The 72,089-nt window shown below is 36.7% G+C and overlaps 3 protein-coding genes across 7 annotated transcripts in view; 2 read left to right on the top strand and 1 right to left on the bottom strand.

Moving 5' to 3' along the window:
- The window catches only part of LOC136824773 (la-related protein 1B-like), a 40,569-nt gene extending 13,880 nt beyond the window's left edge, over positions 1-26,689 (top strand). Inside the window, exons 4-20 of the mRNA XM_067080744.1 lie at positions 4,611-4,836; positions 6,872-7,061; positions 7,346-7,400; positions 8,309-8,398; positions 8,999-9,101; positions 11,110-11,175; positions 11,750-11,875; positions 12,936-13,039; positions 15,156-15,235; positions 15,618-15,837; positions 21,297-21,719; positions 21,865-21,965; positions 22,317-22,516; positions 23,932-24,019; positions 24,259-24,425; positions 24,709-24,839; positions 25,463-26,689. Of these exons, the coding sequence (XP_066936845.1) occupies positions 4,611-4,836; positions 6,872-7,061; positions 7,346-7,400; positions 8,309-8,398; positions 8,999-9,101; positions 11,110-11,175; positions 11,750-11,875; positions 12,936-13,039; positions 15,156-15,235; positions 15,618-15,837; positions 21,297-21,719; positions 21,865-21,965; positions 22,317-22,516; positions 23,932-24,019; positions 24,259-24,425; positions 24,709-24,839; positions 25,463-25,828 (2,736 nt within the window). The 3' untranslated portion in view covers positions 25,829-26,689. The remainder of the gene's footprint in view (positions 1-4,610; positions 4,837-6,871; positions 7,062-7,345; positions 7,401-8,308; positions 8,399-8,998; positions 9,102-11,109; positions 11,176-11,749; positions 11,876-12,935; positions 13,040-15,155; positions 15,236-15,617; positions 15,838-21,296; positions 21,720-21,864; positions 21,966-22,316; positions 22,517-23,931; positions 24,020-24,258; positions 24,426-24,708; positions 24,840-25,462) is intronic.
- Positions 26,690-29,802: 3,113 nt separating this feature from the next.
- On the bottom strand, positions 29,803-66,485 carry LOC136824778 (clathrin heavy chain linker domain-containing protein 1-like). Of its 5 annotated transcripts, none has more exons than XM_067080749.1 (24): positions 66,450-66,485; positions 46,067-46,161; positions 45,378-45,481; positions 44,826-44,891; positions 44,306-44,341; positions 44,120-44,157; positions 43,912-44,030; positions 43,667-43,719; positions 43,345-43,399; positions 43,059-43,133; positions 40,155-40,493; positions 39,947-40,006; positions 39,639-39,695; positions 39,434-39,516; positions 39,227-39,336; positions 38,403-38,443; positions 38,212-38,270; positions 36,596-36,671; positions 33,384-33,465; positions 31,805-31,893; positions 31,575-31,631; positions 30,668-30,726; positions 30,455-30,515; positions 29,803-29,988 (listed from the first exon to the last, which is right to left on the bottom strand). In XM_067080749.1, exons 2-24 carry the CDS (start codon positions 46,154-46,156, stop codon positions 29,911-29,913), a joined length of 1,887 nt encoding a protein of 628 aa, XP_066936850.1. In that variant the 5' UTR covers positions 46,157-46,161; positions 66,450-66,485; the 3' UTR covers positions 29,803-29,910. The 5 variants fall into 5 exon arrangements, 4 of the variants coding, with proteins under 4 accessions (XP_066936850.1, XP_066936853.1, XP_066936852.1 ...); XM_067080752.1 differs by having other exon boundaries at positions 36,596-36,662; XM_067080751.1 differs by lacking the exon at positions 66,450-66,485 and adding an exon at positions 49,457-54,002.
- On the top strand, positions 55,477-62,985 carry LOC136824777 (uncharacterized). The gene is made up of 2 exons (XM_067080748.1): positions 55,477-55,731; positions 55,921-62,985. Exon 2 carries the CDS (start codon positions 57,898-57,900, stop codon positions 62,563-62,565), a length of 4,668 nt encoding a protein of 1,555 aa, XP_066936849.1. The 5' UTR covers positions 55,477-55,731; positions 55,921-57,897; the 3' UTR covers positions 62,566-62,985.
- Positions 66,486-72,089: the final 5,604 nt, after the last annotated feature.

Raw genomic sequence — 72,089 nt, 5'->3', positions numbered from 1 at the left:
ATAAGTTTTGTCCTTTGCATAGTATGAACCCCCCCTTTTTTTAAGGGGGGGGGATCCGAGTTTTCAAGGAAGGCTTTATAGGGGGGATGGGCAATTTTCCAGTTAAAATGGGGGGTTGGAGCTTACAGGGGGGGTCAAATAAAAATGGGGGAGGTAACTTTTTGGTTAAAAAAATTTTCTTTTTATGTTATATGTTGATTTAACTCAATAAAATTTAATATCACATAATTTCGACTTATCTGATTTATTCTCACTGCACTCTGTTTTGAATCAGATTTATTTTCCTTGTTTTTTAACTATTATTAGTTTACTGTTTATTTGCTAGTGTTTTCGAGTTCATTGACTATTGGTACGAATTCACACTGAAAAATATATTTCATTCATCAAAATTCTTCCCCAATACTGGGAGTACAAATTATATGCTGGGGGCACGGACCCCTGTAAATGGTGCGGGATCAAAAAATTTAAAAAATAGGGGGGGTGAAATATTAAAATGGGGGTGGTTCAGACCCCTCTGCACACTATGACTTTGTAATAGAAGATAATTGCATATTGCATATCTACCATAGTCATTATAAAAAACCCCGGTCTGGAAGGCTTTTGTTTCTTTCTATTGTTAACAGTTAGAGCTTGCGTTCGCAAATCGACTTTATTTTGCATACTTTTTTATCATGTGATTGAAATTTAGACCAATCCCAAAAGGAGAATTTGGTAACGTGATCAAAAAGTATGCAAATCGCAACTTGCCTTTTATTTATAACAAAAGAAAATTCGACAATAAAGCTAAAACAATACATAGCCAGACCAGTGTTTTTTATAATGACTATGTATCTACCTACGCTATGTTTTGCTTTATTTGCAAAATTTCATGGAAAATCCATAGAGTCCACAATTTATGCATGGCAAATTAATGGGGTTTCCTACAGAGGAAACCTTTGACCAAAAACTTTGAATAATTTGCTTATTTTTCAATTAAAAAAGTCAAAATGACTGTTTTTTGTTCAATTGCTAGGTTATTATATACATGATTTAGGTTGTTTTAAAAATTTCAGACCTCTTTAAAGGCAAAATTTTTGAAAGTTAATATGAATGGCATGTTATTGTTCTCAATTTCAGTTGAGCTAGAATCAGCCAAATGGAACAATTTTTTGAAGTCTCCAGGCTGCCCAAAAGTTTTAGCCTCGTTTTGGTGAAAAATTCGTACTTGTTCCTTGGGTGAATATCTAGGGGTCCTTTTTGCATTTTTCAAAAATTTTGATTTTAGGGGCCTGTATGTTAATGTATAGCTCTGCAATACAACTGTCAATCATTTTTAAGAAAACTGATTGGATGATTATTAAAATGTCAATTTCTACGATGTAAAACAATAGAATACACTTGTTAATTACTTTTATTACTTTATTTTTGCAGGGCTATAAATGGATTATTGACCTCAGAAGCCTGTCTCTCTTGCAAAATATGGACCTCGTTCGCTCGTATTGGACCTCGCTTCGCTCGTTCCAATACGTCTCGAACTCGGTCAATATTTTGCCACAGAGACTGGCTTTTCGGTTAATAATCCATAAGTATATATTCTTTAAAGTTGAAAAAAGTGTACAAATCTGTACTAGCTTTAAAGCTAATAGAGTTCGACTGCCTATTTTACAAAATGGAATCATTCATCATCATCTGTTGATGCCCAATCGCTGACGATTTCTTCTGTAGAGGACTTTGGTTTGTAATTTAAAGATATTTTTGTTTGGTTTTGTAATTTTTTAACGAGGCGTAGTTTTGTTCTTGGGCTTCCTCTTATGAGCCAGCTGAATCCTTTATTGTTATCGTTTTTTTTTAGTTTCTTTGCTTGTTCGTGCATCTCCTTGATCTTTTTTCGTTCGTTGATTGTGAAATCTTCCGTTATACTTACCTGAAAGAAACAAGTTTCTTTTAGCATGTGTAAATTCTTCATGATAAGATCTTTGTCATGTTGACTTTGCAGGGTGACTTTCAGAGGACGGCCATTCTTAGTTTTTCTGTGTCCTAATCTGTGGTGAGTAACATTGATTTCTGGAACATTGATGTCATCTAGGAGTTCTCGGAACTGAAATATGTCATATCTTTCCCATTTTCTTCTTCTTCCTTATCTGGGCCTGAATATTCGAGAAACCCGTGAACGATCATATTCAGTTTTCTAGATTCTATGTCTCTCTTTTCACTTTCTTCCTTCCGTTTTTGTTCTTCGGCAGATTTTAAGTCTTCTTTTTGCTTCTTGGTAATCTCGGTGTATGTTTTCTTTGATGTTTCCGTCATTATTTCTGCTGTGTGCTTTATTTCCTCCTTTATCATGCTTCTTGTCATTTCCTCCATCTCTTGTAGTTTTCCTGTCAGAAAAGTTTTGAGGTCATTTTTGATGGAATCACGGGTTTTTGTGTTGGTGTTGACCTCATTGTTCAGTTTTTGTATGACGTCGTCTTTCTTTTTAAGTTCATTTTGCATCATATGTTGAGTGTTTTTTCCCACTTTATTTCTTAGGTTTTTCGTTATTCGTACGCAGTTTGAGCATAAGTAAAGATCGTTGTAGGATGTCACAAATATTTGTAGTTGATACAGGGGTAACTGTGTGCACTCATAATGAACTGATCTTTTACATTTTTTGCATGTTAAGCGATCCAGGTCTTCGTCTTCAGTACATCCTGACGGCGTGCAAGCTTGAGGTGGCGAGGCTGCTTCGAAAAGCTGATCTTTATCCATTTTGATGTTTTTTTCATGAATTTTGATGTTTTTATTTGTTTTTAGTAGCAATAAAGGTGGGTTTGTTTCACCAAAGACAGTGCTCTACGTAAAGGAGCAATACAATAATGATGAGTCAAAACTTTTTTTAAAATGTAGAACTTAAAGTTTCATGCTTACAATCATCAGCTACATATGATACAAGTTTGATCTAATTGAAAAAAATTCAAAATTCAAACACCGCTAGAATCGACAAGTCGTAAAAATTAATGAGTAATTAGAAAAAATAAAATTATAATTCCCATGTGAGCAGCTATGTCCAGTCTTTTGTTTTATAATGTTTGAACATAAACTTATTCATGTGACGACATTTAGAAACGATTTCGGATCTTTTGTTAAGCAATTCGTCTTTGTTTTCGAATCTCAGGATTTCTAATTTTTCTTGTAAACAAAGGCGGCACATTTTGGAAGTGTTAGAGTAAGATTTGACCCGTTTTTGGATAGACCATTTTAACGTCGGGGCAATATTCTTTTCTTTTAAGGCCCAAATATACGTAGACAGGGTTGTGCTGTTTTTGTACTTAGCGTTGTTGATAGATTGCTTGTGTTCATTATATCGCTGCTTGAATTCTCTTTCGGTAAGGCCAAGGTATGATTTCTTATCATGATTAGGTGCTGTAACTTCGCATTTATATACAATGGATTTGGTTTTGCATTTGTTTTGTAACGGACATGCATTTTTATTACGACAGTTGCAATGTTGGTCGTTGTCTTCAGGTTTCAATAAAATCTTTTTATTGTGGGAGTTTATAATAGAACGGACGTTTTCGGTACAAGAGTAGCTCACTTTGACATTGTTTTTGTTGAAAACTGAATAAAGTTTGTTTGCTTTTGTAAAATGTTTATCAATGAGTTTTAGGAAGGTTTTTCCTACATTTGTTGAGACGATTTTGTTGTACGGGGGGTTGAACCATATAATTTTTCGCTTTCTTGATCGACGATTTTCTGTATTTTGGTAGGTATTTTCATATGATAAGTTGATGTTTTTGTAACCACTTGCTTTTAAAGCTTCTTCGTAGATAGGTTTGGCTTGATTGAAAATATTTTCATTTGAGGAGTTTTTTGAAAGTCTCTTGTTTATGGAAAGTGGCAGTTGCTTTATAATATTTGTTTTTAGCCATTTTTTCGAAGAGCGTTGCAAAAGCGTCTGATTTAGTTGACGTCAAATAAAAATCGGCCTGGGGACAAGTTTTTTGCCAAAGCGAGGCTAAAGCTTTGGAGCAGCCTACAGGCCTCCAAAATGGTCGGATTTGGTTGAAATTTGGCACACTTGTTCATTGGGTGAATATCTGGGGGTCTACAATTGGGCCTTTGAATAATTTGAAGCCACTGAAGTTGAGCCCAGTGCGTTGCGGATGTTCAACTATTCATAACACTATCTCAAAATGAACACAAGCAGCCCAAAATCATTGCAAAATACAGGGGTCCAGATTTTGGAAAGTGCTGAAATATTTTTGTTGCGAAAGGGCTGTCACAAACTTGACCTATTTTGCTTCTGCCAAATTGTCAGGTTGTATCATTTCAAAATTCCAGGAGTGTGATCAATCACACTTTCTTTTAGTAATTTAAGCGTGTGGTAAGGAGTGCTATGCACAAATTTCAGTTGTGAAACTAACTTTATGGGGTGTGATTGATCGCACTCCTCAGACATTTTAGGTGTGTGCAGAGGTGTGCATGTGCTATCGCACACTTCCAAGTGACGCAACCTGAAATGTATTTGAAGTCGGCACTTTTAAATATGCAAAAAATTCAATTAATCAATTTTTACGGCACATAAATAGTTAGAATTAAAATCTTAATTAGATTAATCTTAATTAAACCACCTTAAATTTTGCTAATTTCAGGTACGAAAGGATGGCACAGCAACACCCTCCCCAAGTCCTTCTCCTAAAGGGACACCAAAGAGGAAAGGCCCAAAACCAAAGTGGACACCAATACCAATAGACCATGCCTCACAGCCTGAAAAATTTGAAATGAATAGAGGAGGAAGGGGTGGTTACAGAGGAAGAGGCCGTGGACGTGGCAGAGGAAGAGGCAGAGGTGGAAGAGGTGGCCTATCAACAGGAAGAGGTAATCATTTAATTATATAAAATTTGATTTTTTAATGATTTTTTCATATTACTGTATTACTTCATATATATATGCCCCTTATTTTTAACAAGTAAACGCCCCTCCTTTCAGGAAAAATTTTTAAAAATTGACATATTCTTGCTCGAATAATGATAAAATTCCTAGTAATACTACTGTCATTTTCATTTATAATTAAGTGTACTAGTTTTCGTAAAAAGTAATTTTAAATTAGTTCCCTCAATGTATTTCAAACACAAGGCCTCTAGACTCTCCATTTCACAGGCTCTATCCAAGGCTATTTTGAAACGAAGTGACTAATGCTAAAACCGCATCGTTCTAGTGCAGCGTTCCTAAAGTCTGTCTCACTATAATTTGTAGCGGAGACAAAAAAGGCTATAACTTTTGATAAAATTGGAATAAGATAGCGGTTTTGTGCGTGTTGAAAAGACAAACAGGAGTGGAATATTCTCAACTTCAGTTGAGCTAGAATCTGAGAATGTCGGTGTGTGTGTCTGTGTGTCTGTGTGTATGTCCCAAAACTTTGGGGCAGCCTAGAGACTTCAAAAATTGTTCGATTTGGCTGAAATTTTGCACACTTGTTCCTTGGGTGAATATCTGCGGGTATTTTTTTCATTTTGATTTTTGGGGCCTGGGGACAAGTTTTTTCGTCAAAATGAGGCTAAAACTTTGGGGCAGCCTGGAAACTTTAAAAATTGTCGGATTTAGCTGAAATCTACAATTGGGCCTATGAATAATTTGAAGCCACTGAAGTTGAGAATTCAAAAATTCGAAAAATTATGATTCAAAATGAAGAAGAAGAAAATGAACTTCTTCAATAATTGTGCTATAATAGTCATTTTCACACGAGTGATTAAAAGATTTTTCAAAAAGCTTTTTTCAATCGAAAGATACAGTCGAAAGTTTACACTAGTTGACTTCAAAAACCACCAAAAAACAACAAAAATAGCCCGAGTCTACCAGAACAAAGATTTTTAAGCTGTATTTTTTGACTGAATAAATATATTTTCAAATTTTTTTCCTCATTTTTGACGTTCTAAGATTGAACAATCTTTGATATAAAAATGAAGTTCATAGCATTATTATTCTATACAGTATTTGGCCCTGCAAAACGTCGATCAAATTTAAAATTTCTCTAAAATCTAGAGGAAAAGATGTTTTACAAAAATTTTTGCTGCATGAAAAACTTTAACATCTCTACTTTATTCCTTATTTACTTTTTCTCCTCCAACCTTCAAAAAAGAAGAAAGAAATAAAAAAACCTTTATTTAAACAGGAAAACAAAAAAAAAGAAGAGAAAGAGAGATGGTGGTGAAATGATCTAACACAGCTGTGCCCTATTCTGCCAATGTAAAAATACTTTGATCCTTCCCTTAATGTCAGGAAACTTCCCCATGGAATTTCCCTATCCACAAAAAAACAACTCTAAGAGTACATTTTTCCTGCATATGTGCTAAGAAGAAGAGTTGTTGAAGAGAGACTTATTTAAAAAATCGATACTTAGCAAATTTCATTTTATTATTTCCTCCGATTTCTGATTTAAAAAAATAAAAAAATAAAAATTTAAACATCAATTTTATTTTTATTTTTTTTCCATCCTCCTGTCCAAAACTTTTCCTCATAATGTCTGTAAACCAGGAAATAAAAAAGTAATTGCTTAACAATGTATAAATATATGCTTCATTAGAATTTGTTTAGTTATCTTAAAAGGAATGGATTGTTTATGTTTAGAATGCTCAAAACTTTGAGCATGTTTTGATTTCCAAAAGATCATTTTGGTGTGTGGGGCTCCTTATCTACGGAACATCAGAAATCCAGCATTAAACAAGTTTTTCCATGTTTTCAAGCTTACACATTCTATGCTATGCTACTATGCTGTTATCTCTCCTTTTTGGTTTGTCATTATCATTTTCAACTCCTTCAAAAATTGTGTATCAAAATGTGCAAAGTGCAAAACTTTTTGGAACAGACCTTGAATAAATGAAACAATAACCTATTACATGGCTTTTCTTTTCAGGCTCGGCACAAATGCATGTCCCAGGATATGATGATCCAGAGGGATTTTATGTAACTCCTGATGGACTTTACATTCCTCAGCAATACATGTATTTTCCAGCAGATCAGCAACTGTCTAGTGGTGCACCACCAGTATCGCCTCCAGGGCCAGTAGACACAGTTGTACTTAAAGATATGATCAAGAAACAAGTGTAAGTATCACAAGAAAACTGAAAGTGCATTATGTCTGAGATTTTTTGTATATGGGGCTCCTCTAAAACGTAAAGCAAGTTTCTTCATGTTTTCATGCTTACACATCTCTGTGCTATGCTGTTATCTTTCCTTTCTTTTTTGAGCATTTCCATCGTCATTCAGCATGTTTTTGACTACTTTTTTTTTTATTATGTAGGTAGGTCTTATCAGCATCTATCTTGTGTTTTTTTTTTTCACTGAAAAAATTTAGGTCTGAATGTATCAACAAAATTTTCCTTTTTAGGGAGTATTACTTTTCTGAAGATAATCTAATTGGCGATTTTTATCTACGACAAAGGGTAAATGTCTTTTTAAGGCAAGAACTTTTTAATTTCTGGTTGACAGTTTAAGTTAGGTTTTGTATCAAAAAAGTAAGAAAAGTTAAATGTCCACAAACCAGAAAATAAAAAAGTGCTTGCGCAACTTTGATAATTATTTTCATTTTTTGTCCAATTTGAAAGCAATCTTAAAGTTTTAATATTCAGAAGATTTAAATCAGGTGAATGATTGGTAGATTCCAATCAAAAATAAACCCCTGTTTTGCGACATTTTTACTGTCAGCCACTAAATTGACCATAACTTGGGAAAATTACACTTAGGATCGCTTTGATGGTTAAGCTGAGGAAATTAGCTATCCATTGCTTAAAGGGCGAATTTTTGTGGCTTACTTAAAGGGGAGTTACAAGCAAATGAAGTATGGGCAAAAAATGTGGCTTACTGGTCATGTGGCTTACTCTACCAAGAAATTTTGAAGGCTGAGTTCTCAATAATGGAAATAGTCAGAAATATACCTTCTTTTCAGCATTGCCAGCAAATGGCTAAATTTTTCATTCGCAGCACTGATTTGTGGCTTACAGTTTGTTAATTGGGCAAAAATGTGGCTTACACAAGGGAAATAGGTGAATAGGTGAATATACCTATAGAATAGATGAAATAAAGGTGAAGTCTCATGTCTCACATTTTTTAAGTTTTTGGCACTCAATCATTAAAGTATAACACCTAGGCGAACCCGAAATTTTTTTTTGTTTCCGGTCCACTGGGTGACGAAAAAAACACTCACCCGGCCGGCCGCAAAATAATTTTTTTTGCTAAATTTCGATCCCAAAACTCGATTTTTTAAATATTTAAAATTATTAAATTCACTGGATATAATTTCAATAGCGCATGAATTTCTGAGTAGATTCACTGCAACTGTTTTATTTTTTAGATGCGACCAGATGGTTCCATCCCAATTGAACTTTTGGCTACCTTCAATAGGATACAAAAGCTGACCAATGACTATAACGTCATTCTTGAGGTAAAATCTTCTTACATAGTAGTTGAAAGTTCTGTACTGCAGGTTCTTTCTTTTTATTTGATGAGCATTAAGCAAAGAGTTATCAAGTACTTTTTTGGAGTCCAGTTATGACTCAGCCAGTGATTGAACCCATTGTGGGTCCATCATACTAAATCAATGTGAAACTAATTGGCATAACCATGATAACACAGCTCAAACCCCTTTTCACTTAGGGGACCTATGAAGAAGTTACCTATGCATGCAGTACAGAGTTTTCTATGAGAGGTTACTAAGATAATCGGATATTGATATTATGTTAAACCTCCAACCAATCGGTGGTGGAAAATTTTAAAAGTAGGCAAATAGACCTTTTCATAAATTACGTAGCGAACATAACTTGCCTTGTATTCAAACAGTTGCCATGGTGATTATGTCCCTTGAGACATTAAATAATTTTTTTATGAATAGAAAGTATTTTCAATCATATCCGCTGGGAGCTAATCACCTTGGTAATAATTTCAAAACGAGGCAAGTGATCCTCGTGACGTAATTTACGAAAAGGTCTATTAAATTCTTTAAATTTAGCATATCCATTCACATGAAGCTTATTTTATTTTTTAGTCACTTCAAGACAGTGTTGAAATTCTTTGTGATGGGTATGCTGTGAAGCCAAAAATTACTCCAGATCATTGGCCAATAGCACCATCTTCTCCCCCTATTCAAGGTAATAACTTATAATCTTAATTTGAGATCCCTATTAAAACAATTACCCTCTTACAAAGTTTTAAAAACTTTAAAGTGGTACTCACAAATAAGTCATTACAGTGTTTTGTTACTTTGCCTAACGATTAACGGGTCTATATCACAAGTATTCTGTAAAACTAGCTATGAGCGCGATGGCGGTGGTCAACGGCGTCAGCGTCTCAAACCAGGGGTTCGGTCGGCTGGCCATTGAAAACAATCGAAAGACTGCCTAAAAGTCCTAGATTACTGGGCTATCCACGTAAAATATCGACTCTAATTAGCTGTGCTCTCGATGCATTACATCAAATCTTAATCTCTATAAAAAAAGATGCCTTTTAGCCTCAGTGCTGTATTAGATACCATCATTTCGAACTACAAGCAGCTATTACACAATATAACATCTGGTATTCCCATTCAAATACTTTTAAAGGTTCTTAACAGAACAACTACAAAGTTTCCAAACATAATACAGTTATCCTAAGCTCCAAATTTCTGCGATCTGCATACAATTTTGAATTAACTTTTTGGAAGGAAGATTTTATTTAAAATCATATTGATCTGCTTGACCTTATAAGGAATATTATTTAGAACAAGATTTGGCAACAGACCAGCAAATCCGCTGTCGTCCGAACATTTGTACCTTATTAATTGAAAGTAGCCGTAGCCGTTAAGAATAGTGCAACTCTTTGTTTTTATCATATTAAAAAAAACAATTTAAATATGTAAAATGACGTACACATTCTCTTTAAAAGTAACGACGACTTGAATGTTTTTATATGAAGAAAGAGGTGGACTTATTTTGACTTTTGCTTTTTATCGCCCTTTGAATGCTGTTGTTGTCAACAAACATTTTGATTTTTATGTTTTGACTTAGATTTGGAATGTGATGTTTTGTTTTGAAAAGATTTCGAATGTCATTAATAAATAGGATCGTTAATTACATTGGAAAAGATATAAAAGAAAAGAGAAAAAAAGAGCAGGCAAGTCAGGGCAGAAATTAAAATGACTAAATGTAGATGGGCCTTAAATTTAAAAACAAAGGGTGAATAAAGTCTAAACCAGGCTCTATCCGATCTATCAATTGCTTGAGAAAACGAAAGTGACACCTAGGCTTGCCCACCCCTTTGTTTTTCTCTTTTCTTTTGTTTGAAATGTATTTGACGATTGTTTTTATTAATGACTTTCGAATTCTTTTCAAAACAACACAAATTCCTTTTATATAAATGAACATTTCATATGTAAATCAAAACATAAAAATAAAAAAGTTTGTCGAACAACAACAGCATTCAAAGGGCAATAAAAATCAAAAGGAAAATTAGTCCGCCTCTTTCTTCATATAAAACACTTGTTGTTACAAAAAGTCGTTGTTACAAAAGTGTGTACGTCATTTTTTACATGTTTAAATTTGAAAAGTTACAACAAGGGTTTAAAAAAAGCAATTTAGAATTGTCTTATTTTTTTTAATCTGAGTTGCACTTGCTTTTTTCATGAAGAATTGTCATTTTTATTAATTTATCAGTTTCACTCCTCTACCATTACATACAAATTTTTCAAATTATCAAAACAGGACGGCGTATTTAACGCGAGAGAAGCGAGAAACATATCTACTTGCAGAGTCGCTTCGTACGACTCTGTTTGGTACGGTATAGTTTTAATAACGATGCTCTTTCTGATAAGCTTTGACTTAAACAAGAAATTACATCACCGGGACACAACACAATCCAAATATGGTAAAAAGATAAGACACCCAGGGGAGGGCTAGAGTCAGACTTTGAAGAGATTTCTTTTTTTTATTTGATCATGCCTTTAAGCCAGCTTCAACATCCAAAGGACTTTAAGTGCCTAATCGGCGTGCGATGCCGTTACCGGCTAGTATATAATAATACAATATAGTCTGTAAACAGATTTACTCTGTGTTTTGTATTTTTATGAAAGTTTTTATGGATATAATTTTGTTTTCTATACCAAAAAATAATTTAATCTTTCAGTTGAGAACACATCCTACAAATCCGCCTTGTTGCATGATCCACCATCACAGCCTACTGACGAAAAAGGTAAGCAATTTGAAATGTCTTTTTTTATGTTTTTGCAAGTTAATTTTTGGTAATATATAAATGTCTAACTTAAAGAGCTATTTAAAAGAGAGTGAGATAGTCCTTCTGATAAACGGAACACGCTCTATCCAGGACAGCATTCACTATCCTAGGATAGGGAAATCGCTGCGCTTAGCTGACTATGCCAACTCGTGCTCGCGACACACATAGCTGATGGTGTATAGCTACTATTCTCGAACGACTCGAGAGGTCATTACATCCTCGCATGGTCGAACCCGACAAGTATTGGCAACCACACCACAGAGTCAGGTATATCTCCCCTCGCTCTTGTATGAGACCGTGGTACCCAATTCCACACACACAACATGACATGGGTTGACCCGGGCGAAGGTTCATTCACTTGCCAAGTAAATCACAGCACCGGATGGGAATCGAACCCCAACCCCCTGCACAGAAGTCAAGAAGTAGTGATAACCACTACACTACTGCGCCTCTGACTTACTAACTGTAAACTCTTATGAAGTAATGGGAATTTGTTACAAGATAATATGATGGTATCCTCTTTCCTTTACAGAGGTAAAATCACTTGAAGAAGAAAAAGAACTAGAATCGACAGAAATAGAGACCCAGAGCCTTACTTTACAATACCAGCCATCAAAGCTGGATAAAAAGCCGAAGCTACCCGTCCCCAAAATAGCAGGTAAAATAATTATTATGCTTAGGTCTAATTTGACCAATTTAATTCATCACTAAGGGTGGTTGTATTCAATCTTATAGCAATGAACAAACATCTAAAAGCTTTCACAACTTTTGCGAGGCAAATTTAATACTTTAATCGTAGAAATTTTAGCGAGACTAATTTTAGCGTTTTAGCGAGTTTTCCCTATTTTGGCTAAAATTAATCTCGCTAAAACACGCCGAATCGACAGATCGCTAAAATTTATCTGCGCTAAATTTTTCCAAAACGCAATTCGCTAAAATAAATCCAGTTTTTTCTTCTTCTTTTTTTTTACGATTTTTGCGAAAACTAATAAAGATATTTATTTTTGTCGGTCCCTAGAGTTCTGGAAGAAAATGTAGGCTTAAACACACACGCTTATCTCGAACCTCCGTTATATCTCGAACTTTCACCAAAATACATCTCAAAACAGCTCAAAAAGTTATTTGGAAATGGCGATTCGCTAAAATTAATCCACGCGTAATTTTCTCAGACAAGTATTCGCTAAAATTTATCCACGCGAAATTTTTTGAAATCGTGATTCGCTAAAATAAATCCAAAAAAATCAAGATTTTCCTGACTAGCTAATATACGCTAAAATTACTCTCGCTAAAATTTCTACGATTAAAGTAGTTCAAAAAATAGTTTAACTTAAATCAACTCAATCAACTGTGGCTGAAGATCTTTTCTCAAACAGTTCACGGATTGTCAAAATCAAAACAAAATTAGAAAATTTTTTCTAACCTTTTTAATTTTTTCCAACCTTTTTAATTTTTTCCAACAACCAGACAATTTTATACGGTTTTGATTGGTATGAAATTGTCAAAGAACATTTCTTTTTAATTCTACGATGTACAATGTCACAAAATCACTACAAATCTAATGCTAACGTATGGGTGGTCCGTTCTAGAGTTGTAGAGACCATTGCTGGGGGTGGTAAAAACTGGCAAGTTAAAATAATGTAAATGCAAGGGGTATCTGATCAGTCCATACTCTAAATTACAATGATACCTATGTTTCATATTGCCAAATTAATTAATAGATGAAAAAGAAGATGAGGAAATAGTTCCGAATTTCATTCGCAACAAGAAAGAAATAGAAGAATGGGTCCAAGTTAAAAGGAGATCCGGCTCAATTAATAAAAAGGTTGGTTGCTAATGATTTTTTGCACAGTGATGCAATATGATGATTCCCAAAAGGACGGAGCCCGATTTTCGAAAACCATTTTTTTTGGGGCAAATTTCGGGCAAAAAGTTTAAAATGGACTTTGTGTAAAATTACTTAAGATTACTTCATTACTTTTCTCTGATTTTATGCATAAAGATCGAGGGCAAGGTTCTCTAAAAAGTGGCTGAAGCATTTTTTTTTTCTTATTTGGGAAAATTCCCTTATATAATTTTTAGGGAAAAAGAGCATTTCTGGCGATTGGCTTTATATTTTTTTCAGATTTTTCGCACAGTAATGTAAAATGGTAATTTTTGGACCTACCTCCGGGTACCCCGGTGGAGGTTCTATAAATTAACCCATGTCCGTTCGTCTGTTCGTTCGTCTGTTCGTTCGTCTGTTCGTCCGTCCGTCTGTTACCAGCTTTTCTCAGGATTGGCTCATTAGTTTGTTCTGATTTTTTGCACTATGATGCAAAATCGCAATGCCCAGAACGTGACGGAGCCCGATTTTTGAGAAAAAATTTATTTGGGCAAATTTGGACCAAAAACTACCTAAAAATAGGTTTTTTGGACTTTGTGCAAAATCCTGTCATTACTTTTTTCTGATTTTTTGTTCAAAGATGGAGGGCAAGATTCTCTAAAGAATGGCTGAAGTGGTTTTTCCCGGAAAATTCTTATTCGCCTTAAAAAACGGATTTTCGTATTTTGGGGAAATTCCCTTTAACCAAATAAGAAAATATAGCTTTTCTCAAAGTTAACTCATTATTTTTTTGTGATTTTTTGCACAATGATGCAAAATGGCAATGCCTAAAATGTGACGGAGCCCGATTTTCGAAAAAAAAATATATTTGGGCAAATTTGGGCCAAAAACTGCCTAAAAATAGGGTTTTTTGGACTTTGTGCAAAATCCTGTCATTACTTTTTTCTGATTTTTTGTACAAAGATGGAGGGCAAGATTCTCTAAAGAATGGCTGAATTGGTTTTTCCTGGAAAATTCTTGTTCGCCTTAAAAGATGGATTTTCGTATTTTGGGGGAATTCCCTTTAACCAAATAAGAAAATATAGCTTTTCTCAATGTTGACTCTTAATTTTTTTCTGATTTTTTGCACAATGATGCAAAATGGCAATGCCCAAAATGTGAAGGAGCCAGATTTTTAAGGAAAATCTTTTTGGGCAAATTTGGGCCAAAAACAGCTTAAAAGGTTTTTTGGGCCTGAATGGTTTAAGTGATTTTCGTATTTGGGGAAATTCCTTTTTACCATTTTACATTATTCAACACACAAGCTTTATTTTTCCATTCTGAATTTTTGTACAATTATTGTCATTTCTTTCTTATTTTCATCTGATGTTAATCATTAGGTAGGTCCATTCAGCATGTTGCTTGTTATAATCTGATTTTCAAAAAATATTTTTTTGGGCAAATTTTGGCCATAAAGCCCTTAAAAATGATTTTTTGCATCAAGATAGAGGGCAAGGTTCTCTAAAAAGCGGTTCAAGCAGTTTTTTTCGCAAAATTTCTTTTGGCCGTAAAAATTAGATTTTCTTATTTGGGGAAATTCCCTTATGTCATTTTTAGGGAAAAGGGCATTTCTTGCGATTGGCTTTATATTCTTTTCTAATTTTTTGCACAGTAATGTAAAATGGTAATTTTTATAATCTGATGGAGCCCGATTTTCATAAAATAATTTTTTTGGGCAAATTTGGGCCAAAAAGTCCCTAAAAATGGGGTTTTTGTACTTTGTGTGAAATGAGTTTATTAGTTTTTAATTTTTTGGACAAAGATAGAAGGCAAGGTTCTCTAAAAAGTGGCTTGAGCCGTCTTTTCCGGAAAAAGTCTTTTGGCCGGAAAGAGCGGATTTCCTTATTTGGGGAAAATTTCCTTTTGCCATATTTAGAGAAAACGCGTATTTCTCGAGATTGGCTTGCTATTTTTTTCTTATTTTTTGCATAGTGATATAAAATGGTAATATTTAATTTCTGATAGAGCCCGATTTTCTTACTCTCTTGTTAATTGTCTTTGTTTCTGTAAGAAAGCTTATAAGTCCCCAACTAAAATTTGCCTTCAACTTTACTATGAATTTAATTTTCTTGTGCAGAATCTTGTCGATGCAAGAGAGGAACTCGACTTTGAATTCGATGAAGATATTACGAATCCCCCCGCCAATATGGAGGATTGGTGAGTTGCCTTTCAGTATTGCATTTCTTTCCACAAAGAGACAGACAGGAATCTAATAGTTTAGAACAATTTTGACTATAGATTTGTAATTTTATCACCCTATCATGCTCGCAAACCAGATGACCAATTGGTTTAAGAGGGCAAGGTATAAATGAATTAAAACTCGTAATAATGTAGACTCAAATCATTACTCGATGTTTCACTAAAGCACATACGGCTCAAAGCACCTCAATTCTCCTAAATTAAGTTGAATAGGAGTAACTGTTATGAACCTAATAAACAAGGTAGGAATATCATGGAATGAGAAATTAATATAATAGTCTCTCCGAAAAAAATATTGATTCTTTCGTGAGAACATGCTCTTATTCTATTTCTATTTAAGGTCTGACGATTCCGACGATGAACTGGATGACTTTGAGATTGGAAAAATTATGATTGTTACTCAAACACCACCTCCTCCTAAAAAACATGACCGTACAGGCAACTTTACCAACCGAACAAAAATGACTCAAGAATTGGCGCATATGATCAGCGATGGTTTATATTACTATGAACAAGATCTGTTGGATGAAGACGACGATGGAAGTTACTATAATCGAAAGGTATTTTCTTCATGATATTGTACTAGCCCTTGCTTCAGCCCTTCAACCCTTGAGCTTGAGAGCGAAATTTCTTTAAAAACCTTCGATTGACTTGATATTATTTTACAACAGCTTGGCTGAATTTTGAATTGAAACCTTCGGAAATTTCGTAATTATTGATGATGTCATTCACAACTGTCTTTCGAAAGGACCATTATTCTGGAGAAGCGTTTAAAAGGAGTGGGGTTATGTAATGATTTTTAACCAAGTTCACTTGATACGGTGAATAGTAGAATAGTAACTCTTACTTTGCTTTTCACTATTATTTGAATACAAATTTGTCAATTTAGGGATGTAAAAACGGGTCAAAATTATTTCGAATAATTACCATTATTAACATAGATCTAAGTTTACCTTCACATCATTTTATTTGAGGGGGGGGGCATTTTTTATTTATTTTTTTAAGTAGCGTTTACAGCGTGCCTTTAAAGGAAGAGAGTGATTATCTAAAGTTACACGGTACAGGTTAGAAAATTTGAGCCCTCCCCGATGCTTCGCATATAAAAATAGGGAGATACATGATCGTTTAAAAGGCTGTTGGGTACAAGTGCTTAACCATCGATAACATCTGAATTTATCAATTTTGAATCGCTACCAACCGTACTGGACCTTTCTTATCTGAATGTCTCCATTTCTTTGGTAGCCAGATGAAATTTTTTTCACGAAAAAATGAAACACTTTTTTAATCAAAATGATATACTACATGAGTCAAATATATTAACAAACATACTTTTGTATAAATTGTAAAAAAAGAGAACAATGAAACACCTGAAAAGACCAAAATGATGAAAAACTGAAAAGAAACCCTCGAAAAAGTAGCCTATGTAATCGTCTAACCCACAACACTCAAACATGCAAGGACGTCAAAATTTCCGTCAGTTTGGAGTCCTTCAGTGCCGCTTGTTCTGGGGTAAACGAACGACTCGATCGTTCACCTCTCAGGCAAGCAACCACTGATCGGATCAAAACGAAGGAAATTTTGCGTCGTATGCCATTCACAACCTCACTTTTCGAGCATTTTTGTTTTGCCGAGATTTTATCAGCTAACCTGCTCATAAAAATTGAGCATTCTCGGGCTACACCACCTGTAGCACCAAATACTAATGGGGTGAAAGTCCCTTTCTCAACTTGAAGAATCCGTTCGTTATATGCTCTCTTCTTTTGCTTTTCAAGGGAAGTGAATGTAGTGCCAATAGATTTTATGCGATAGCTCGGAGCTAAAAGGTTGCAAACCTTCACGTCAAAAAATGCTCTTTGATACCGCTGCCAAAATCCATTAGCACTAACATCCGCCCTAGCTTCATTCCCAGTAACAGATGAGCGTGGTAAATCGACCTGTTCACGAGACAAATCCATAAGCTGGGGCTCGATCGACACGTCGTGACAGACTTCATTCATCATGGTTGCCAGAGTATCGCGAACGTTGTTATGTCGATGGATAACGTAGCCGCCAAGATGGCAAGATAGCGCATGGTCGATTGTGAAGTTGGCTGAGCAGGCACATTTGATGGGCAGTCGCTTCATTTCCCAGCCATACCTCATGTGGAGTGCGTCAGCGAATTCACGTTTATTCAATACAAAATTCTCTTCTTTCAGTGGAAGAGTGGTCAGCCACGAGGAAGCACCTTGAGATGAAGCGATTTCCAAAGCTTTTTGGTTGATTGATGGGAGTTGTTGAACGATTTGATCGAGTGATCGTTTTTGTTCTCCAATTCGTTTAGCGGCTAGTGATTTCAACATCTTTTTCGATTGACTTGGATCAATTGATTCATTTGATTGTGTTATGATGCGCTCGACTAGCACTTTAGTTGCCAAACGACTTGTTTCGTTTTGAAATTTAGCCTCATCCTCGATGTTGATGATTCCAAGGCCTCCCATCTTGATCGGAAACGAGAGGATCTTCCTTTCAATATCGGAGCACTGTCTGCCATCACATATGGCTGGTATGAGGTGAAAACGGATGACATTTTCGATGGGTCGAAGCAATTCTGATATATCGTCTAGAGTTCGGATGATATAGTTGAATTTTTGCCGGTAGCCAATAACGAAGGCGACATACGCAGCTTGGGGTTGAGTTATTGCAATGTCTGACAAAGTTTTGATTTCTTTAACCCAGGTTTCGACTTTATTTGAAACGAATTCCTTCTTGTAGCTTTTTTCCCCAACAGAAGCACCGAGATGTTTATGCCCCTTTGCTGTGATCTTTATAGACGTACCTTCGAATGTGTCGAGTGCCGTTTGATACATTTCGGGTTTTACTATCAACCATGACTTAGAAGGTTCTGGGTAGTAGCCGATAGTTGGACCGAGTTGCGTTAGGTCATCCCACCACTTGCGTAGTGCAACAAGTTTACCAGCACCAGTGATGTCGTCAGCGTACGCGACTTGTTTGGTATCTGGTACGTTTCGGAGGGTGTCGGTCAAGGGAAGCAAACATATGCCGTAGAGAGCCATAGCGATCGGATCTCCTTGTGTTGTACCTTCAGAAGACGACAACTCTGCTCCTCCAATCGCAAACAGACGGACGTGGTTTGAATAGCAGTTGGTAGCAAACATCGCCAAGGTTGGACAAAGGATGTTAATGTTGTGCATCATAACTTCACGATTTATGCTGTTAAATGCATTTGAAGCGTCGACCAGTAGAACACCGTCTGTGTTCTCGTCGTTGTAGATGTCTGCCATCGCGTGCACTGCAGCCTCACATCCACCCAGCTGACCAGCGCACAGTTGGAGATTGCCAGCTGCTTCTTGTATTTCATTCCTCAGGAATGTTGTAACAGTCTTTCCAACGATGCGTCTAAGAACTTCCCCGATGCCGATCGGTCGAATGCCGGGGTTCTTATCCAAAGGTATCAGGGTGCACGATAAGAACGCCTCCATGTCCCTACCGGATTCTTTGTTGCATTGTTCAGTGCACATGATTCTCGTCATCCTTGCAATCGCCTTGCATAAATCACTAGAACGATCACCGAAGTTTTTTGACAAAAGGATACGTTGCCACATTTGTGCATCGATCTTGGAGGGGCCGGAAGAACCTTTTGTTTTAGCTGCCATACTTTTTATGAGTTCTTCATCGATGGCTTCAAAAAGCGTGGGGTCGATTTTGTTGAATGGTCCCTGAACAATCAGCTCGTCAATCTTTGGTTGACCTCTAGGATGCTTTTGCTGAAGAATTTGCAACGTGGTATCGTTGATTGGTACAATTCCGTGTGAATTCGTTGAGTTAGATAAGAGTTTGATTGCTGCGTTTACTTTGCCTTGAAACATCAAATCACTAAATCGTTTCGATATTGATGTAACTCGATCAGCAGCAGACTTTGAAAATTTTGATTGTAGCATTCGGCTTTCGCGGATCAACGAGTCAAAATCGCCTTCTCTCCAAAGATCCAGACGTCGCTGTAGATGTTTCGTATGTTCTCTCGATTTCGATGTCTTTGATGGTTTCTGTAAAAGGAGCGATGGTAACACGGACAGGGCTTTCAAGGCGACATTCGACAAAGGTGACAGATTGTTCCATAAATTTATCAAGTGAGTGATTTCCTCAACAAAGCTTTTACCGACTGCACCACTTGGGACGTTGAAGATATTCTTCCGCCATTGACTGGTTTCATTGAACGCGGCAGAAAGGATCTGATCGATGTCATTCACTGTGTGATTGCCCCATACTTTTGGCTGGAAATCTTTCGGATTTATCGGTTCTGACGACGATTCTTTATTTAGGCTAAGTGATGTCACTTTAAGGTTAACAGTTTTTTTCGATACAGGATCTTTAGTGTGACTTTTAAGCGGACATTTTCTTTCGTGATTTGACCTTCCCGATGGCTTTGAAAATGACCTTTTGCAACCCCATTTACATTCGTATTGAAGTTCTTTCGGTGGTTCTTTAGGTGGTTCTTTCGGAGGTTGAGAGTCACGGTACACGGGCACGGTAGCTAGGTCAGGAACGGGTACATTCGCCACCAAAGATTCTGATTGTACAGCACCGGTTGAACTGTAATTTTCAGGAAAAAGTTTCCGCATCAATTCTTCCATCTTTGGTGTAAACTTTCTTCTGCTTTTAAGCACTGTTCACTAAGCAAAGAGTTAAAATTTCTGGAAAATCAGTACCGTAAGTTACAGATTGACGGTTTTGCGTCCGCCATCTTTGCCGTTGCGTAGTCCCAGATGAAATTAGTTTTTTCGATTAACTTTTTAAGATATGTTTTATATCGCCGTCAAAAATGTTGATGAGAAAGTGAAACTCGCACAAGATAAATCAAACTACTAAATTCGATGCTAACTTTGGTAAATCGCTACCAACCGTACTGGACCTTTCTTATCTGAATGTCTCCATTTCTTTGGTAGCCAGATGAAACTAGTTTTTTCGATCAACTTTTTACGATATGTTCTATATCGCTGTCAAAAATGTTGAAAGGAAAGTGAAACTCGCACAAAATAAATCTAACTATTAAATTCGATGCTAACTTTGGTAAATTGCTACCAACCGTACTGGACCTTTCTTATCTGAATGTCTCCATTTCTTTGGTAGCCAGATGAAACTAGTTTTTTCGATCAACTTTTTACGATATGTTTTATATCGCCGTCAAAAATGTTGATGAGAAAGTGAAACTCGCACAAGATAAATCAAACTACTAAATTCGATGCTAACTTTGGTAAATTGCTACCAACCGTACTGGACCTTTCTTATCTGAATGTCTCCATTTCTTTGGTAGCCAGATGAAACTAGTTTTTTCGATAAACTTTTTACAATATGTTTTATATCGCTGTCAAAAATGTTGATGGGAAAGTGAAACTCGCACAAAATAAATCTAACTACTAAATTCGATGCTAACTTTGGTAAATTGCTACCAACCGTACTGGACCTTTCTTATCTGAATGTCTCCATTTCTTTGGTAGCCAGATGAAATTAGTTTTTTCGATTAACTTTTTACGATATGTTTTATATCGCCGTCAAAAATGTTGATGAGAAAGTGAAACTCACATAAGATATATCAAACTACTTAATTCGATGCTAACTTTGGTAAATCGCTACCAACCGTACTGGACCTTTCTTATCTGAATGTCTCCATTTCTTTGGTAGCCAGATGAAATTAGTTTTTTCGATCAACTTTTTACGATATGTTTTATATCGCCGTCAAAAATGTTGATGAGAAAGTGAAACTCACACAAGATATATCAAGCTACTTAATTCGATGCTAACTTTGGTAAATTGCTACCAACCGTACTGGACCTTTCTTATCTGAATGTCTCCATTTCTTTGGTAGCAAGATGAAACTAGTTTTTTCGATCAACTTTTTACGATATGTTTTATATCGCCGTCAGAAATGTTGATTCTGAATTCAAACTTAACAAAAATGTTGTTTATGTAAAGTTTTTTCTTGTTCAAGTGCCTCTTGTCATTGCATTGTTTTTTTTGTTAGGTTGAGCTCTCCAGCTCCATCGGGAATGTTGGCATGATCAGTGAAAAAGATTTTCATGAATTAAAAAGACAAGTTTACGATTCGTCTGACTCAGAGGCTGATCAAATTGTCATGCCACCCAAATCAAACAAAGCACGCGTACCGAAAACTCCCGAGAAGAACGAGCACACACATGCGTCCTTATCCGAAAGAGTAAAAGAAATTTCAACAGATATCCTTGGTTCCTCCGAACTCCATGTTAATGCTCCTGAGTTCCGTCCAAAACTAAGAACCGAATCTATGACTAAAGCCAAGTCAGTCCCCTCAAATGACCAAAGAACTCCAGGTAGTAGAAGGGGAAGAGATAGCTCCAGCAGCAACAAATCAAAGAAAAATATTCCGCGTTTCTTCCCTGCAATCGTCAAAGAAGACTTGCAAAACAAGGTAAACTCCCGCCTCTGATAAAATTATAACAATTTTTCGCATATTAAGTACAGTTGCGAAGCTATAAAATGACAACATTTGAGCTAAAACGTTTTCTGTTTGTCCTTCATAATCTCACTGATTCCTATACCTAACATTTTTACAGGCTCCAAGGTACCATAAATCAAAATACGGTAACAATCCAACTGTTGAACAGCACGTCGGATGGTTATTCAGTCCAAAGGCCAAGAAGTACAGGAGTAGAAAGTAAGTAAAGTAAATTCCCGTGTCCTTTCTTCAAAGAGATTATACACTGTTCAAATAAAATGTCTGCGAACATTACGAAAATGAAAGGTTTCATTTCAATCGAAAAGGTGGATCGAGCACTTTATATTTATTCCCTTCATTGATTGATTGAAGAATAATTTCTTTAGAAGTCCTCTCGTGTCCGCCTCTTAAAACTAAAAATACTTAGCAGAGAAAACAGTACGAACGAGCATTAGAGAACTCGCATATTCTTGGAAATCTTAACCGAGCGTGCACGACAACGTGGTCGGCGGAAACAGGCCCTTGTATTTTTTTTATTTACCATTAATATTATTTAAATTTTCGTTATAGTAATAGCAGCAGTAGTGATACTGGAATGGGTGGTCCGATCTCTCCAAACCTTTTGTCAAGCAGCCTTGGTAGCACATCTAGCAGTTACGGCTCTTTGTCTTCATCGATTCCCCACTTCGAACATCCTTCACATTCTCTTTTAAAAGAAAACAACTTTGTTCAACACGTCTATTACAAATACCACGCAAAATGTCTAAAAGGTAGTGAACCACTCTCCCTAGCTTTTTTTGGGTGGTCCTGTACATCAATTTTCAGATAATCTCCACATGGAACTTATTAGCTTCGTTTTCAGATATGTGATATTTTCTGATTCAGCGGCAAAATGCCACCCAACGGCATGTTGCATGAGATTCCTTAACCCTATTATTATCAAGCTTTTCGGGAGGTGCTACTGACTTAAAACTTGGCAGAAAAGTTCTCAACCATAAAAGGAATTCCTAGAAAATAATTTAAATTGATGACGTCATCATAAATGTAATGACGTCATCATAAAAATTCGCATCTACCGCTGACCAGTGAAAAAGTACCCTCTACTAAAATCGCAACTGAAAGTGAACAAATAAAGATTTTTCAATTCTGTTTTGATTTTCTGAAAGTTAGATAGAATATAATATGATTAATATATACCAATAAGATTGACGTTAAAAAAATTCTTAACTTTTTAGTAGATAATTACATTAAACGTATTAATTTTAAGATTTTGGGATTTTACAGGGTTCTAGCTGGATTTTATGATATGCCGACATGACCGTAAAATTTGGTTTACAAGTTGCTAATAAGATTATATAAAAGTCAAAATTTTGGTTGGGTACTTTTTCAAATTTAGTCAAGTTAACAAGAAGAAAATGGTCAAAGGAATATAAATTTACCTTCTATAAAGAACTCAAAAACGTCAAAAATGGACCCATTATGTTATTTCTAAAGAAATGAAAAATTATGACGAACTTTTGCATGAAAATGGTTTATTAGCCGTAAATCGAATACTGAGAATCTGAATTAGGCATCTCAGGAGGAATGTCAAAATTATTTAAAATTTTGTATTCTCTTTCAATTTTTTATTGATGACCGTTTTAAAGTTTTGTTTTTAAATAAGAGTGATATAGTTTGCTTACTCATCAATTTTAATTCACAAGCTTTTTCACTATGGATTTACAGATGTGGAACAAGATTGGTCAGAAAGAGGGAAATAAAAAGATTTTTTGCTTATTTCAGCATAATATAACAATAGGCAGACACTGTCCTGATATTAAATATGTGTCTGATATGAAACGGGGACACTTATGCAAAAATAAAACCTTTCAGTCAGAAACTCAGCGATTTTATCGTGAACCACAAGTTTGCCTTATTTTCAGAGAATCTAGTAAGAGTCTTTGTCTTTCTGAATACAGCAACGCCATGATAAAAAACAGCTGGAAGTGCGTCTTCTTTTTGATAAATATCTTAAAATCCGTTCGCTTTAAGTGTGCACTAATGTTTGTTTCCTTTTCGCCGTGCACCCGATAAACAGTACTATAGTGGGGTTATAAGCTTTAACAAATGTTTTGTGAATATTAATAATTGTTTTTTTCAGTAACCTTGAAAGCGTCACCCCTTACTACTTTCTTCTCTTTTGTAGAACGTAAAAAAGTTGGCGTTGGGCAGTCGCAGGAGATGAATACACTCTTCCGATTTTGGTCTTTCTTTTTAAGAGCACACTTTAACAAGTAAGTCCTCTTAAATACAGAAACATTTGAATTTACGTAAAACGTCAAATCCTTGCAAGATAATGATACCACTGTAGCTTTCTTTTGAAAGCCAGCATAATGGTTAGCTCTCTCATTGAACTATCAAAATAATTGATAATGTAGTTCTTCATACCTGGACAGGTATCGCCCCCGACCTTCAGATAGTTATCCTGAAAACCGATTGTCAATACTTTAATGTGTGTTTCATCGATTTTAAGGAAAATGTATAACGAATTCAAGCAGCTTGCTGTTGAGGATGCGTCTGCTGGCTATCGATACGGAATCGAATGTTTGTTTCGATATTACAGTTATGGTCTAGAGAAAAGATTCAAAAAAGATCTCTTTAGAGATTTCGAAGAAGAAGTATTACGAGATTATGAAAATGGTAATTTTTTCAACAACTTTTCCTGTCCTGTTTATTCATTTGTATTCGATTTCAAAAAAGGCGCTGCTTTAAAAGAAACGTTCCATAGCGTTTTCTTTCTGTTAGATGTGTCTGTGGTCTTTCGCGAGGTCTATTACTTTGGTGTTTGGCAGAAATTCTTGTAAACTTCGATAAAAGGTTTCGAATAATAGAAGTTAGTGAGGGTGCACTGTGTGTCATAAATTCTGTTATCGCGAGAACTGTACAAATTTACACTGAATCATTTTTCATTTCTATCATGTAGGTAACTTATATGGGTTAGAGAAGTTTTGGGCGTTTTTGAAGTATTATAAAGGAAAAACGCATTTCGATGTTTCTTCGAAAGTCGACAAAGTACTGGAGCCTTTTAGCCACGTTGATGATTTCCGCAGAGAGGTATGGAATTATTTTGCTTCGTGGGTATTCCCATACCGACTGTCTACTTTTCAGGGCTCTAAGATGATAGCGCAAATGCATCCCTTTTATCCCTTAGGTCCATCAATAAATCTTAAAAACTAAATTTTATCTGATTCCCCGAAAATGTCTTCAGTAGACTCATCTAGAGGCTCAGTTTTGTTGTGGTCGCTTTTGAACTTTTTGTTAAAAGTCCCGGGGGGGCAGCTGGGCAAAAGGACCGACGGGTATGTGCGGGCACTAAGGGTGTCTTTTTCAAGGCACCTCAAATGCACTGTAAGGGTCGGAAAAACTAGAGATGCACTGTAAGGGTAGAAATTTCAGAAAATTCTTGAAAAATCTAGATATTTTGACCAAAAATGCTAGAATTTTGACCATTTTTTGCACGAAAGGGATCGAAAATTTGGGGGAAAATGCACTCTAAGGGTATGATTTTCACTGATTTTTGCTGCACTGTAAGGGTGCAATTTTAAAAGCCAATTTTTGGCCCGCACATACCGTCAGTCCGCAAACCCAGTGCCCCCCCCCCGGGTTAAAAGTAAAATAAAACAGGTAGTGCGAAATTTAACTTTCGGTTCAAAATCTAAAAAAACTGTTCTCTTTAGGCTGCTAGAATACAACGCGAAAAGCAACCATCAAAACCTAGCGAAAACGTAACAGCGGAAACTACTCGAAATAAGAAGGAAGATAGCAAAAAGGACGATAAGAAATCTGGTGACAAGTCACGGGACGATAAACGAGGAGGGAAACATAGGAACGAAAAACGACAGAGTAATGAAGGAAAACACGACCATCGTAAAGACAAGTCCAATGAAAACAGACCTAGAGACGAAAAGAAGACGAATAATCATACCAAACATAATAAGACTTCTACATCTAAGATTAGTAAAGAAGAGAAATGCTCGGCTCAAGACAGCGTAACGAACAATAATAAGAATGAAATACCGAAGGAACAAATTACTGCTCAATAACCTTCAATTGGATTGATCGATACTTTGACGAGAACAAGAGTTGGTTTCTAATTCTAACTTATTGAAAGAAGGAACAATTTTGAGGGTTTTGATGAGATGATATATGTTGTGTCCCTGGCGAGGACCTTTAAAATGTCCCCGTCAATGTCTGTTTTGCATCAATTAAGTAATTCACCTTTTTTCTTAAAAGAATGGTACCAAGGTACAATAGTTCCAGTTAACAATAGATATTCTATGCTTCTCAAAAGATTTTGTAAGGGATCTTTTTAAAACCGATTCTGTCTAGATAAGTCTATCCCGAACTTGAGGTACCGGCGCATAAAGAAATACCAAATGATATCAAATACGTATTCAATTATTATTTCTTTATTAGTACGATGGTAATTCATGAATTGGGAACCTGCTACGGTGTTGCTTTTATGTTTTCTTTAGAAAAAAAATTTCTTTTACTATACGTGATTGGGTTCTATCCGTCAATTTGAACAGCAGAATTATATAACCATTTGTATAATATTAGTACCAAAAATTTATTATTGTATGCTTTTTAATGTTTTATCATAAAATTATTATTGAAGTGTCAAACGTCAACTTCGCGTTTGGAGCTTACTATATTTGTTTAGTTTCTTTTTCGGACAGCTTTTTATTATTATTTTTGTTGCGTTTGTCTTACATATAGAAGATGATTGGCTGGCAGGTTTCAAACATCACTTGGAAATGTGGTTATTTGTGCGTGTGTAAGATAGTAGCTTTTATTTTGAGTTCTTTTATATTATTTTATCTGCTTATGATCATAGTCAATATAATAGATGGTGTATGTTTTATACAAAATGCAAAAAAAAGAAATAATTTTTTTAAAATTTAGTACTGGTATAAATATCATGTGTTGTCTTTTTCGGTGGTTTGAGCTGCGTATCTCGAGTTCTGCAAGTGCAAATGACTTGAAGTTTTCGTTAGTGAAAGTAAAATAAATGAAACGAGTTGCAAAATTTTATATTGACCCTATCCATATTACGATTTTTGTGGTTGTTAAGAATAAGGGAGGGATCTTTTCCTGTACCAACCCTTAACCCTATTTGTACCCGGGGAGAGATTTTACACACCTGGCACTATTTTGCTTTGAACTCCCCGAAGAAATGAAATTTTCTAACTTTTGACGAAAACTTCTTGAAGATTCTTCTCTACAGGGTTGCCACGTCTGCCAGAAATGTCTGGAATTAGGTTAAAGTCTGGAAAAGTCTGGAATTGGCATACATGTCTGGAAAAGAATAGAATTTGAAGGAAATAGTCCTGAATGAAGCCTAGTAAACTTTCCGGTAATAGGAAACTTTTACCCTGGCATTTGAAATTCCTAAAAATTTCTGCTCGTTACGCTCGCAACCAAATCTTTAAATCGTGTTCATTCTTAAATTTCTCATTACGTTGTATTCCTCAATCTGGCCTTTCAAATGACGTTAAGGAAAGACTGAAAACCTTCCTAATGGATAAAATGTCTGGAAAATATTAGGTTTTTTGTCAAAATATCTGGAAATTCTCTGATATTTTCAGGTAAAAAATCTGGAAAAACATTGCTCTTTAGACTAAAAGTCTGGAATTTTGAACTTGGCAACCCTGTCTCTAGCCCCTTCGGGGCTTCAAACTGAAGCGAGGGCGAGCGATGTGTAGTTAGTAAATGCACCCATGAACATATAAACGACTGGACGTATATCTTTCATGTGTCTTTGAAGCGGGCTTCGTTGCCGCCTGTATTTCAAAATTGATATAAATCCGGCGATATCCCGTCACAATTTCGTTTCTTGGAATAACTTACTCTCGGGTACCTAATAGCCGTCCCCCGCCCCCGCTAATTAATTTTCCACCCAGGACTAGGCTACGTCATATCTTCCTTCGTTTCGAGCGTAAAACTCCTACTCTGTTTCGAATATTGAAATTCTCCAGATAAATCGCATGCGCACTGATGTTTTAATGAAACAATAGAGAGTTTCGAAACCTAAGCCAATCAGCTGTGTTTTAAACATTCTTTTATTTAAAATCTCTATTGATAAACATCTTTAGTGAGTGTTGTCTATTATGCTTAAACCTATTAATAAGCAATTCCCGGTGGGGGTCACTAGTGGCCGCCTATAGCAGTACCTATAGACCAAGAGTAAGGCCTAAAAGCCTGGATCTGTCTATTGTATAGACTAACCCAGGACATTCTTATTCCAACCCCAAACCTCTAGAAATGAACCCTTCCCAATCTCATACCAGATATCCCAGGAAAATTTGCGGAAAAGTTCTGGGAAAGTATAACAAGAATCATAGTGCGGAAATGAGAATGTGCAAGCAACAGCAGTAAAAAAGTTTTAGCTTTAAGGGAAGACATTCTTATGCAAAAAGAAAATTAAAATCTTTAAAAATTGCCCTGAAATTCCAACTTCCCACCCTACTTAGCAAATTTAAAATATTTTATGTATTTTTTGTGCTTTTTTGAAGATTTCGGTGATGATGGTGATTACATCACCTCGGGTTCATAAATCTCAATAACCAACATTTACCCATTGAATATCTGCTTATGCAATCACCCATGCAAATCTTATTGAATTTTCATTTCAATGTTTTTAAACTGATGATGGTGGTCGGATGACACCGAAACGTCTTAAATAAATTTTGATTTTATGAAAATAAAATGAAGTCGCTTCTGTGCTTGAAATTTTTATTGAACTCATTCAGGAGGATCAACCAATTTGATTGATCTTATTGAATTTGTATACACTTTTCATAAGAAACCAGAAAAATCTAGCTGAGGCTCGGATGTTCTTATTTTTTGACACTTTTACTTTTAGCCTCAAATTCTTCTTATTCTGTTTTTATTTACAGGGTGTAATTGAGGTACCCAATTTTTACTACTTTGACCCCTAAATTGCTTGAAATTGAATAATTTCAGGTATCCCGTTGTTCTTAAATTGGTCTTATTTTTTAGCAATTTTGATCCTCGTTGTTCTTATAAAATTGTTCTTATAAAAGAAAAAGTGTATGGATTGCATTTCTTTAAAGTGAGATATAATAGATACATATTGTGTTCCTTTTAAGGCTAGATGTAAAGTAGATTTCAGATTAGCTTCTAGTCTAGCAAGCTAGACGACTAATTCAGACATAGTAGAAATAAAGCAAAAAGTAATGGAGGGAACAATTTTAGTCGTCTAGAAACCTTTGTACACTAACTCTAAACAAAAGAAAAGTGTCAATATTACAATTATAAACTTTTGCCCGCTAAAAACATGGCCCCCGGCGTGCGCATCGAATTGAGGGGGCCAAAAAAATATGTCGCCCACCATGGTTGGGCGATGAAGAAAATTTTCGACTTTTTGACTTATTTCACCCCTCTAAACGGTATATATAAGATTTTTTTCAAAGTAAAAAAAAAATACTTTGCAAAATATTGGGGGGGCCATGGCCCCCCTGGCCCCCCCGGTGACGGGGGCCATGAAAAAGAAATTCTTGAAAAACAAATGTGTGTGGATTTGTGTGTTAAAAATGTTTCATTTGAGTTGATTTTGTTTTGAGAGTTTTTTGTTGCTTGATAATTTTTTTTCTTGCTACGCAAGTTTCTGCGTAGCTAGCCGGGGATTCTATAAGACCGGAACACCGGATTCTTTTAGTCGTTTATACAAACTAAATCCCGTAACAATAATCGTATCATCATATCACGCCTATACTACTGTATTACATGCATTATAAACGACTCCAGTCTAATTAGCTTCCATCTCTACTTCTTGTTTTTCCCATGCAGTTTAAATATTAGGCGACATTTTCGACTTCAAGTCGTCTTGTTTTTATATTATTATTTTTTCTCTCAAGAGGTCCTAGTAGTCCTACTAGAGATAAGAGCAGTGTTTTGAAATTTAGGGACCGCAAATTTTATTTAACTGTATCAAACTGCATCGCATTTGAGATTTTACCGACGGCCAATTTGAAGAATGCAATCGAATGAGAAGTTTTATTCTGTTGCATAGTGTTGTATATTATTCTTGATTATATCTATAGTAATCAAAATTTTCTACAAAAAACAAAACGTTAAATAAACATCGCTGCACTGAAAGACATTACCATGAATACGTCAAAGCAAATTGACTGTGAAACAAACTACACCACACCATACACGAAGCAAGGAACGATTCATTCTAAAAAAAAAACTACCTATTATGGAAATTCTATTATCAACTTTTCAGCTACCGTTGTTTAGATGAAAAGTAGACTAGAGTTCTTTCTGGCTGAACACGTTCTTGATAATTTTCTGGCTGAACACGTTCTTGATAATTTTTGATGACGCCGAGTCCAGTGAAATAGACTATGGAGCACTTGGTAGGTCGCCATTTTAAAAGAAAACACCAAAATAACAAATAACGAAAAAATTTGAGAAATATGATTAGCAATGGAAAACCAACATGAATAAAACAGATTTTCAATCTTCTTTTTTCAAATATCCGAAAGTTCGAAAATTGTCCGAACAAGTCCAAAGTCCGAATAATGAGATCCAAAACTCAATTCAATATCGACCCTTTCGGCCATTAATAGCCATAAACAAGTGTGTGTAATTTTTACTACCTAATGAAACTCTGAACGGAGGATCAAAACGAAATAACTCACCAGTTCGTGCAGTCCTTCTTTATTGCACAATTTGATAAATGATTCTGCAATCGATATTGGTCTGTAAAAAATTCTTAGTTTCTTATTATCCTTACTTATATTTTTATTAGTGATTGGAGGGCTTAAAATAATTCCTTTTACTGTGTATTTAATAACAAGTAACTTTAATAAAAATTACCTGTCAAAGAAAATTTTTCACATGGTTAAACTTACCCTTGCCAGAGAACAAAATCTTTGTAGTGGAAGACAACCGTATCTTTCTCTGTCAATCTCTACAAATAATAGAGTATAATATACCATGTTGTCGAAGCTGAAGACGACAATGGCAATGATCTTGAGAGCGTAACCAAAAAGTCTGGTAGAAAAGCCCTAACCTTGAAATAAATCAAAGAGAGTTGGTACGGTATTTCGTTATCTACTTTACTTTCTCTACATTACTTTTAATGATCTTTCAGATAAACAGTGGGAATCTATTTTTGAAAACTTTTTGAAAATCTTGTTTGTACTGAAAATCGACGTCATCATAGAATGACCCAAAAAAGGATCCAAAACTTCTCAAATCGAAATTAAGCCTTTTTTGGTCGATCTTGGATCCATAATAAAACCCCCTGTGCCACAACTATTTTTTTAAGGCAAAAAGCCATCGGACTTAAAGTAATACGAGTATGAAAAAGCATCAAACTTAATTTGTTTTGAGTTTTTGAAAACACGGATTTTTGTAAGTAAACTTGATACTTAGGACCCGGGGGGGGGGCAGCTGGGCAAAAGGACCGACGGGTATGTGCGGGTCCTAAGGGTACCTTTTCCAACATGTTTAAAATGCACTGTAAGGGTCGGAAAAACTAGAGATGCACTGTAAGGGTAGAAATTTCAGAACATTCCAGAAAATTCTTGAAAAACCTAGATATTTTGACCAAAAATACTAGAATTTTGACCATTTTTTGCACGAAAGGGATCGAAAATTTGGGGGAAAATGCACTCTAAGGGTATGATTTTCACTGATTTTTGATGCACTGTAAGGGTGCAATTTTAAAAGCCAATTTTTGGCCCGCACATACCGTCAGTCCGCAAACCCAATGCCCCCCCCCCCGGGACTTAGGATGAAAAGAAATAAGTGAACCTTTGCCAGAATGACTGCATTTTCATGGCTAGATGAGCATACCAATGCAGCTATTATCTAAATGTTAAGAAGAAATCAGGAAGAAGTGAAGAAGAAAAAAAATGTTCTACTTCAACAGATATTTTTACACTTGGAGAATGCAAATGATTCAAGATATTTCTAATTCATAGAGAAAAACCTACCCTCAAAAAAGGACGAGTTTATTTGCAGTAAAAAAGGCATAGACCTACCTGGCGACATTGGGGTGCGCTCAATTGTTTTACTAAAATCGTTGACAGTCTTTCGCACGTCGATTTCTCTTCAAGCATTCGAGCGTAGTCTAAATATAGTTAGAAATGTTGTGGTTAGAATCCTGGTAAGAAATCATTTTTAGAAGAATATTACCTTGCTTGGTCTACAAAGACTGATTTGAGTTATTTAGAAACGTTGCTAACTGAATTTTGTTTTGCAATATGAACGAATAACATAAAATACCCCGTAGACATGATATAAGAATCCCTGAATAAGGGTAGCCTAACTAAACTAAACATGAGTACCGAAGGACTCACTAATACATAGCGCAGTAAAAATCTGATTATAATGATGATTCCGTATCGTTTGACCATTTTTCAATATGCCAGCAATTTTCACAAAAATGTTATCAGAAATAGTTTCCACTCTGCTTTTCAATAATTTTCTCCGGAAGGTTATAATTCTGACTTAAAACAATCACCGGATCAAAATTACATTAAAATTGGAAATTTTTTCGTTAAAGCGGTGGTTGAACACCATACAGAATACCGTCAGTGTGAAATTTTTCTGATATATAGAGGTCCATCATAATATGAAGTTCTTACTTGATTAAGAGTTGTTCGTCCCAGACCTACAGGGTCAAGATTCAGTGCACTATTTTCCCTGTTTCCCAGGTGAACCCCAAAAATTATAAAATCATTTCTCAAAGATACTTTTTCCTCGACCTATCTTGAAATATTTTGCTAAGTTTCAAATGAATCGGTGAATTGATTGACAAAACTTGGAACATTACTTCACGTATAGTATAGTATTTTCCTTTTTAAATACGTACATGGTATTTTAATGAGCAAGTGTCTGCCCCTTGGTCAGGCTCGACTTGGCTTAAGCTTTCAAAGCATCCAGGCATAGCATATGCTTATTATATGCTTATGAATTATTATGCTTTTGATCCATCCAACCTAATTATTTATAAAGTCTCAGAAATTTTGTTAACATTCGATTCAAAAAGCCTTTTAGTAGAATTTTTGGAGCAGTGGAATGTGGCTAGTCGTGGAATGTCTTTTTTTACTTCTTACTTCCGAGCCTTTTACTTCTTACTTCTGAGCCTTCATGTAGCATAGTTCAGTTCAAGGTTCTAAAAATGTTTAGTTTATCATTTATTCTTACTTATCCTATACTCTTTTGGGTTAAGCAGGAGATTATTTTGTTTTTGAATTGGTTCCTGACTCAGTACATAGTCTCAAAACTGCTCAAATGGTTGTGAATTTAAATGTTGGAGGTTAAAAATGTGTGTTAATGATATGCTATTCGTCATAAAGGAGATTTCAAATCTCCGCAATTGTAGATCTTCCACATCGAGCCTAAAAAGCCTTCTTTCTTGATGCATGGATTGCGAAATCAACGTGATAACTTATTTAGAGAACTCAACCATGAGATAATCCAGACTTACGATTCTTTCCTGTGCTTAACCGCCCCAGACCATTTTTTTCCAAAAATCGATCTAGGTTTCGTTATAATAAGGGCCTTATAGATCTTAAATGGTCAGAATAGAAAAAAAGAAGTCAACACTTCAGTAACCGATAGCAGAATACTTGGCTTGCTCATCGGCAAAATGAACAGCAGTCGCTAGTCTTCCTTGGTGTATCATCAAATGGATCAACTATAAATAAGCAAGAAAGCAGAATTGTAATTCAATGGATGTCAACAAAACAAACTCAACAGCAAATGGGTCTTGAAACCCTCGATTTCTTTTTAATGGGGGTATGTCACTAAGAGTTGCTTTTTTTTCTTTTCTTTTTTTTCACATCTCCTGGCGGTATAATCGGTTTAATCTAGGGTTTTTAACGGGAGGCTAGGAACCTTTAGTGTTTGTATATTTGTTCCGTTTAAAACCTATTATAAAAGAATAAAGAGTTGGTTCTCATAGATAATAGCAGGGTGCTCCGTCAGATTTTAAACATTACTATTTTGAATAATTGTGCAAAAAATCAGAAACACATACCGAGCAAATCGCAAGAAATGTTCGTTTTCCCTAAAAATTACCAAAAGGGATTTTCCCCGAAAACGAAAATTCAATCTTTACGGCCAAAAGAAGTTTTCCGGGAAAAACGGCTTCAGGCGCTTTTTAGATAATCTTTACTTCCGCCTCTATGCAAATAATCTAAAAAGACTAATCAAGCAATCCTGCACAAAGACTAATCAAGCAATTCTGCACAAAGGCTAATCAAGCAATCCTGCACAAAGACTAACCAAGCAATCCTGCACAAAGACTAATCAAGCAATCCTGCACAAAGACTAATCAAGCAATTCTGCACAAAGACTAATCAAGCAATCCTGCACAAAAACTAATCAAGCAATTCTGCACAAAGATTAATCAAGCAATTCTGCACAAAGACTAATCAAGCAATCCTGCACAAAGACTAATCAAGCAATCCTGCACAAAGACTAATCAAGCAATCCTGCACAAAGACTAATCAAGCAATCCTGCACAAAGACTAATCAAGCAATTCTGCACAAAGACTAATCAAGCAATTCTGCACAAAGACTAATCAAGCAATTCTGCACAAAGACTAATCAAGCAATCCTGCACAAAGGCTAATCAAGCAATTCTGCACAAAGACTAATCAACCAATCCTGCACAAAGACTAATCAAGCAATTCTGCACAAAGACTAATCAAGCAATCCTGCACAAAGACTAATCAAGCAATTCTGCACAAAGACTAATCAAGCAATTCTGCACAAAGACTAATCAAGCAATTCTGCACAAAGACTAATCAAGCAATCCTGCACAAAGGCTAATCAAGCAATTCTGCACAAAGACTAATCAACCAATCCTGCACAAAGGCTAATCAAGCAATTCTGCACAAAGACTAATCAAGCAATCCTGCACAAAGACTAATCAAGCAATTCTGCACAAAGACTAATCAAGCAATCCTGCACAAAGACTAATCAACCAATTCTGCGCAAAGACTAATCAAGCAATCCTGCACAAAGACTAATCAAGCAATCCTGCACAAAGACTAATCAAGCAATTCTGCACAAAGACTAATCAAGCAATCCTGCACAAAGACTAATCAAGCAATTCTGCACAAAGACTAATCAAGCAATCCTGCACAAAGACTAATCAAGCAATCCTGCACAAAGACTAATCAAGCATCCTGCACAAAGACTAATCAAGCAATCCTGCACAAAGACTAATCAAGCAATTCTGCACAAAGACTAATCAAGCAATTCTGCACAAAGGCTAATCAAGCAATCCTGCACAAAGACTAATCAACCAATCCTGCACAAAGGCTAATCAAGCAATTCTGCACAAAGACTAATCAAGCAATCCTGCACAAAGACTAATCAAGCAATTCTGCACAAAGACTAATCAAGCAATCCTGCACAAAGACTAATCAACCAATTCTGCGCAAAGACTAATCAAGCAATCCTGCACAAAGACTAATCAAGCAATCCTGCACAAAGACTAATCAAGCAATCCTGCACAAAGACTAATCAAGCAATCCTGCACAAAGACTAATCAAGCAATTCTGCACAAAGACTAATCAAGCAATCCTGCACAAAGACTAATCAAGCAATTCTGCACAAAGACTAATCAAGCAATCCTGCACAAAGACTAATCAAGCAATCCTGCACAAAGACTAATCAAGCATCCTGCACAAAGACTAATCAAGTAATCCTGCACAAAGACTAATCAAGCAATTCTGCACAAAGACTAATCAAGCAATCCTGCACAAAGACTAACCAAGCAATCCTGCACAAAGGCTAATCAAGCAATCCTGCACAAAGACTAATCAAGTAATCCTGCACAAAGACTAATCAAGCAATTCTGCACAAAGACTAATCAAGCAATTCTGCACAAAGACTAATCAAGCAATTCTGCACAAAGGCTAATCAAGCAATCCTGCACAAAGACTAATCAAGTAATCCTGCACAAAGACTAATCAAGCAATTCTGCACAAAGACTAATCAAGCAATTCTGCACAAAGACTAATCAAGCAATCCTGCACAAAGACTAATCAAGCAATTCTGCACAAAGACTAACCAAGCAATCCTGCACAAAGACTAACCAAGCAATCCTGCACAAAGACTAACCAAGCAATCCTGCACAAAGACTAATCAAGCAATTCTGCACAAAGACTAATCAAGCAATTCTGCACAAAGACTATCAAGCAATTCTGCACAAAGACTAATCAAGCAATTCTGCACAAAGACTAATCAAGCAATTCTGCACAAAGACTAATCAAGCAATTCTGCACAAAGACTAATCAAGCAATCCTGCACAAAGACTAATCAAGCAATCCTGCACAAAGACTAATCAAGCAATCCTGCACAAAGACTAATCAAGCAATTCTGCACAAAGACTAATCAAGCAATCCTGCACAAAGACTAATCAAGCAATCCTGCACAAAGACTAATCAAGCAATCCTGCACAAAGACTAATCAAGCAATTCTGCACAAAGACTAATCAAGCAATTCTGCACAAAGACTAATCAAGCAATTCTGCACAAAGACTAATCAACCAATTCTGCACAAAGACTAATCAAGCAATTCAGCACAAAGCCCGAAAACCCCCATTTTAAGCAGTTCTTGGCCCAACTTTGCCAAAAACGTTTTTTTCAAAAACCCTGCTCCTTCACATTTTGGGTATCAGTGAATCATTGTTAAAAAATCAGAGAAAAGTAATGAGCTGACCCCGAGAAAAGCTGGTAACACACAGGACAGACAAATGTTAACTTGTATGACCTCCCGGTAGGTCCAAAAACATGTATAATGAGTCGACTCACCTCATGGTAACTTCCAAGCTTTCTGTAAACAGCTTCCGCGAGCGAGACCGCCCTACATTTACAGCTTCTGGCAAATCTGGAATAAAGAACCATTTCAACGAGCAGCCGAATGTATGCAAAGAATTATAACTAATTGCAAAGGAATTAGTCGATAAAAATGAAACATGCCACTATAAGATCTGTCAATTTAAAAGTTTTTATCCTAAAATGTAATTTAAGCAGAGGCTTATTATGAATCCTATACACGAAAGAAACTCGCAGTCGGCTGGAAAGGTTTCAGACCCTTTTTGGGGTACTTTTTTATGACGTCACATCTTTCTACCGGGTGTTTCAGAAAAAAGTGTACAAGTTTGAATTAAGATTGTAAGAAAACTGTTCTAAATACATATATACAAAATGTTATAAATCGAAATCTTTCATCATCAAAAAGACAAAAAGAGGGAAGGCTAACTTAAATTTTGAGCTATCATACTTTAAATTTGCTTGCTTCACGTGTTCAAAAGTTATGAAGATAATTCGAAAAAATTCTCTTTCGAAAAAGCGTCATTATTGAGAAAAAAGTGTGGATCAATTATTTTCTTCTTTTCTCTTTTACACAAGAAAGGAGCGTGGTTTGCTGTCCCGGGGGGGCTTATAGTGCACTATATTCTCAGCTGTACATCTGCGCGAAAGAAGAAGCTTGGGAAATTTTCTGTTTCAAAGAAAAACTGAGAAAATTATTCTTGTCAGCTGTAATTATCAGACAATAGAAACTTTTTCACACAAACGAGAAGTAAAAACCTTTCTTTTTAACACTTACTTGGAATTTGTTTAAAAATTCGACCCTTGCAGTGCAATCTCACAGAAACACACCCTTACAGTGAATTTTGGGAAGCTGAAAAACCCCACCCTTAAGCGCGGCACATGACGTAGGCCGGATCATATGAGTGCCCCCCCCCCGGGTTTGCTGTGATACGACAAAGACAGTTTAAAGTTGTAATTACTGTAATGTAATAAACATTTTTCGATTTTAACGATTCTTTTTTATTCTTTTGATAATCAAAACATTCGAAAAGTCCTCGAATCTTAGGTGTTAAAATAATATCAAAAAAGCCTTTTTCAGCGCTTTTTAAACTCTCGATAAGCTTGATTTTTTTCGATTTTTTTAAGAACTCTTGAACGCGTGAAGCAAATTTTGATAATGATAGCTCAACATTTAAGCTAGACTTTCTCCGTTCCAAAGGAGAAAAGTTTAGATTTATTGCATTTCTAGTTTTCTCACAATCTCATTTCAAACTCTTACAAAGACCTTCAGTTGATAACAAGTCGAGTTTTTCAAGACCTAGCTTCTGAACCTGAATTGTACAGCTTTCTGAATATGTAGCTTATGATACTTTCAGTCGTTTCAAACAATTTTTGAGTCGATTTGGTAAAAAGACTTAATTTCGTAAATATCCTTTAGTGGCTTGTACTGAAAAAGTGACGTCATATCAAATTACTTAAAAAGGACGCAAAATTTTACCAATCGTCTGGTGGTTTTCTTGGTGGCACCGCGCTAACTTTAGCTTTAAAATTGTCAAATTTCTAATAGACAAAGAAAACGGTTTTATAATGATGAGGACGAAAAAAAATTATACCCAGGTTGACAAACACATGCATGGAACAAAAGACTTGCAACAGGTTCTGGTATCGGTACCTATAAAAAAAAGATAGACAAATAAATCATTTTTGACAAATGAATTCAATGTCATAGCTGCCTGAGCATCGATAAATGTCAATTTCACCGACTTTGTAAAATTAAGATAGATAGTGACAGAAGAAAACGCACCGTATCTCTTGCAATCCAATACTCCACCAAATCGAGACAATCTATTCAAGGGGATAAAAGATAGCTTTGTGAAAGAAAGGCAACGTTGAATTTGAAAATTGAATCCCTGTTTCTGACTTTATATGGCTACCTTAAGGGAAGAAATTTTCGCGAGAAGAGATTTTCGCGGAATTTAATTTCGCGAATTAGAGTTTCAAAATGGCAAATTTCACGGTATTTAATTTCGCGAATGAGCCGATTTCAAAAGTTTCACGGAATTTAATTTCGCGATTGAGAAATTTCAAAAGAATTTTTTTTACAAAGAAAATATTTTTCATAATTTTCATCGACATTCAAGACGATTTCAGTCACATTACCAAACTTTAACAACAAAATAATAACATCAAAGATGAATGTTTCAATGATAAGTCATGATTAAACTTCATCGCCTTCTTCTTCCTCCAAAAAATCGAATTTCGCGGAATTTGATTTCGCGATTTAGCCATTTTGATGTGTTTCGCGGAATTTAATTTCGCGAATTACGCCCGAATTCGCGAAATTAAATTCCGCGAAAATTTCTTCCGCGAAAATTTCTTCCCTTAAGGTATTATCATTATGAATTATCTACGCTGCTTTTTAGATTTCTGACGCTAATTTAACAGCTTTCTTTACGTCAAAGTTGAACTGTTCTCTAGCTTAATCATTATCCAATCTGATCACGTCTTTCTGACCATTCAGTTATGAAAATAATTTTCTATTATTCGAATTCTTCAAAACTTGATTGCTTGAGTTAAGGTAAGAAATTCAAATCTCTGACTTTTATGCATTATCAAACAACATCATACTTTCATTAATAGCACTTCTAAAGCTTTCGATGACTTCCCAAACTGTTGGTTCCTTCCCTATGATGGTGACTGTCGCCATCAAAAGCTTGCAATAATGCAACAGGTAAGATCTAAAATACACACAAAATACACCGTCAGAAAAGAACTTTCTCATGAAGTAAAAGAAAAGTCGTAATACACAAGCTAAAATCGAATTGTTTTACGAACCTTTGAGGCACTGTCGACGTACTCCTGTTTTTGATGTCAATGTTTTTGAAATATTGCAACGTCTGTTGGGTTCGGAGAATACCCTGCAACAAAAAGCTCCTTGTTATTTGTCGAAATTGTACCAAACAAGAGGGAGTGACAAGAAGGAGTTAGCAAGAGGTACGAAGAGTTAAGAGGTTCTATGGAAAATTAAAGTTACTCAAACCTTTGGTGAATAAATAGCATGCATAGCTGCTCTCTCGTATTCTTGTGCAGTGAAGAGCTGAAGAAAAAAAAGAAACCAAGCTAAAGACCTTGATCGACGCAACAGTTTTCTTTTTCAAAAATAAATATCATCTTCCTTATGTAACACGTATTTTGGCTTGGAATTATCGGTTTCGTGTATTTGAAACAAAAACAAAAGCCGCACAAGCTTTGGAAAGTTGAAAGGTTCAGTCACCTCTACAAAGAAACATTAAGACTTTATGTGCTTTCCAAGTGTTGCACAATATTCATTATATTAAAAAATCATACATTACTGAAAACTTCGACATAGTCCATTGTCATTTCTGCTTCTTGTTCTTTCAAAGGGTCCTGAAAGAAAAGCAAAAGGACATTGGTCAGTATGAATCCATATTTAAAGGGAAATTCAGTCAAACTTCGTCACATTTTTGGCACTTTTGTTAATTTCTATCTGACTCCCACAAAACATCAAACCCGACGATCAATAACATCAACATACATCATCAGTGAAACTTTTCTTGACATCAAATGACTTTGGACGTTCAATTTTTTTCAGTCGATCACTAAGAGGATCTTCTTCATTTTCATCGCCTTCATTTTCAACGTCTGGAGATCTTCTTAGAGTAGAGAAACCGAACCGTCGAAGAAATTCTTGTTGCTTTGCTTCCTCTTCGTCATCATTTTCGATACTCTGATCACCCGTTTCTTCGTTCGATGTTTGGACACGAACAAAGGTGCTGATAACTTGGTCCACTAAGGGAAAGATACCAACACCTGTAGTTTTAGGACTCCATAATTGAGGTTGATATTCCTGATGGTTTGAACATATCTCTGCTGCCTGCAAATAAATATTGATTTAGCGATAATAAAACCCTGACACCAGCAGTCCGCACAATACATAACAACAATATTACTAGTGTGAGGAGAAAAACTTTTTATCAGGAGGGCCAATGAAAAGGCTTTTTTCATGTTTTGAAATTCCGATTTTACTTTTTCGGTTATTATTTATGCAAGAAGGGTATGGTCTACCCCTCCTCCAAAAGTTCCTGGTTGATGAGTCGATTTTGTTTGAGAAGATCAGAAAATCGTGTTTGCAGATGATATTTCTGCCACCGCAGGGAGCCTAAGGCGACCGAGGATGGCATTCATAGCTTCACGCCTAAGGATAGTTGGACAAATAGCTCAAAATTTTGCGCACTTGTTTGTCACTCTTCTTGTACCAGTTAAATGGTTAACCAGTTAAATGGTAGCCCGGTATTAAGTTTGTCTTTTTCTTTTCCCTAGAGAATTAACGAATCTAGGTAAATTCCTTTTTTATACCATAAGTAATTATTAAGCGCTCCGCGTAGGTTAAACAAACGTGTACATTAGTAAAATAACATATGAGAGCAGTATTATAGAAAACCAATAAGTTATGGCTCTGGCTGTTTTTCAGACTTATTAAATGTTCTTGTCATATTAATTAAAAAGGAAATTTGTACTTCTCAGTAAAGACTGTTTGTTCTTAATTTGTTCTTAGGTTTAGGCCAAATTTCAGCTTTAATTTTTTTTAGTTTTTATTGAATATTTATACAGGATTACGCAAACAGTTACAAGTATCTGATATTACCTTTGGTCCTGTTATAAATCTAAAATAATAAATAAATTATAAGTTAAATAAAAGGCATGCTGGCATAGTTTACGAACGTATTGAATTTGGCTATGAAAAAGCACTTGAAAATTAATTATTTGAATGAGGAGTTAAATTCGCTATGAAAGTAGAAATTACGATGTTAGATCTCGTTTTGATTGAGAGGTGTACGTACTTTCCAATGTTGGAAAGGCATGAGTAAATGATAGTAAGGAAAAACACGAGGCATAACACAGTATGAAAAATAACTGAGGCAAACATAAAATAGAACTAATAGAGAATATATTAAACTAAATATGAAAGGTTATACCCGCAGAAAAACCACGCTGTGATCGATAGATACTTCAAAAGGTTATCTTAAAATTAATGTAAACAAGACTAACAGTATACATGTATGTGAAGTCTATTAATACAGTATGTCGAGACTGAGAATATTAATACTGAAAAGTGTGACGCAATGTGTAAACTCTGAAAAGGAGAAAGTACCCAAAAACAGTGAAATTATCATATTCAAAATGTTAAAAAAAAATAAACAAAAAATAAGACGGAAACAAATATTAGATAAAATATCCTAAACGCCTCTCTTTACTATCTCTGGTAAAAGATCATTACGTAGTGTTGTGGTGTAGTAAACAAATTGATACAGAATATTAGGGATATAGTTAAATGTAGCAACGAGAGTGAAAACCAAAGCCTCACTAGATCCAAAAATAAATTATCCAGAAAAGAGATAGTGTAGTGGCAAGTTAAAGGCTAAGCAGAGGCACTATACTTAAATAAAATTGAAAGTATGAGACTTTATTTTGTTTTTAAAAATATTAAAGTCATTTACGGTTCTCAATTCCACTGGTAGCGTATTGTACAACCTTCCTCCCATAAAGAAGAATCCACGTCGGGCAACTTCTAAACGAATTTTGGGCAGACGAATAAAAGCATTTTGGTTTCGTGTATTGACACCGTGGTTATTTTGTTCGAAATGATTAGCCAGCAACACACTTGCTTTACCCAGCATACATTTCTTCACAAGGCAACATGCTTGACGCTTCATGACATTCGATGTCGGCTCGATAATATGGCGATCTATTTGCCGTTTGTTAATGATCCTTCTAGCCCTGCGATCGATACTGTCAAGGCGGTCGATGCTAGATCTGTTGAGGTTTAGGTTGGTGGATGACCCGTAAAGGATGATAGTTTGTACCATAGCACGAAATATTTGGTAGGCTGCGAATGAAGTTACGTTCGATCGAATTAAAGTCAGTAGCTTTAAACGTGAAGTTGATATCTTAATTGTTTTTTCAAAATGTTCGGATAGTCGAAGCTCTGGGTCGATCAAAATTCCCAGATATTTGTAGCTGGTAGCATTGTATTTTCATAAAATTGTTCTTATAAAAAAGCGTGTAATGCAAGGCACGGATGTCACTCTAAGTAGACGCCAAAACAAAATGGGCTTTACTTTTGAAACTATAACTGTAAATCACTCCCTTGACACATTTGTTAGCATTTGAAGACTGAATTTTGTCTTACATCAGATGAGAAGTCAAAAATTACTATAGGGCTAATACCATTCCTTTTGAAAGCAAATTCAACTCTGTGTTCGTTTTGCTGCGGTGGCACTTTAATGAAAATTATGGCTAGTTAAAAGAATTTCCAAGAATTTTCAAGTTTTTAAAAGATTAGAACGAGCGCTGCCCACCTGATTGGATAGCTCACAGAATCTAATTTGCAGATGATAAGAATAAGGGCTAAATAATCATGATCCTGAAAGGTTCTTACCTCAATGGCAACTTTCAATCTTTTTACTTTAGTTTTCAAAGTCTTGTTCATGTGGCCGTAAGCTTCACATTGGATCTAAAAACAATATTGTCAATGTGAATGGCGTCAATAAATTTGAGGCCGAATTTATGTATCGTTTTAGCTTTTTCATGTATATCTTGTGATTTCAGTAGGATTAAATGACCCCAATTACTTTGCATAGCGAATGAGGTGTAAACCCTCGTATTATAAAAAAGATTTGTCTCGCCATATTATCTAATTATTGTCTTTTTAAATTAAAAAATACCTCTTTTTCAAGAACTTGCTTAAAAAGCGTCGCGTATTTCTTCTTTGAGACGAAACTAAATCATAAAAGGGAAAAACATATTGATTCTGTTTTGCTCGAAACCCAAGCGTAATATTCGGTTACAGCGATTAGTCTGTAGGTTATTGTTAACACTTGTTCCTGAAAGCTCAATATTTTAAGCCGAAAATGAAATATAATTTTAGGCCATTCTTCATCAACTCACTACTTTAAATCATACTGTACTGAGTTCATTCTTTGAAACATTAGCGTGTACAATGACGAAAGTCTGTATAATGCAATCAAACTGAATCAAATGGGTTACCAATTTGATAAGCTTTTTTCAATCTCTGTCCCAGTCGATTGGAGTTCTTCAAGCTTAAAAATATCAAAAGCAAACGACAAAACTTAAATTCTATACATTCTATGTAATTTAATATAATTTTAGAAGTTCAAAATTATTGCAATTGAAATAATTTGATAATTATTTAAAATATAAATTATATTTAAAATTTCACAATAATCGTCATATTTTGTTTTCATAGGTAGCAAAAAAATAATCAAACAGACCTTGCTCAACAAAATGTTTTTATCCGCCCAATCAGTTTGATGCAAGTTTAACATTTTACAGAGACCCATTCCAGTCAATCCACTGCATCCTTTTCCTTGCAAATGTTTCACCTTGAATGCTAAAAAAATTGAAGTAGTTTTAAACATCAAGAATATTTTTTAGATGTTTTTGGTTATCATTATTTAGAACAAGAGATCTTTCAATTACCTTCAATTTTTAAATTCTGCCCAGTTTCATAAAGCTTCCTAAAATCAAAAGATTAGCGCCATTAATTAATACTGAGACGATCAAACCCGCTTTAGGAACTCAACTGAAATGAAAAATGTTCTTATACAACAGGAATTAATTACTTTTGACTAAGGTACTTAGGGAATTAATAAAAAGAACTATTACCTTTCCAACTTCAACTTGTCAATTTCATCCAACAGACTGAAAAAAGAATAAAATACTTATTCGAACTAGATAAATATTGTAAAAGAGCTTTCTTAAAAACTCTTTTTGGAAAATTAAAATTTTAGACAGTCTCGCAAAGAAGTATTATTCTGTGCTTGGTAGGATAAAAATATATCAATACTTTTATTAGATTTTCCTCATTCATACAAGAGGCCCCCCAGCGGCACCCCTAATCACGCCATCACGCAAAAAGATTTTCTCCATCATTCACGCATCACGAAAATCGCTAAAATTTGTCATCACGCAAAAAATAGCGAAAAATAGCCCAAATCACGCATCACGCCAAATCTTGATCACGCCATCACGCGAAAAAAATCTCTAATCACGCCATCACGCAAGAAAAAAGTCCCAGTCACGCCATCACGCAAACCGCTGGGGGCCTCATACAAGAAGTGGTAAAAAGTGGAAAAGGGAAAATATTTCATAGGACACCAGCAATCAGAAAGAAATAGTTTTAAACCTTTGGTTATCCTTTTCAACGTTGTTTAGTTTGCTTTGAAGCTCCAATCTGCATTCATCCAAATTCCTAAAGTAAGAAACATAAGTTGAATAGAAGTTAATAATTATCCAATTATTGGATTAAAACAAAAAAATTTTACAATTCATGTAAAACTTTTTATTTTTCTCGAAGCTTTTTGGTGTTCATACCATCATCAGGTTCATAAAAATGATATAGTTTACTAATTCAGCAAGTTAAAAACGTACAAGTTAAAAACAAATAAAATCTACAAATGCAATAAAAAATGCTTCTAAGTTATTTCTATTTTTGTCAAACTTCGAGGCTCTGTACAGGATTTTCCATCTAAATTTTTGTAAAAATTTTTGTTTTAATCCAATATGACATGGCACTCTTTGACACAAGACATCCAATTATTCTTGATTACAAAACAAATTTAGAGTCCCCAAATTTTAGTTTTTCAGTTCACTACTCAAAAGTTCTCAAAAAGTTAAAAAATTATAATCAGATAGTAAACAATAATTTAAATAATTCATCAATGAAGAAAGTCTAAACCTTATTGTTCCACAACGAAAGGTCTCTTTGATTTGGTCTCTTCTCAGGAAGTCGGCAGTTGTAGAAGCTCTCTCCAAAAAGTTTATCAGTGTTTCATATTCTTTCTAGAGTGACAAAGACAGATAGCTACAAATAACATGAAAACCTCTAACTGCTACAATGTATGAGTCGTGTATAATGTGTATGATAACATTTTTAAAATATTTGAAATAAAGCACTTCTTATCTAGTGGCCTAAGCCAAGTTTTCTTTTTTGCAGATAAAAAATGGATTTCAAACATCAAAATAAGTTTTTTTTCTAAATTACCTCTTCATAAACTTGCGTGAAGCGGAAATCTGTCTGAGACAAAAGACTTTGACACTCGATTAGTCAATAGTTATCCTTGTTATTAGCCTGAGTCTTAGTCCTAAGTTTTCAAAAGCAAAAGTTTTAAGTCGGAGAATCGGTTAGGCCAATGGAAGTACCTCACATTGAAAAACTACATAAATGAAAAATAGAGTCATCTTGAACAAAACTCTTGCACAAAAAATAAAAGTTGTGCACTATACCTATAAATACTTTCTTGTAATTGTTTAGCTGCTGTAGTTTTATAATTATTTAACCTGAATTAAGATAAGATATATTGGATATATGTTTTTTAGTAATAACAAAGAGATTAAAGATGACAAAAAAATTTAATGAATTCTCACCATTATATATGCCATATCTATAGATAATTTATTTCCCAATGGTAAGGATGAATTTTTGGATTCTTCAAAGGCATCCTTTAACTTTTCCATTTCTTCTAAACAAGAGAGATGATTGTAATAAAATCATTTGAATTGTACAATCTGCCAACATTTAGAGTGTCTGGACTTTCCTGGCCCACCTACTAACACACATTTTTCCTATACATCACTTCAAAGTTTTGCCCTAGGCCTCAGTTCTTAAATTCAATTTTTGTCTTGTTTGTTTTTCTCACTCGTGTCTACTTTAGGCGATCCCCTGTTGTTGTTTTTTGTTTGCTTTTTTTGGATGGTGGCTGTAGTCTCTCTGAGAAAAGGTCACTCCTGCTACGGATAGGAATATCAGAAAACCATATCAGAAAACTCCTTCCCCCAGGGTGATTCGGCTAGGCGTCACCTTGGTATGATTCTTAATATTATTGCCTTGTGTAGATCTTGATTCTCTCTATTTTATATTTCGTAGTGTGTCCTAGGCCTTAGATTGGGGATCCCTTTATATATATACCGGGTGCACCAAAAAAAAGTATACAGGTTTGTCAAGATATTGTGAGCTTCAGAATTTAAATTTCTTGTTCATTCTTTTTTTATCGTATAGAGGATGCTCTAACTTGAATCTTGAGCTATCATACATAAAGTTTGAAAAATTAGTTCGAAAATTATTTAAAAAAACTGACTTTTTATTTAATGTCGAAATTTCAAAAAATCATCAAAAACAGCAAGCAAACTTTTCTCTTGACACTTACCTTCTTTGCACATAAAAATACCAAAAAATGCAACTGTGTTCATCAAAACTCGTTACGGAATTTAGAAATATGGTAAAAAAGCTATTCCCATGTGGAATAATATTTTTGGAAAAGCTAAAAAAAAAGTTTTGGAAATCTCAAAGAGAGGTTTCGATATTATGTGTGTGCTATGTGAGAAAACTTTTGAAAAAATAGATCACTATTCCTCAACTAGTTGCCCAAAGAATTTAGGTCTGCATTAGCATCGAGTTTGCTCGTGTTGGAAATGTTTCATGACTTGCAAATAAGATGAAGAAACTGTTGGTAAAATTTAAATAAGAAAAAAAAAACACCAAAAAAAACAATAATATTATGTTTTTGTCATCTTGTCTTATTTATAGCTTGATTGCTGTTTTTAATGATTTTTTGAAATTTCGACTTGGAAAAAAAGTCAGTTTCTTTTAAATAACTTTCGAACTACTTGTTCAAATTTAATGTATGATAGCTCAAAATTCAAGTTAGAGCATCCTCTATACGATAAAAAAAAGAATGAACAAAAAATTTAAATCCTGAAGCTCACTATATCTTGACAAACCTGTATACTTTTTTTTTGGTACACCCGGTATTATAAAAGATAGTATATAATTACAAAATTTTAAACTGTACATTTTTATTAGTTATACCATAAATTGGTGATAAAAGAGTTGATAAAAAAAAACATTGAAATATAACTTTATATTTCATATCTAGAGTTCTGAAGTTGGAATCTATCTATCTATCAATATATTGGACAATGAAAAGGATCTTAGGTTGTCTATGTTTATTGTGGGACCATTCAAAAAGTACGTACGCTCGAAAATGGCAAATTTTTTACTCCCCCTCCCCCTTGTACGCTTTCATACGCTTTATGTGTACCCCCCTTCAGCGTAAGTACGCTTTTTAGTACACCCCCCCCCCTAACCAAAGTCGAAACTTGAAACTCTTGCAACAGAAGAATATGTAGGTATCATAGTGTGCAGGGGGTCAAGGTCCCACCTAAAATTTCAGGTCCCAGCACTTGAGAAACTCCCACCTGATAGTTGACTTTCCAAGTCCCACCTAAAATAGGGATTTTTGCCTTATGAAGGCCAACTTTTTTGCATATTTGATTGGCAAACAGTTGGCACTTCGGGCAGTTTGGAATGAAAATTCCAATAAAAAGTTAGGGGAATTTTCAATGAAAAACAGATTACAGGATTCAAAGACAAATATGTAAAAATCTAAAATTTAAAATAATTTTTCTTTCAAGATTTCCATAAGATAACCTTAAGATTTCTAGTCCCACCTCAACCTATTTCCCCCACCTGAAAGTCCAAAATTTCAGACTCCCACCTGGCTGTTTTGGACCCAAAAATCCAACCCCCCCCCTGCAGAGTGGGGGGGGTGCACACTATGGGTATCCTATCGTATTTATAACAAAGTCTCAAGAAATTAAAAGAATCTATAAGATGAACAAAAATACCAAAAAAGAAATGAAAAATAACAATGATGTGAAAATAATTATTGCGTTTTTCTCTCAAAAAATACAGTTTAGGAAAAAATACGACCGTACGTACTTCTCCTCAAGGCCTCCCCCCTCTCCCCTCATATGCTTTTGTACGCTTTTGGGAGTACCCCCCCTCTCGAGTGTACGTACTTTTTGAATGGTCCCTGTGTTGTTTTGGTATATTTCTTAAAAATCTAGTTGCTTGATGTTTAAGTTTGTTGTTTGTCGATGTTGTTAATTTATGATGATGTGTTGCTTCCAATTATAAACCAATGGTCATGGTAAGCGTTTTTATGGCAGGGAACTACCGCTGTTAACCTTGTGTACTTTGTGTGTTGTCATTTTGATGGTGATTTTGCAATTGGTGTTTTTCTTCAAAATTTGATTACTATGGTGTTTGTTTTGTGTCGTCAAATATATTTATGTGATGTCAATTTTAGTTTTATTTCCATGTTTGGTTGGGTCTATGTGATAATTTGGGAGAAGTTGTTGGCCCAGAACACAAGTCACAGAAACCAGCAACTCCCTTTCCTGTCACCTGTCCTGCTATACATATTACTTATAAATGATGTATCATGATACAATAATGACCGGTTAGTGAAGCCTGTACTAAAAAATATTGCCTGAGGTCAAGTAAAGACCCCGCTCTCACAGTACAGCCTGAAAAAAAAGGTCATTGTTGTATTTGGTAATCGTTTCTTTCTGCGCGTGGCTTGATTTTTCGTGTTTTATCTAGAAAAAATTGTGAAAAAAGCAAAGAAAATAAACGAAAAGAGATACAAATTTTAGCTCCAGTTTAGACGGCTGACTTTCTGCCCTGCCTATTCTAATTGTTAGAGTAGACAGAATGTAGGCACAAAGTTGGCAGATAAAATCTTAGCTTGAAAAAGATTGAAAGAAGACATTGCATTGACGTCAAAAGAGGGCAATGCATTGACTTTAGACAGCCCACTTTAAGACCATTTTAATTCACAATCAGAATAGGCAGGTCTAAACTAGAGCTTAATTTCAGACATCAAAAATGAAAAACGAGACAAATGATGTCAACGCAGTGCTCATTTTCCTTAGAAAAAACTGACGTCACAATGACTTTTCCTAATTACCTACCTTTGATTACCTTTGATGTGTTTCAGCAAATTCTCTGCTCACTCAACTTGTGGGGTCCGGTGTTTGACCATTTCAACAATTGAATTCGAGTCAGCCATCCTGTAAGGGAGATAGGCAGGGAGCAGTGGCTGGTCGGGAACATCTTGCAGAAATTGATCAAGTTGTTTTTTGAAGGAATTTTTGGAACATTTGGTCATGTCACGTATTTTTCTTGGTAACACATTGAATAGTCTTGGACCAGTGTCTGAAAGGCAGCTCTTCCAAATGTTCTTGTTCGTTGTATTCACTGGTTTGAGGTGGCATTTTCTTCCCAGGCGTTGGTTTGTATATGAATAAATACCGCCTTCCCCTTCACCATAGTTAAAATTTGGCACCAGTTGTTCGATTATACACCATGTATATATAATTTGGTATCTTTCGCGTCTTCTCTCGAGACTGTACATGTTGAGGTGTTTGAGCTTCTCCCAATAATTCAAATTGGGTGGAAGTTGGATCCCTTTTATAAAGGATTTTTGCAGATACTCCAGTTCTTGCATCAGGGATCGCTTTGTAGGAGACCATAGCTGGGAGCAGTATTCCAGATGTTGAAGTACCAATGTCTTCCAAAGAGTGATCATTACTGATTTATCTCTGGACTTGAAGGTTCTGTATATCCAGGCACTTATACCCTTGACTCTGTCAGTGATCGTTTGAATGTGCATTTCATATGACAGGTTGTTTGATAGCAGGATAGTGAGAGGAAGTTAATCAAGTCAGTCCAGACACTAAAGTCCCGTAATGCAAAACTCAAAGACAAGTCAATCGAGAGATGTACTGTCGAAGAAATGAACGATAAAATCCATGAGAAAATCACCGAACTTGGTGCAACCATGAAGGCGTCAATTATTGATGAAATCAAAGCGACACTCTTGAGTGTTGAAAACCAGATGGCTGAGGTAAAGCAGTCGTATGCTGATGTGGTGAAAGACCCTTCACAGGATGAGCCCAATACTTCGATCAAAGAGGTGATTAAAGAAGCTCTGCGGGAAGAAGAAGCCGAGGAAACGAACAAACAGAAGCGTGCTTCAAACATTATTGTTCATGGAGTACCAGAACAAGATGCCAACACGGACAGGAGCTGGGTTGAGGATCTCATTAAAACAACCCATTCAAACGTTACCATTAAGCGTATTGCCCGTTTGGGTAAGACCTCGAACGATAAGAAGCGTCCCATTCTGATCTGCCTCTTGAACGAAGACGAGAAATTCAATCTGCTTGGAAATTTACCAGCTCTGAAAGGGAATGAAAAGTTTTCTGGAGTGAGCGTTACTGAAGATCTTACACCTGAAATGCGTAAGAAATTGCGCCTACTGTCTATTGAAGCTAAAGAACTTAATGAAACCGAAAAACCAGCAACAGAAATATATCGCGTCCGGGGTGATTCAAAAAACGGCTTCACTGTCAAGAAGATACCACTCAGAAAACCGTCAACCCCCAACCAGTCACCAACAATGAAGAATGTCTCCTTCTCGAACAACCTAACGGAGACAAATATCATCGACCAACAGGAGCCAACTTTGCTCAAAAAGAAAAATTAATCAAAGATATGAAAGTTCTGTATACAAATCCCGATCAGTTGACTTCATTTAAAATTAAGGAACTACAGTCCATGGCCCATGAGGAAAAGCCTCACATCGTCGCTATCTGCGAAGCGAAGACAAAAGTAGGTACGTTGAGGGAATTACATGAATACGAATTCGATGATTATAAAATTGCTAGTCAAGTTAACTTAGACACAGATCAAGGGCGTGGCGTTGTCATACTTGTTCACACCTCGATAAAACATTTAGTAGCCGATGTCAAACCTCCAATCACTTTCAACGAAGTATGCATGATTGAAGTACAATTATCTGGAAAAGATTTGCTTGTTGTCGCGTGCATCTACCGAAGTCCAAGCAGTTCTACATCATCAAACGAAAATAACAGCAACCTGAATTGTCTGATCAAATCTATTGCACTGAACAACAAGTATTCCCACAAATGTTTGCTAGGAGACTTCAACTTCCCAACGATAAATTGGGAAAATTGGACAACCCCACACATAGAAGATAGTAAAGAAGAAAAGTTTCTAGATGCTTTGAGAGATGCATATCTTCATCAACACGTTGACGAGCCAACTCGATGTCGTGGAACAGATGACCCATCTCTAATCGACCTGATATTGACAGGGGAAGAAAATCAAATAGTGAATCTAGATTACTTAAGTCCACTTGGTAAAAGTGATCATAGCTCGTTAGCGTTCAAATTTGCTTGTTACGCTCACCCCAAAAGTGTACAGACAAGATATATCTTTGCGTCGGCCAATTTCCAATCGATGAATAACGATCTTAGCTTAAGAGACTGGAAACAAAGTTTCAAGAAAGCATCTGTGGAAACATCAGTGGATGATCTTTGGAAAACTTTCAAAGAAGCTATACTCGACCTCAGAAATAGGTTTGTACCACTGAAAGAAGTAGGTAACAGCTTTTGGAAGAATAAAGGCAAAATCCCTATAAAAAAGGACCTGCGAGATGAAATCAAGAGAAAGAAATTGCTGAATAGAAGGTGGTTAAGATCTTCACCTCTCTACCGAGATCATCACCGCGCCAACTATGTACTCGCAAGGAATAGAGTAAATCGAATGCTGGTGAAGGCACATCGGGCATATGAGAAGAGTATCTGTGACAAATCCAAAGAGAAACCCAAGATCTTTTGGTCTCACGTAAGAAGTAAACTCAAATCAACAAGTGGAGTTTCGCCACTTCTTCAGAACCCTGACGATAAATCGTCTCTTAAACATGACGACCACGAGAAGGCAAACATCTTGCAAAAGCAGTTTTGTAGTGTCTTTACTGATGAGCCAGAGGGTGAATTACCAGACTTCCCTGCACGAACAGATAAGAAGATTAGTGATCTATTCGTCACCGAGGAGATGATGAAGAAACAGATAAAACTGATTGACACCAACAAATCCTTTGGTCCAGATGAAATTCATCCCAAAATGTTGGTAGAATTGGTCGACCACGTAGCCGAGCCTTTGGCGATCATAATGAATAAAACCTTGTCGTGTGGAATCATACCGAAAGAATGGAAGATGGCTTACGTTTCGCCAATTTACAAGAACAAGGGTGCTCAAAATCTAGCAATAAACTATAGACCAGTCAGCCTGACATCAGTTGTTTGTAAATTGATGGAATCATTTCTAAGGAGGCATATCATGAATCATCTACAAGATCAAAAACTATTGTCAAATAAACAATACGGCTTCATCAGTCACCGATCAACAGTTACTCAACTCCTGAACTACTTGGATAAGTGCTGCGAAAGCATTGCTAATGGTAAAGTAGTTGATACGATATATTTCGATTTTGCTAAAGCCTTCGATACTGTTCCCTACCGTCGCTTGCTGAAGAAACTTGAAGGATATGGAATATCAAGTAACTGTCTACGATGGATAGAGTCTTTCTTGACAGACAGAAAGCAACTCGTAAAGGTCGATCAAGCTCGATCAAGTACAAACTCCGTTGTAAGTGGTATTCCTCAAGGAAGTGTCCTTGGACCACTTCTCTTTGTTATCTATATCAATGACCTCCCGGACAACGTCATCTCATCTATTTTCCTATTTGCCGATGATACGAAGATAGTCAAAGAGATCAACTCAATCGAGGATTCTTTGACAATCCAACAGGACATCAATGAACTGGAAAATTGGTCGAGAAAATGGCTTTTAAAATTCCATCCAGATAAATGCCATGTACTAACTCTCGGGAAATTCGAGAACATCATCCATGCATACTCGTTAGATGGAAACAAACAAACTTGAACACGTTTCCCTTGAAAAGGATCTAGGTGTGCTGATCGACTCCGATATTACCTTTGAAGAGCACATATCGAAACAGGTCAAGAAAGCAAACTCAATTCTCGGTGTGATCAGAAGAGGCTTCGAGGAATTATGTCCCAGGACACTTTACACACTGTATACCACCTTTGTTCGACCTCATTTGGAATATGCTCAATCTGTATGGTCACCTAGATTGCGTAAGCACGTCAACCTACTTGAAGGGGTTCAAAGGCGTGCAACAAGAATGGTACGTCGTCTACGAAATTTAACATACGAGCAGCGCCTGCGAAAACTGGACTTACCATCTCTTGAATTTAGGAGACAATTTGGCGACATGGTTCAAATATACAAACACCTTCACTTCTATGACAAAAATACCATCGTCAAAAAGTTTTCTCGCCGAACTCGTCCCCATCGTAAACATGATTACGAATTGATCCCTAATTTCTCAGATGATGGATTAAGGGGTGTGCAAACAAAATCATTTTATTATAGATGCATATCGGCGTGGAACCAGCTCCCAAAAAATGTTGTTAATGCTAAGTCAATCAAAGCATTTAAAGAAGAACTGACTCAGGCATGGATAAAGCACCCGTTACGTTACGATTCAAGATCACTTTTGTAATCATTATGTAGATAGACCGGTTTAGAGGCCCTAGTGTGCCTGGACTGTAAATCCTTTAATAAATAAATAATAAATAAAATAAATAAAAAATAGGATACCCAGGTCTTTCACAGCACTTTTTATTTCGATTGGCTGCTGTACATCTGATTTGTAGACTGAGTGTACTTTCAGTTGTTCATTTTTTCCGTATGCAATGTGTTCAAACTTTTTTCCATTGAGCTCCATATTGTTGATGGATGTCCAGTCATAGACAACGTCTAGATCATCTTGAAGGAGACTCACATCTGCAGCGCAAGATATTGCCTTCATAAGTCTTGTGTCGTCAGCAAAAGATGAGAGGATGGAATGTTTAATCTTTTCGTTTATGTCACTAATCATTACCAGAAACAAGAGGGGGCCCAGAACTGAGCCTTGTGGAACTCCGCTTGTAACTTTCGCTTCATCTGATAGGAACGTGTTTATGGAAACTTTTTGGTATCTCTCAGTAAGGAAGGATTGTATCCAGTTCAATAGTTGTCCTTTGATTCCATTGATTTTTAGCTTGTGTAGCAAGATGTGATGGTCCACCTTGTCAAAGGCCTTGCTGAAGTCAAGGTAGATTACATCAACATTTTCATTGTTTTGTAGGTGAGATATCAGTCTTTCTACATGAGCCAATAGTTGACTCAAGCAAGATCGCCCTGGTCTGAAACCATGTTGTGTTGGATTGTATAGGTTGTTTTCTTCAAGGTGGATTTGCAATTTCTCTCTGACTATTTTCTCAAATATTTTAGTGGTAATTGATGTCAGCGCAACAGGTCGATAATTCTCTGGTAAACCTTGATCTCATTTCTTGAATATTGGTGTAATGTGGCTTGTTTTGAGAATTTCAGGTGTGATTCCTTTGTCAAAGTTGTTTTGCCATATCATCTTAAGTGGCTTAGAAAGTGATTTCTTGCACATTTTGAAAAACTTTGCTGGCAAGCCATCTGGTCCGGCTGACGAGTTGGCTGGAATAGTGTCAATTTGTTGGATGAAATCATCTTCTGTGAAAGTAATGTGCTCAAGGTTGAGGAGTCTTTTGTCTCATTTGAATTCAGAAAACTGTAGTCTGTTTTGGGAGTGGTAAATACTGAACAGTATTGCTTTTGTAAGATGTTTGCCATCTCTTGTGAGTCAGTTGTTAATTTGTTGGTGGTTGGATTTTTCAGTGGGCCAACTTTAGGTTTAGTTTTTGTGAATCTTTTTGCATAGGAGTAGAAGTATTTAGGATTGCTTTTGATTTTGAGTGAGGCATCCAGCTCTGCTTTATCGCGTTCATTTTTGTGGGATTGCTGTAGCATCAGTTCAATGTCGATTAGTTTCTGATTTGTTTTATTGGTTTTGAAATTCTTTTTGGAGAGTCTTTTACGTTTTCTCATAAGAATACTACGATCTCTTGGAATCTTTGAAAATTTTTTTGGAGGTTTTCTCTTTGGCAAATGCTTTTTCACAATCAGAAGACATTGTTTTGGATGATGTGCTTATAATTGATTTGTTTTGGTTGTGACGTAAGAGCTCGATAATGACAAGATGATAATTATCTTTAACTACCTTTTTATCACGATTTTCTATAAAGTATCATTTTTTCTACGCCTTTTTCACGCACTCAAATCAGATCAGAATTACTTTTACAAGAGACGTGAGTGAGATTTTCATTCTCGAGATGTGAGCAAAATACTTTTACTTTATGAGATCTGAATTCATTACAGAGTTGATTTTACTTTTACTTGGAGTCACGAACATTTGGGGATAGTATTTGGACAATATTTTGTAAGTAATTTCATGTACATATCGTTCTTTCATATGGTGATATTTTTCCCTAGTTTATAAATACCCAAGTCAGATTAAGACATATTTTTATGAAGCGATTTCTTTACTTGTACATTATTTTACCTAGTCGACATTTTTCTTTCATAGGCCTATGTACATATATTTAGTTTTTGAACTTTGTGTTTTTAGCTTGAACAACAATCAACAAGATTCCCACGTTCCAAGATTTTTGACTCAACTATCCCTAACATCTTCAAGAAAATATTTGGGAATCAAGTGGACAACAATCAAGTTTTGGAGGATCAAGTTTTGGTGGGACAATCAAGTGGAGAACTGGGACAAATGCTGAGAGGAAGAGACCCATGTCAGAGGTATACCTTAAACTTTGGCTTGGAAATTTGAAGATAGCTCACAATCTTCTTCGTCTCTCAAGTCCTATCGTCTGGAAAATCGCCTATCGTTTGGAACATACTCTCTCTGATACCCTCCATATTGTTTCCGCTACCCCCTCATTCGGAAAAGGCCGTCCGAGTATCATCCTCCAATCGCACGTTCGGAAATCGTCCATCCAACGTCCGTTGTCCTCCCAAATTTATCGTTTCCGGGATTCACTCTATCCGGAATTCTCTCCTACCGTATCGTCACAGATACTCCATTTCGTTCAGATACCGCACCCAGCGTCGTATCGTTTTATCGGTATACACACCAAATTGTATACAATCCATCATTTCGTTGTTGATTCTCCCGTTGCAAAACGCCACTTCCGCCCCGCCTCGTTCTCATACGTGGTTCGCCCTCAACTGTGGTCCACCCCACCACCAATCGTGGTCCACCCTCATCCTCAATAGTGGTCTACTTTATCAATCGCAGTTCACTTTCGTTTGAATTGTCTTCCGCCCTCGATTATTAATCGCTACCGGCCGTCGTTCAATTCGCAGCCCGCTCTTGTTTCCAATCGTGATCCGCCCGTTGTAATTCGTGGTCCGCCCTCATTTGCAATCGTTGTTTGTTCTCGTTATCAATCGTGGTTCAGCCTTGTTATCAATCGTCGGCCGCCCTTTTCATCAGTGGTCTACACTCGTTCCCAATCGGGGCCGCCCTTGTGTCCAATCGAGCGTTTATTCAATACCGCCCGTCGTATTCGTCTGTGGTACACGCAACTACCACATCAGTTGACTAATCCGTGGACTACCTGTTCTTTATTCAACCTTGTTTCATCACCGTCCAGACCATCATGTCAATCCGGAGATCTCAAAGAATTGCAGGACAAGGGCCTGATCATTCCACTGACCTGGCCAAACTGATATCTCTAAGGAACACTCGAAGAGGTCTTCTGGGATATCTTACACGGGTGGTGGTGGTCTTGTTGAGACTTACTTAAAATTCAGAGCGGCAAACACAGAATATCTTATCTATGAAACTGACGAAAGAAGGATACAAGAATGCACAGAGACTGAAGCTAGAGAGGCTAATCGCATCGCTGAAATAGAGCATGAGATTCGTACGAGATTGAGAACACCAAACCTTTCCAACACTACACCTGATACAAGTCTGTATGATGTAGATCCATCTGAAACTTCCAACATATCGGGTCATGATAAACGTACTAACGTATTCAATCCTCGTATTCGTATACCTGTTGGCTCCAGTGGAAACTCACCTACTGTTTCTCATATCGAATCACCTCCTAACTCAGCTATTTACCACTCACCTGTCCATTCACAACCTCTTCAACGAAGTCTATCTCAGGTGAGATTTACTCCATGTCCACCTTCGGTGTCTTCTGTCACAGCAAAGCCACGAAGCAGCTTCCGACGTCTACGCCAAAAGGCATCTACATCATCAGTTGATAATCGTTCAGAGCCTTCAACTGCCACTGTGACTCTTGCTAATGCTAATTCTTACACAAAACCCAAACCTCCATACCTCGTCTTCAGACCAGTCGACCAATTCATTGACGAATTGACAGAAGGAGAGGAAACATGCCTCGCCGGCTTATCAAACCCATTAACAGCAAATTCTGCGCTGAGGTTCGAATTCGAGACAAAGGCTCTTCCAACCATTGAATTAGTTAAGTTCAGTGGCGACAGCTCCAAATGGCCAGACTTCGTCGAAAATTTTAGTCGCAGAGTCCATTATAAACTCTCCTTCACCGACAACGATCGAATGGAAAGACTCCTCAGTATTTTGATTGGTGAAGCCAAAAAGAGCGTTGAATGTATCGGAACCTCTGGGATATTCTACGCAACTGCCTTGAAAACCCTGAAGAGAGATTTCGGTAATAAGACGGTGGTCACACATTCCAAGCTTAGGAACCTGCTTGACAAACCTCAGTTACCTTCTGATGATCGTTCCTCCTTGAAAAGATTTCACCAACACCTGAAATCAACAGTGACATGGCTAAAGATGATTGGTAATATGGGTGCAATTCACTCTGCTGAGAATCTGTCCAGAGCTGTCATTCGGTTGCCTGACAATTTGAGAAAGGCATTTTATCGGACATCTAAAGATTACGAGGATACCAGTCTTTCACTGATGAAGCTTGAATCATGGCTTGACTCCAAGCTCAAGGAGTTTTATAATCCCATTGCAGACATAATCGCTCAAGAAGAACAGAAACCAAAAGACAAAAGGAAAGACAAACGCAAGGAAGGGCAATCAAATTACTTGGGAGGAAAAGGTGATTCAAAGACCCCAGTATGCTACGTATGCAATGAACCCCACAAGCTTTGGCGTTGTGAACGCTTTAAACAGAAATCAATTGCTGAAAGGAGAGGAGAAGCAAGAAAGTTAAATCTATGCTATAACTGTCTCTCAAAAGGTCATTCCATCAAAGATTGCAAGTGCCAAACAAGATGTAAAGAATGTCAACGAAAGCACCACACGTTACTCCATGATCCAAATTACAAAGCAAATCCACTTGCAGGAACTAAGGAAGGGGAATCTCATTATGCTAAATCCAAAAGGACAACCTTCCTTCAGATCGTGCCGGTCACCATTTCAAACGGTGATATATCAGAAAAGGTGAATGTTCTTCTAGATCCTGGTTCTGATACCACGTTAATCAGTGCCAGCCTTGTTGATCGATTGAAATTACCAAATATCAACAGTAATCTGAAAGTTTCTATCAGCAACGTTCTAACAAAAAAGCAAACCATGAGATCAAGATCAGTCAACTTTCTTCTTTCATCATGTGATTCCAGCGTTCATGTAGAGGACGCTTGGGTAGTCGAGTCTCTAAACATCAAGAAGAAACCCTACAACGTTTCGAAAATGAAGAAACAATACCAACATCTCAGAGATGCTTCCTTACCACAACCACTCGATAAAGACGTTGAGATCCTAATCGGTGCAGACGTACCAGAAGCGCTCTTGCATCTCGAATTTATTAAAGGTGAAAGCTCAAAAGAACCAATTGCTGTGAGGACTTTGCTAGGATGGACTATCTTCGGAGGGAAGTCTGGTAGCAATGATGGTTGCTCTAATTACATATCAGTTCAATCCCTTGACTCGAAGCTGGAAAGATTCTGGAGTCAAGAAACCTATGCGACAACGCCTGATTCAGAAGCCTTGCTTACTCGGGATGAGAAGAGAGCCTTACATCTTCTAAAGAACAACACAAGACTCGTGAACAATCATTTTGAAGTGGGCATGTTGTGGAAAAGTGACGATTTGGAGCTCGTGAATAATCGACCACTTGCTGTCACCAGACTTCTGTCTACTGAGCGAAGATTAGAGAAATTACCTGAAATCAAACAAATCTACAGTTCGAAGTTAGAAGATTATGTAAAGATTGGTCACGTCCAAGAATTGACCAAAGACGAAGCAGCAAAGACATCATCCAAGACGAACTATATACCGCATCACTTTGTCTTAGAACCAAACAAACCAGGTAAAATTCGAATCGTCTGGGATGCATCTGCTAGGTTTAAAGGAACCTCACTGAATGATCAACTCCTCAAAGGACCAGATTTACTGAACAGCCTGGTCACAGTCCTATCGAAATTTCGAAGAGGAAAAATTGCAGTGATGAGTGACGTAGAAAAAATGTTCCACCAAGTTCTTGTACCTGAAGAGGATACAGATTCATTGCGCTTTTTGTGGAGGAAAAATGAGGAAGAGATATCAGAGTTTAAGATACTGGTCCACCCTTTCGGAAAAAAGGATTCACCGTGCTGTGCCAATTGGGCATTGAAGGGATGTGCTAATAAGATTCAAGACGTACCAGAAGGAGAAGTGCTCAAATCGCTAACATCGGATGAAAGAGCAGCTGTCACAAAAGCTGTTTCCGAAGAATTCTACATGGATGACTTCCTAGGATCATTCGATTCAACAAATGAAGCAGTCAACACCTGTTCAAACCTTGTCAGAATCACCGCTGAAAGAGGTTTTCGATTGACAAAGTGGATTTCAAATGATACTGAATTTTTGAAAGCAATTCCAAAGGAGGATTTATCGCCAAAAATAACAAACCACGACTTCAAGGTACTACCATCAGAAAGAACCCTTGGAGTAAGGTGGAATCCAACCGACGATGTCTTCTTCTTCAATGTTCCAGTCAAGGAATGTAAAGAGACAAAGAGAGGCTTGCTGAGTTTCTTGTGTTCGATATTCGACCCTCTTGGATTCTTGGCACCCTACCTTATTGCACCAAAACTGATGCTTCAATCCCTTTGGAAAGAAAAGGTTGGATGGGATGACACCCTTCCAGAACGGATCCTGAAACAGTTCAAAGAATGGCAAGAAGGACTTTCGTCACTGAAAGAAATCTCCATACCAAGATGGTTCAACTTTGCAAAGATTACAGCTACCGAAATCGAGTTACACGTCTTTTCAGATGCTTCGATGAAGGCATTTGGAGCAGTTGCTTACTTTCGGACAATGGATGATGATGAGGTCAACTGTAGTTTCATCATCGGTAAATCAAGGTTAGGACCTATTAAAGGAAGCACAACACCACGTTTAGAGCTGCAAGCTGCTGTCCTCGCATCCAGGATTAAAAATTGTGTCGTCAAAGAAATGGATCTTCCCATGAACAAGACCTTCATGTGGACTGATTCAAAGGTCACCCTCAGTTATATTCGGAATGAACAAAAGAGATTCTCAAATTACGTAATGAACCGTACAAACGAAATCCGTAAAAAGACAGAAGTTGAGAATTGGCGCTTCGTACCAGGAAAACTCAACATCGCAGACATTGGAACCAAATGTTTTGGTGTTGAAGAAACCAAGACATGGATCGATGGACCTGAATTCTTGAGGGAGAAGGTGGTCAGGCAATTTGAGGAACCTGAGGAGGACGAAGAACTCATGGAGATCATCACAGCCCATATCGAAATCAGAGTTGACGAATCAACAAATGTCATCAGTTGGGAAAGATTTTCCAGTTGGACCAAGCTGAAACGATGCTACGCCTGGATCCTCAAGCTGAGAAGGAGATGGGTAGAGGTAAAACGTAATGGTGAATCGTCAATCAACAAAGAAATCCTTGATGTTGAGGACCTCAATGACGCTACCAAGGAGTTATGTCGAATTGCCCAAGATGAATCGCAGCACTCAATGGATGAAAAGAGACTTTCAAGTTTCACACCAATCATTCTACACAACCTCGTTTGTGTTGGAGGACGTATTTCCAAGTGTGACGTACCCAACCAGTCCAAGCATCAAGTAATTCTTTCCAACGAACATCCAATAAGCGAGCTCATCATACGCCATGTACATGAGGTCAACCACCACTGTGGAAGAAATGCCACTCTTGCCCTTGTGCGAGAGAAGTATTGGATTTTGAAAGGAAAGAGCAAGGTCAGGAAAGTGCTAAATCAATGCTTTGTTTGCAGGAGAGAGACGATCAAAACCAAACATCCAATGATGGCAGACCTTCCAAAGGAGAGACTTTCAGTTGGATCACACGCTTTTGAGAATGTTGGAGTCGACTACTTTGGACCAATCAATGTAAAACAAGGACGTAGAACTCGCAGAACTGCAGGCACCGCTAAAAGGTATGGTGCTCTCTTCACGTGTATGACTACACGAGCTTTACACCTCGAACTAGCTGGAGACCTATCAACTGACAGCTTCATCTTAGCACTCCGACGTTTTCGAGCAAGGAGAGGCAATCCAAAAACCATCAGGAGTGATAACGGAACAAACTTTGTGGGAGCTGAAAGAGAGATACGAGAAGCTCTTGCAAAATGGGACCAGAAACGAATCCAAGATGAGCTTTCACAGTATGACATTGTGTGGAAGTTCAATCCACCTGTAGCTCCATGGATGGGTGGAGCTATGGAATCCATGGTTAAGCTCACAAAGAAATCATTACGATCAGTAATCAAAGACAGAATCTTCACTGAGGAAGCACTTCACACGTTCCTCCTTGAAGTTGAATCAACTATCAATTCGCGACCACTCACACCACTGAGTGACGACATCAACGATTTTGAAGCTCTCACCCCTAACCACTTTCTATTAGGAAGAGCTTCACCCAATCTTCCAATCATTTATAACCCTCAACAAAACAACCTGAAGAGCAAGTGGAAGCAGGTCCAATCAACACTTGACGAATTTTGGAAGAGATGGGCAAAGGAGTACCTACCTACAATCAACGAACGAGCTAAATGGCGCCATCCAATACGGAACACTAAAGAAGGGGATTTAGTTGTCATCAGCGAAAAGGACATCCCAAGATACAAATGGCCATTGGCACGCGTTGTTAGTGTCATCACATCAGATGATGGCATCACAAGGATTGCAAAAGTCAAGACGTCCGACGGTTCGATATACACTAGGCCAACCGGTAGCCTAGGCTTGTTGGAAGACGGAACCTCATCCAATTGACGATTGCCCTGTCATCGAGTTAAGCAAAAACATATGCTTATTACGTTGCGTTAATAAATATCACCAATGGTACACCTTACGTTGTTAAGGTACTATCAACAGAAGTTCGTCCCTGAACTTGAAGTCATCAATTGTACACCTTACGTTGCTAAGGTACTATCAACAGAAGTTCGCCCTTGAACTTGAAGTCATCAATGGTACACCTTGCGTTGCTAAGGTACTATCAACAGAAGTTCGTCCCTGAACTTGAAGTCGTCAATTGTGCACCTTACGTTGCTAAGGTATTATCCACAAAAGTTCGCCCTTGAACTTGAAGTCATCAATGAAACGCCTTGCTTTGCTAGGGCACTATCATCAGAAGTTCGTCTTGAACTTGAGGGAATCATCAGATGTTCACCCTACATCAAATCATCAACTGTTCGACGGTCATCTTCACAGTTCACCACGAATTTTGGTACGACTACCACCGTGTTGTACATCATGAGCTGAATAGCCCGATTGATAGACTGAATGAACTCTTGGTTCTTCCCCTTTTGGGTGGGAGTGTTTTGGATGATGTGCTTATAATTGATTTGTTTTGGTTGTGACGTATGAGCTCGATAATGACAAGATGATAATTATCTTTAACTACCTTTTTATCACGATTTTCTATAAAGTATCATTTTTTCTACGCCTTTTTCACGCACTCAAATCAGATCAGAATTACTTTTACAAGAGACGTGAGTGAGATTTTCATTCTCGAGATGTGAGCAAAATACTTTTTACTTTATGAGATCTGAATTCATTACAGAGTTGATTTTACTTTTACTTGGAGTCACGAACATTTGGGGATAGTATTTGGACAATATTTTGTAAGTAATTTCATGTACATATCGTTCTTTCATATGGTGATATTTTTCCCTAGTTTATAAATACCCAAGTCAGATTAAGACATATTTTTATGAAGCGATTTCTTTACTTGTACATTATTTTACCTAGTCGACATTTTTCTTTCATAGGCCTATGTACATATATTTAGTTTTTGAACTTTGTGTTTTTAGCTTGAACAACAATCAACAAGATTCCCACGTTCCAAGATTTTTGACTCAACTATTCCTAACAGACATTTTTCAAGGAAGTTGGCATATTGACGATTTGGGTCATATAGATTTGTGTCCAGTTCTTGAGACCAATTAATCTCTGTTAATTCTTTGTTAATAATTTCCCAGTCAATTTTATCACTTTGGAAGTTGTAGAGGTCAAATTTGCTTATTAAGTTACGTTCTTCAGTTTCTCCGAATTGATTATCAAAATTCAGATGTGTTGTAACATCTACAACAAGATGATCTGAATAAATAGTAGGTGAGCATGTGTAATTAAATACAGTGTCTGTGTTGTTTGTGAATAGAAAGTCTAAAATATTACCATCACGGTGTGTTGATTTGTGTATCAGTTGATTAATGTGCAAGTCTGCTTTAAAAACATTTAAAACGTCCAGAAGCTGTTTATTGCAATTTCGTGTTGGGGTTGAAGTCTCATCATTAAGAGGTGTGTGTGGTATGTTGAAATCCCCAAGGATGTATGTGTCAGGTGTACAATCAGTAATACTATCAATTTTTGCTATCATTGCAGAAAGGAGTTCTTGTAATTCAGGTGCTTCAGATTTGTGGTCTGGATTGTTGGGTTGTCTGTAGATAACACAGAGAAGAATATTAAATTTTTTTGATAAAAGCATCAATGCTTCATTTACTCCGTTCGAGAATTCGAAAATGGGCTCGAAGAATGGTGCAATGTCATTACGCACATAAAATGCAACGCCTCCGCTTGCTCTGCCATATTTCGATTTTACTCTGTCTCTGTTTTTCTTAAAAAAAGTGTAATTTTCAATCGCAAGTTCTCCTTTTTTGTGATTGTCCGTTAACCAGGTTTCGGTTAAGCCTAAAAACAGTTGTTTTGAGCTGTTTGTAAGATCTTTGAGGTAGGGTACAGATGAAGGTTTTGTTTGTGGGCAAAGTCCTTGTATATTGACAAACGAAAACATATTCAGTGTAGGTTTAGAAGTAGTTTTGGTAGTCGGGTCAGCATCAGTAAGGGCAGTCACTGTCCCAGTAGATTCCTTGGAAATGTTGGTTCCATTGTGGGGTGCTGGGGTGGTAGATGATGTAGGGGATGTTGACGATTGAATGTTTGTTGAGGTTGATGTGACAAATCGTGGTTCCTGAATTGTATTTGTTGGTTTTGGTTGCTGAAACAATTGTTCACAAGAGAGATTATTTCTGTGCGAAAGTTGTCCAGGATTGCGAGAAAATCCTGAGGTTCATCATTACGATTGTTTTGCTTTTTCTGATATCGTTTGGTTCCCTTAACATGCGTGAATTTGCAGTCAAGATTGAAGCATTCCCCTCTTGTAATAGATGATGAGCACATCCTCGGGTGGAAGCTTTGGCACTTGGTACCTAGGTTGCAGCCTCTTGGTTGTTTGTTGCCATGTTTGAGCAATTTTGTACAGGCTCTAGGATGGATAAATTGACAGTCTCGGCCTTTCAGTCCATATTTACATTTTCCTTTTATGTAGAAGCGACATATTTGATCATTTGTCTTTGATTTGGTCTGAGATCTTGATCCAGGATATTGGGCGTGATCGTTGTTGCTGTTGTTCAAGTTGATTTCATTTGGTGGTCCGCCAGCTGTTTGGTTTATTATGTTGGAAGTATCGACTTCTGTCATTGGTGCATTGATCTCATCGTCCTCATCTACTACACTCCAAGTAGATTTGTCCTGGGATTCAGTTGATCTTGGTGTTTTGTTTGGTGGATTCGGTGTGTTACTATCATGGGTGAAAGACACAGTGTTATCTTGGCAGGATTGACACAGGAAGATCATGCCTGGAATTTTGAAAAGTGTATCGCGTATTGCCTCGTTATGATCAACTAGGTTCATATCTTTCAAAAGATTCAGGTAGCACTCTCGGTGTACTTCTTGACCACATGATGCACACTGGAGAAAGGGTTCATCATTGAGTTTGATAACATAGGACATGTTGCAGATCTGGCATACATCTGGAAAAAAGCTTTTGACTTTGAGGCAGAGCTTTTGGACAAGTTCATTCTTGTTAGCAGATTCAACTTCCTGCTTTGACAGGAAGTTAAGTGTGTCGTGAATTGTGTCTTTTTTGAAACTTTTGGTCAGTGTAGCAATAATGGATTTTGTAGGTTTCTCTGGATTGTACAATTGAAGACAAGATTTGATCTGGGGATCCAGTGCTTGAAGTGATAGTTCAGTTACTATTCGTTTCCAAATCTGTACGTCTTCATTTGGTTCCCCTTCTGGTTCAATTTCATCCGTTGGTTTAGTAGCCATGGATCCAAGAAATCAAATACGTGACACAAACCAGGGTTCCTTATTTGTGAGGTGATGGGAAATCTCTTGGAAGAAAGCAGGACGAAAAGTAGAAAAACTATACCTGGTCAGCTGCACATGTGAACCCAAGTTCTGTCATGCACAACTGTTCCTCAGGATTTAACAAGATGCCTGGGTGACCAGCCACAGGACCCTTATATGCTGTGATATTGATTGAGATGTTGATGTTTAAGATAGAAATAAATAGTTGTATACCTCGAGAGTCCAGGGCTAACCTGGTGTGTTAAAGTTTGGGGTGGTCTTTCTCTCTTCTGTTGATCTTCAGAACAAAGTTTGTCCAGGTGATACTTGATAGCCAGCAATCCACCATCAAGCACCATCAAGCAAGGGGTCCGTCCAACGGCCACTTAATAATTAAGTGGGTAGTGCTGCCTTAACCGACATAGCAGCATTTGCCGTACATTTTATTAGTTCTTCTTCTTTGTTTTTCTTTTTTTCTTGCTTTTCCTGAAAAAAAGAAAGGCTTCTCTTCCACATAGATCAGCCTTATTCACTAATTCTTAATGGAGTGAATTTTTTTATCTGTCAAATGACTGGCAACTCTGTGCAGTGTAGACCTGTCTTTATTGCATTGCGCAAAAAGCTATGAAGCCTACTTCGAAAGAGTAACAATGTACTTTAAAGGAAGAAATTTCGGAGGAAGAAACTTTCATAAAATACTAGTTCTAGTCTGATTTTTAAAAATTCTCATTCTTTTTGTATATAATCTTTTTATCTTCTTTGAAGTGTAAAATGTGTGTGAGAGCCACAACATCACAGCCACAGGGTTGGATATTGGCTAAAAGTTTAAGATAGTCAGAAAGAAAAGACACTTTTTTCTTCTGCTACTGGCAGTTTCATACCACTTTTATGACAATCTTCAGGCAACTAAAAATATTATGAAAATACAATTCAATACCTAGCTGCCTAGCTTCTTTTTATATGACGTCAATATTTCCATCAAAAAGTTCATTCTATTTACTTCTTCAAATCAGACCATTTTTCAAACCATAGTACTACCAAAGGAAAAAAGTCATGATTGGCATCTCCTGGTCAAATGTCACATTGTTACACGGTCAACTGCTCTAACTTGGGACGATTGGTTGAAACATGGGACTCATTGATATCTGGCCTGTATTTTCACTTGCTGTTAAATCTCTTTGAAAACAAATTTGTTTTGATAACCTCCACCAAGTTTATCAATCATACTTTCTGTCATAACATGTCATGATAGCTTTCACTGATGTTTACAGATTTTTTTTCATATTTCCATTTAAAAGCCTACTCGGGGGGGGGGGGTGCGAAAGAGAAATTGTGTACTGTTTAATACGCTGTTCATTAGCTCAAATCAAATGACTTTGGAGGTTTAGTGAAATGGTGGCCGAATTGCCAGCCTATGTTTTGTCAGATAGTCCCAAGTTAGAGCAGTTGACGGTATATATTTATAGTCCTTTCTCCTTTAGCTTTAGGATTAGGAGAGAACACGAAAATCTATACAAATTACTCCATATATACCGTGAGATCGCATCAGTGGAGGCTAACACATGCATAGCTCTCAAATGACTGACCAATCAAAGCAGCAAAATTAAAAAAAAATGAACTACGCAGCTTCGCTCGGAGCTCTACTCTACCATTTTTGTTTTGATTTAACTTTTGTATTTTAAGGAACAGACAGGTCATTCATTTGGGGGCTATGCATGTTCCTCCACTGATGCAAGTTATATTATACCCGACTTCACGGTATACATTACTTTCCCTCAACCAGTACAATGGGATAGATTATCTTGTCCCTAGGTAACTGCTGTGTTAGATTTCTGTTGGAGTAATTAGCTTTAATATTTAAAAGACTGAAAGACTGTTGACTGTGTTGCGTTTTCCTAGCTAAAATGAGTTTATTATATTAAACCAAAAAAGCATGGCGTCCTCCCGCTTTTTGGTCCCCCCTAATATGAGCTAAAATCCCCCATCTGGCCTTTCCCCCCCACCTGTCTTTAAAATTTGTGCTCCCCCCAATTGGGAAATCCCCCTAGCCGTATTGTATAAGGGTTGCGAAGTGATGATCCAGACTCGCCTCAATTCGCAAGCTACTATAGCAAAAAAAAGACTCTCAAAATCCCTAGAAAGACAGGCTCATAAGCCTGAATGCCCAAACACACCAGGAAGGTCTATATTTATCCTATTACTCCCCCCACTAGGTAGATAGAGGACTGAATATACCCCCTATTCGCCTTTCTCCCCCCATCAAGCTTGAAATTTTCACTTCCCCCCTGGCACCAAAATCTGATTCCCCCCCCCCCCATCTTCCTGGGGGGGGGATGATCCCATGAAAAGATCCATCTTTCTGCATATTTATTTGGCTATGCTAGTAAAATAACCTTTTAACAAAATTTTCATTGACAAACCAGAAGAGCTTCAAGCTAGATCCAGATAAAAATTAGCTAATGTTAGTTAGACTAAACTTTCTGAACTGTGCCGTCGGTCGTCAGGTTTGAAGGAATATTAGTTTTAGTTTCGATTTCAGAAATTTCCCGCCAAAACTTGAGCTATGACTTTCAGATTATCGAGCAAGATAGACATTTACTTCTAGAATGATAATAGATCAATTTTTCTAATATCTTACTTGCATGAAGAGTTGGTAGCGGGTTGTCTAATGGCTATACGTCGAGTCCGTCTCAAACATACAACCAACAAGCTCAGCTCTCAATCTCAGTCAAAATATGATACAGGTATGAAAACTTAGTCAGAATTGAGAAACTAAATCTCAGAAGCTCAGACAGTCAGAAAAGAGAAAGACAGGATCAGAGATAGGAAAAAATGAAGGTAACTTAGGGCGATCCGATATAACTTCTTCCCTCTCACTGGTGCACTGCTCATTGGCGGTCCGGCCGGTGTATGTAAAAGAATACTGGTATACCCCTGCCTAAAACAAATTTTGTTTGTTGGTGAGTTTCATTTAGATTTCTATTAAATCTAATAGTGTACTGCAAGAACTTTGTGAATGTTATCTATGATATCAGAGATCCGCCTTTCTAGGTTTAGGGCTTATTATAGGCTTAGCTTAAAGGGCGGCTTAGGGGGTGGCAGGGTTGTAGTCTAATAGATAAAAACTTTTGTTTTGTCCGCTTTTTTGTCTGACAGTGAGTCGAAGGGGCCGGGGGCCATGGCCCCTCCACTTTTTTGTACGCGACCGCAATCAAAAAAAATTGTAACAGCGTAACAGCACAGAGCACTAAAAAAAATACGTTTGTGTCTTTTTTTACCGTTTTTTGCCTTGTAGAACATAGAGGGGGGTGCCCAGTGCACGAACGGCAAACTTATTTTTCTCTTTTCTGACTTACTTTTGGTTTTTACATAAATCCTTTTTGACCATCTTGTAAACAAGCTTGAAGTCCTTCTTTCAGTTTGTTTTCACTTTATTTGAAGGCTTCTTCTTGGAATAATAAGTCGTTAAAGCGAGCGCTATTCGGACCCAGTCCGCGAACGAGGAACCAGTGCGCGAACGATCTTTTGAAAGAAAAAATTAGAGCTCCGCTCGCAGGTAATACTTTAATTCTCTTCCGAGATGATACAGGGGTATTTGAACTTTTCAAAACCACACGCTTTTTCACCAAAAAAGCGTCTTTTTTATAAGAACTTTAGCGTTTTACTAACCTGTTTATTTTTGTAAATATTTTTTTGTCGTCCATTTTTTTGTTTTCTTTTTCAAGTTTTGCTCATCGAAAAGAAGCGCGGCAATGTAGTGTCTTCATTTTCAATTGATATCGCCAGCGCTTTCGAATGTTTTGACGTTGCAATGTCTTCATTTTGAATATGGTGTTCGGATCGTTCGCAGACTGGAACCTTTTTTATATCAACTACTGGTGATATGTTTCTATTGATTTTGAATTAATGAGCTAACATGTTTCAATGAAATTTTGTGTGATGGAAGATAACAGGTTTTTAAAAGAGGAAAGTCATTTTCAGAACTCTTCTTGCGCAAATTTTCTTATAAAAAACATTTTCTCTCGCGATCAGCCATGTTTACAAAAATCCTGATTTTCTTGATTTTTTTACTTGGCCTCGTTCAAAATTGGTTTGGTGTTGTTCTAGTACTCCGTTTATTTTAATTTTTGGAGAGATTGCAAGGGATAGTTTGAGGATTCTGCTGCACAAAGGAAGTTCTATAGAAGTTTGTTTTTGGTTGTTTTTTTCAAGTTCAAAGACGCTCGTTCGTGCACTGGGGCCGTTCGTGCACTGGTGACTTGACTCTATAGCAAACATACTACTGTGAGATTGGGTCACTTAAATCAGTGGAGGCTAACATGCATAGCCCTCAAATGAAAGACCTGGGCTGGTCCTTAAAATACAAAGTTAAATCAAAACAAAAATGGTAGAGTAGAGCTGCAAGCGGAGCTGCATAGTTGTGCTTTCCACATTTTCACCAGCGTCTTAGAACATCTTGCACTAATGTTTTTAACTTTTTATTTTACTTTATCCTTTATTTTATGTTTAAAATCACGAAAATGTATGTTAATGTATTATGTGATAATTCAATAGAACTAGCTGGAACTAGAACTAGAATTGGCTGTGGTGAAACAATTTTGCACCGGAACAACCCCTGGAAATTTTGGATGACAAACTATCCTCTGGCCTGGAAACTATGGGTTGACAGACCTGCCAACTTGAGATGTTCATTTTGCGTGAGATAAAAATTTCGAAGCAAAATCCGAAATCTTAGTCCGATTTTTCCGATTTTCCGATTTCGGAAACTCGATATAACTTCTTCCCTCTCACTGGTGCACTGCTCATTGGCGGTCCGGCCGGTGTATGTAAAAGAATACTGGTATACCCCTGCCTAAAACAAATTTTGTTTGTTGGTGAGTTTCATTTAGATTTCTATTAAATCTAATAGTGTACTGCAAGAACTTTGTGAATGTTATCTATGATATCAGAGATCCGCCTTTCTAGGTTTAGGGCTTATTATAGGCTTAGCTTAAAGGGCGGCTTAGGGGGTGGCAGGGTTGTAGTCCCATAGATAAAAACTTTTGTTTTGTCCGCTTTTTTGTCTGACAGTGAGTAGTACAGGGCCCGCGCCACCGAAGGGGCCGGGGGCCATGGCCCCTCCACTTTTTTGTACGCGACCGCAATCAAAAAAAGTTGTAACAGCGTAACAGCACAGAGCACTAAAAAAAATACGTTTGTGTCTTTTTTTACCGTTTTTTGCCTTGTAGAACATATAGCAAACATACTACTGTGAGATTGGGTCACTTAAATCAGTGGAGGCTAACATGCATAGCCCTCAAATGAAAGACCTGGGCTGGTCCTTAGAATACAAAGTTAAATCAAAACAAAAATGGTAGAGTAGAGCTGCAAGCGGAGCTGCATAGTTGTGCTTTCCACATTTTCACCAGCGTCTTAGAACATCTTGCACTAATGTTTTTAACTTTTTATTTTACTTTATCCTTTATTTTATGTTTAAAATCACGAAAATGTATGTTAATGTATTATGTGATAATTCAATAGAACTAGCTGGAACTAGAACTAGAATTGGCTGTGGTGAAACAATTTTGCACCGGAACAACCCCTGGAAATTTTGGATGACAAACTATCCTCTGGCCTGGAAACTATGGGTTGACAGACCTGCCAACTTGAGATGTTCATTTTGCGTGAGATAAAAATTTCGAAGCAAAATCCGAAATCTTAGTCCGATTTTTCCGATTTTCCGATTTCGGAAACTGGAAAATTTTTTCAAACATCAGAAAAATGGAAAATTTTTTCGTTTTTTTCGGAAAATCAGAAAATCTGGGAAACTTTTTTCAAATAATCGGAAAAACGAGGAAATTTTTTTCAAATGTCAAAAATGCGTGAGAAATCAAACTTTTGAAAAATTGGGTGAGACAGTGTTGGAATGCGTGAGTCTCACGTCCAATGCGTGAGAGTTGGCACCTCTGGGTTGACACCCTTGGGAAGTGAAATTTTGTGAAAAAGGGACTGGAAAATGAATATTGATGTCAGTTTAGGAGGAGAGAACCCCCTGGAAACCTTTAATAACCTTCTTGATTGGAAATCTGAAAAATTAACAAAAGCCCCTTGGAAAATCAAGGCTCAGACCCCCCTGCGCCCTGGAAAAGTTTGTCAATACCCCTTATGGTTTAAAAATGGAATAG

This window comes from Clytia hemisphaerica, unplaced genomic scaffold (genome assembly GCF_902728285.1).
Source record: "Clytia hemisphaerica strain Z4C2 unplaced genomic scaffold, Clytia hemisphaerica genome assembly, whole genome shotgun sequence".
Lineage (NCBI taxonomy): Eukaryota > Metazoa > Cnidaria > Hydrozoa > Leptothecata > Clytiidae > Clytia > Clytia hemisphaerica.
The sequence above is the reverse complement of the archived record's forward strand: the minus strand, read 5'-3'. Positions and strand labels throughout refer to the sequence as shown.

Bases quoted from the DNA above. Each gene is read 5' to 3' on its own strand.
- LOC136824778 (XM_067080749.1), bottom strand. From the start codon at position 46,156: ATGGAAAAGTTAAAGGATGCCTTTGAAGAATCCAAAAATTCATCCTTA. The intron at 45,482-46,066 runs GTGAGAATTCAT...TTGTCACTCTAG, and splicing joins TAGATATGGCATATATAATG to AAAGAATATGAAACACTGAT. The intron at 31,632-31,804 runs GTAGGTCTATGC...CTTAACATTTAG, and splicing joins GCGCACCCCAATGTCGCCAG to ATAATAGCTGCATTGGTATG.
- LOC136824777 (XM_067080748.1), top strand. From the start codon at position 57,898: ATGGAAAGACTCCTCAGTATTTTGATTGGTGAAGCCAAAAAGAGCGTT.